The sequence below is a fragment of a genome, unplaced genomic scaffold (assembly GCF_019419815.1).
Source record: "Pyrus x bretschneideri cultivar Hongxiangsu unplaced genomic scaffold, Pyrus_bretschneideri_v1 Contig59, whole genome shotgun sequence".
Lineage (NCBI taxonomy): Eukaryota > Viridiplantae > Streptophyta > Magnoliopsida > Rosales > Rosaceae > Pyrus > Pyrus x bretschneideri.
In genome coordinates, this window is record NW_025999797.1 from 2287321 (window position 1) to 2356982 (window position 69662).

At 37.6% G+C, this 69662-nt stretch overlaps 7 protein-coding genes and 3 long non-coding RNA genes across 19 annotated transcripts; 5 read left to right on the forward strand and 5 right to left on the reverse strand.

Annotated features, from left to right (window-relative positions):
- The first annotated feature begins 6622 nt into the window (after positions 1 to 6622).
- LOC125471169 lies at positions 6623 to 8143 on the forward strand. The gene is made up of 3 exons (XR_007253448.1): positions 6623 to 7403; positions 7499 to 7642; positions 8085 to 8143. It is a non-coding gene; the product is annotated as an uncharacterized LOC125471169 (long non-coding RNA).
- A 16272-nt stretch (positions 8144 to 24415) lies between these two features.
- Positions 24416 to 28932, forward strand: LOC103928710. Of its 8 annotated transcripts, none has more exons than XM_009337788.2 (6): positions 24416 to 24914; positions 25706 to 26596; positions 27196 to 27281; positions 27584 to 27724; positions 28119 to 28266; positions 28444 to 28932. In XM_009337788.2, exons 1-5 carry the CDS (start codon positions 24585 to 24587, stop codon positions 28261 to 28263), a joined length of 1593 nt encoding a protein of 530 aa, XP_009336063.2. In that variant the 5' UTR covers positions 24416 to 24584; the 3' UTR covers positions 28264 to 28266; positions 28444 to 28932. The 8 variants fall into 8 exon arrangements, 7 of the variants coding, with proteins under 7 accessions (XP_009336063.2, XP_048427277.1, XP_048427279.1 ...); XR_664383.2 differs by having other exon boundaries at positions 24417 to 24914; positions 28119 to 28362; XM_048571320.1 differs by lacking the exon at positions 28119 to 28266.
- Positions 28933 to 29159: 227 nt separating this feature from the next.
- On the reverse strand, positions 29160 to 32875 carry LOC103928712 (protein CONSERVED IN THE GREEN LINEAGE AND DIATOMS 27, chloroplastic). The gene is made up of 7 exons (XM_009337789.3): positions 32642 to 32875; positions 31981 to 32133; positions 31576 to 31653; positions 31052 to 31147; positions 29964 to 29999; positions 29688 to 29869; positions 29160 to 29616 (listed from the first exon to the last, which is right to left on the reverse strand). The coding sequence occupies exons 1-7, from the start codon at positions 32873 to 32875 to the stop codon at positions 29454 to 29456; spliced, it is 942 nt and encodes a 313-aa protein (XP_009336064.2). The 3' UTR covers positions 29160 to 29453.
- Positions 32021 to 33534, forward strand: LOC103928711. Its single transcript, XR_007253456.1, has 2 exons — positions 32021 to 32158; positions 32600 to 33534. It is a non-coding gene; the product is annotated as an uncharacterized LOC103928711 (long non-coding RNA).
- A 730-nt stretch (positions 33535 to 34264) lies between these two features.
- Positions 34265 to 37372, forward strand: LOC103941363 (probable prolyl 4-hydroxylase 9). The gene is made up of 8 exons (XM_009351557.2): positions 34265 to 34671; positions 34780 to 34890; positions 35016 to 35173; positions 35388 to 35490; positions 35982 to 36077; positions 36530 to 36595; positions 36672 to 36791; positions 37065 to 37372. Exons 1-8 carry the CDS (start codon positions 34537 to 34539, stop codon positions 37149 to 37151), a joined length of 876 nt encoding a protein of 291 aa, XP_009349832.2. The 5' UTR covers positions 34265 to 34536; the 3' UTR covers positions 37152 to 37372.
- Positions 37326 to 41220, reverse strand: LOC103941362 (molybdate-anion transporter). Of its 3 annotated transcripts, XR_666454.2 has the most exons (10): positions 40701 to 41220; positions 40312 to 40456; positions 40030 to 40198; positions 39679 to 39937; positions 38997 to 39085; positions 38562 to 38744; positions 38377 to 38462; positions 38182 to 38266; positions 37748 to 38011; positions 37326 to 37669 (listed from the first exon to the last, which is right to left on the reverse strand). XR_666454.2 is itself a non-coding variant. In XM_009351556.2 (9 exons), exons 1-9 carry the CDS (start codon positions 40924 to 40926, stop codon positions 37877 to 37879), a joined length of 1377 nt encoding a protein of 458 aa, XP_009349831.2. In that variant the 5' UTR covers positions 40927 to 41220; the 3' UTR covers positions 37326 to 37876. The 3 variants fall into 3 exon arrangements, 1 of the variants encoding a protein (XP_009349831.2); XM_009351556.2 differs by having other exon boundaries at positions 37326 to 38011; XR_007253461.1 differs by lacking the exon at positions 37326 to 37669 and having other exon boundaries at positions 37980 to 38011; positions 38364 to 38462.
- A 5054-nt stretch (positions 41221 to 46274) lies between these two features.
- LOC103928706 (uncharacterized protein At2g23090) lies at positions 46275 to 47795 on the forward strand. The gene is made up of 3 exons (XM_009337782.2): positions 46275 to 46437; positions 46726 to 46766; positions 47418 to 47795. The coding sequence occupies exons 1-3, from the start codon at positions 46362 to 46364 to the stop codon at positions 47535 to 47537; spliced, it is 237 nt and encodes a 78-aa protein (XP_009336057.1). The 5' UTR covers positions 46275 to 46361; the 3' UTR covers positions 47538 to 47795.
- Positions 47796 to 48389: 594 nt separating this feature from the next.
- On the reverse strand, positions 48390 to 52505 carry LOC103941366 (casein kinase II subunit alpha-2). Its single transcript, XM_009351560.3, has 10 exons — positions 52192 to 52505; positions 51761 to 51890; positions 51364 to 51558; positions 50345 to 50502; positions 49925 to 50015; positions 49741 to 49806; positions 49357 to 49439; positions 49050 to 49113; positions 48838 to 48906; positions 48390 to 48670 (listed from the first exon to the last, which is right to left on the reverse strand). The coding sequence occupies exons 1-10, from the start codon at positions 52488 to 52490 to the stop codon at positions 48614 to 48616; spliced, it is 1212 nt and encodes a 403-aa protein (XP_009349835.2). The 5' UTR covers positions 52491 to 52505; the 3' UTR covers positions 48390 to 48613.
- A 1969-nt stretch (positions 52506 to 54474) lies between these two features.
- On the reverse strand, positions 54475 to 55321 carry LOC125471177. The gene is made up of 2 exons (XR_007253457.1): positions 55260 to 55321; positions 54475 to 55162 (listed from the first exon to the last, which is right to left on the reverse strand). It is a non-coding gene; the product is annotated as an uncharacterized LOC125471177 (long non-coding RNA).
- A 7264-nt stretch (positions 55322 to 62585) lies between these two features.
- Positions 62586 to 66468, reverse strand: LOC103941368 (ribonuclease III domain-containing protein RNC1, chloroplastic). The gene is made up of 5 exons (XM_009351561.3): positions 65612 to 66468; positions 64403 to 64607; positions 63775 to 63975; positions 63309 to 63395; positions 62586 to 63180 (listed from the first exon to the last, which is right to left on the reverse strand). Exons 1-5 carry the CDS (start codon positions 66409 to 66411, stop codon positions 62857 to 62859), a joined length of 1617 nt encoding a protein of 538 aa, XP_009349836.2. The 5' UTR covers positions 66412 to 66468; the 3' UTR covers positions 62586 to 62856.
- Positions 66469 to 69662: the final 3194 nt, after the last annotated feature.

Sequence of the window (69662 nt, forward strand, 5' to 3'; positions counted from 1 at the left end):
CAGTCACGTTAAATTGCAATTAAATAAGATATTAAAGTGTGATTAATTATACAAAGTAATTGAGTTTGGGCGTAAACCCACTTGGCAAACCCTATTCATCGTAAGAACAACTACTAATTTGATAAGACCATCACTGAAACATCATTTTACAAGAAATCACTTCAATAAAAAAAAAAGTCATCTATGTATACATAACCAACCAACATTAGTCTAAAGAAACATTCTCAATAACAATCTAACGACCAATCGTGATAATTAGTAAATTTTTTGTAAGAATGATCTTTGATTGACTTGGTCTAAAAAACAAAAAGCTCGGATTGCGGAGCCACATAGATGCGAGGGTTGTCCAGCGCTCATCCTGAAATTTCACTTTTACATTTCTTTCATTATCTTAAAGGTCCCTCTTGACGTAGATTTTTGGTTCCACCACTGGCTCGGATGGTGGATCAACACGCCCGTGAAACGAACAGTTATAGCACTACAATATAAACATATAATATGACACAACCCATGCCGGGGGGGTCCCACTATGTTCAATCATTTACTATTTTTCCCAACTAGAATCCAATTCTTCAATCCGATAAACTTAGAAATTTCATGAGAGATGGTTGAGACCTGAGAGCTGCACCGCATGTCAAAATTGTTGAAATTTTGACGCGTTTTTGGTTCACGGGTTTGTCAGTTGTGTATCCACTCTCAACACTCTCGATACTCTCCGGGGAATATAATTAATTGCAAATGTTCATCTATTACCGTAGTAACAAAGAATGTTCTCATTGCATTACAACGTAGATTCGAATTCTATTGACTTTCTAATTTAATAAATCGATCTTTTGAAAAGAAAAAAAAAAGTGAATATAATTAAGCATATTATTATTGTCATTTCAAAAATCTCATTCTGCACTCCAAACTTTCTATATTTAAAAAGAAAAATACACTCAAAAAATGTAGAATGAGATTTTGAAATGCTATTAACATTTTTCATAATTAATTAATATTTATGTCATACAGTCTATTTTGCTTGTTTTGTTTTTGGTGGGTGAGTGGTGACTACCGCCATCTACCTGGCTACTTTTCCCACCACACACACGTAGTAGAACAACGTAAAGACAAGAAATTTCAAGGGTTTGTTTATTGCTCTCATTAATTAATGTGACTGATAGTTCCCGTGTTAATGTTAAACATATTGTTAATAATTAAACGAAACACAACTTATAACATTGGGTGTGCTCCTCCGTTACTATTTTTATCGATTCACGTGTTATGATAAGAGTAGACATTGTTCGGAGATCTCTAATTATCTATACGTATGTGTGCGGTTTGCTATACAGGCAACAACAAATACGGTTTGACTCCAGGCTTCACTTTCATTATTCTGCAAGGTAGTTTACTTGCTCTACCATAGGGAAGGGTAACTTGCTTGCTTAGTGTGAAACGCCAAGATCCATAGTATCTGCAGCCTCGTGGACTTCATTTAATCATTTTTTAAGGCCTCAATTCGAAAATCCAAGATTTGAATTGATGTCCTCCTAAATTGCATAGATTTATCCTAAAGATTTCATTTCAATTCGAGTTTGGTTATTCATCGTTTACAAGGATTCCCGCTAAGCATCCATGGCTGAATGGTTAAAGCGCCCAACTCACAATTGGTGAATTCGTAGGTTCAATTTCTACTGGATGCACGCTAATAGGACCCTCCAATAAGTCCATTGGAATTGGCTCTGTATCAATGGAATCTCATCATCTATACATAACGAATTGGTGCGGTATATACCGTATATTCATATCAATACATATGAACAGTAAAAACTAGCATTCTTATTGAGACTAAAACTCATAAGGAAGAAAATAGATTTATGGATCAAATCAAATATGCAGCATTTACAGACAAAAGTACTCGGTTATTGCAGAAAATTCAATATACTTCTAATGTCAAATCAAAATCAACTAGAACAGAAATAATACATTGAGTCAAACACTTCTTTGATGTCAAGGTAATAACTATGATTCATGTTATTATCAATTGCTTTATTGACGACGATTAGAATGTCAAAGATGAAACAATCGTGACCCTATCGCACATTGTAAGCCGTGATTTGGGTGTACAAGGGCCATTTCACTCGAGGTTCGTGGTGCGTAGCTGAAGAGATTCGCGTCGAAGGTCGAACAAGACATAACCACCAGCAACAATCACGGAATTAGTCGCTTGGCATTATCGACTCACAAGGATTTCGATTCCTTGCCAACGTGGCCTCAAAAGCTCGAACAACATAATAGTATTACACTTTCGGTATTATTAACTTGCGTGGACAACCAGATGGACGTATTAAGTACCTAAAATATAATATTAACTACAAATATTCAAGCAAATTATGATACGAGTGAATCTGTAACAATATGTAATGTACTGTAATGTAACGAGTGACAAGTCTCACGAATTGTTTTGCCTAAGAATCTATGTCATGTCATTGTGGTGTGGACCGTAAGATCACGTGCACCCCATAGTGAAATCGGACAGCTAAAATTAGGAATTGAATAAATGTGAGATGCGATTAATTTATTCATCTGGAGACTAGTCTCTGTCTTCAAGTCGTTTCCTTGTTACTCAGCTTATTGCTGCAAAAGCTGCTTGCTTTCTCCAACACTCTAGATGCTGATGCTGCTGTACGTTTAGGGTAGAGGAGGATTTTCTATTCTCTTATTTCCACCTCCTCCCATCTTCTCTGTTCACAAATTATTTTTTATCTTATTATTTTTATAAAAAAAAAGTAATATAAGATGTTGACGTAGTTTAACCGTGACCGTTCAAATCGAAGAGTATGAAAGGGTAGAGAAATTAGGAGGGTAGAAAATCTTCTTCTGGTCAGGACAATGCCCTGCTAAATTAAAGGTGATGGGCAATCCTGTGTGCACATTGCATATCCACCTGTAGACCTGCATTAGTCAATCTCATCTGTTGGGTGGGATCTTCATTAACTACTTAATCTACCGCTTGATTTCATTAATTATAGTCAAATTTAAGAGTAAAGCAGTACCACCAACTACCATGTTTCTTCGTTTGATAAATACCAACTACCGTGCTTGAAGGAAGAGCGAGAGAGAGTGGCTCTACTTTCACCCGCACAAATATCACCATCATGGAAAAACAGTAATTGACAAGTGCAATAGTTGATATTAATATTAGACACAAATACACTGTTACTGTAACGTTTTGTAAAAACAGTAATTGACAATTGCAATAGTTGATATTAATATTAGACACAAATACACTGTTACTCGTAACATTTTGTGCTAAAAATACAATGATGCATGTGACGTGTTCTAGACTCGAAGCATTTCCATTTCCTAGATGGAGTAATGTTCTTTATATGTACGGACATTATGAGATTGTTAGCAATACATCGAAGAGAGTAGGTGCTGAAATACTTATAAAAATATCTTAATTGCGTCTGAGTAAGATACGTACCAAGATGAAAGACATACAAGTTGTCGCATGTGGGGTACCACTAATTTTGTAACTTTCATTTCTTGACATCCTTCTATTTGCTATTGTTATTATGTTAAAATTAATAAAAAAAATATTTTTATTGCAAACGATATTGTATGCAAAAGGGTCGATGAAGAGTTTGTGGAGATGAATTCCATGACATAAAAGAGAGATCTTACACGTGCTTATAACTAATTGGGTTACTCTTCAAAGATTGTCAGTTGATTTTATGGTGAAATCTCAACTTCCTTTATGATATGAGAGCAATATAATACTTAGACTAACAACATCATGTGGTAATGAGACGATTACACTACAAAATTTTCTGATAACAATCACTGGTACAGGTGAATTCGGTATTCCGAAATATAATGGTTGAATTATGCAAAAGAGGTTCATTATTGGCCTAGTGACAGCCTGGTCTGGCACTATTACTACCATATTGATATTTTATATATCTGTTTTCCTCTCATACTTGTTAACCAAAAGTAAAACATATATATCCATATCAACACCAATAATTTGTCTCCACAAACTTGCAATCCTTCCAGTTGTTCCAGGTACCTTTCATTATTTAGGAACTTAATAATATATTTCCTTTTGTCCTTCTTCTTTCTATTTTTGGCATGCATGAACCATGGTTTATGTGATTCAAAAATGATAGGGGCGTTCTGAGCATATGGAAGATAGTCTGAAGTTTTAACCGTTAAATTATAAATTTTTTATATTTTTAAACAAAAAATTAACAACTAGAACACCTAGGGGGCGTTTGTTTGCCCTCACTAAGTTGGACTGGACTGGATTGGATTAGCTATTAGTCCAATATTGTGTTTGTTCCATGCTGAGACTAACTTTAATGAGACTAAAGGGGACTAGCATGGACAAAACCCTTAACTAAGAGGTCTTAGCGAGACCCCCCAATAACCATGGGACTAACTAAGACTATCCTCTCTTTCTCGTCCTCGTCATGCTCAACGACCACTCCCGACAGACTCCTCGTCATCTCCGGTCACCTAGATCAATCATTAACTTTCCGACTCCCTTTCAGATCCATTTCACAACAACTTTCATATAAAATATACCAAATTGAAGCTGGGAGTGACAAGATTACGATTTTACCTGAATAGAGGCCAAAATGTGGTCGAATGTAGCCGGAAAATGGCTTGGAAGTCTCGGCCTGTTTGGGCTTCTTCAAATCCATGACAGATTCGAGCATTCAAAGCTAAGATCTCGGTCTAGGGATGGTGATGAATTTTTTGGCGATGCTAACTTCATCCAATTTAACGAGGGTTGGCCAGAAAACACATCGGGAAACCTGCAACTCGTCGGGAAAATTGGAGCCGTGAGGTTCCATTCGAACAACACATAGCTAGAGAGGGAGGGAGGACAGAGAAATAGACACTGGAATCAATAAGGAGTTTGACCAGGAATAAGAAAGAGACATGATTTGAGAGGTTTAAGAGGAAAAAAAGAGGGAGAGGGTGGGACAATGAGAGAAGAGGAAAAGAGTGGGACGGAAATGGTAGGAAAAGATGAAGAAAAATATAAGATTATAATAAAATATTAATAATTTATATATTAAATAATATAATATTAGAATTTGTTATTATCCAGCTTCTTAGTCCAATACTGCACCAAACGTTTCACTAAGTTAGTCCAGTTTAGTCTAGTTTAAGGAAGTCCAGCTTAGTCCTTGAAGCTAATCCAGTCCGAGATAGTCCGGCGCAACAAACGCCCCCCTAAAGTATGAGATAATCCGGAGTACTGTAGAAAATCCCTATAAATCTCTCCATTTGAAGAAATTAAGTCATTGCTCATGTATATATCTCCAAACTGCAACCACATTCACGTACGGCAGCACTATAATTTATAACAGATAGATAGTCTTGTATTGATTTTGTTGGCAAAATGTACTTAAAAAGTCTTGTATTTCAAATTGATCAACTACCTAAAAATAAATGGTATTATGACATTGATTTGGAGAGTTGGATTGAGAGAGATGTTTGTGAGTGGTTGACAGTCTTGACAGCAGAAGACGAGAGAAGAGTCGTACCATGCATTATTGAATTTGGAGACTTTTTTAGGAGGATGTGATTGAGTTACCAATTACATGCAAAATCTAATGACATGTTTGTTTACGTGAGATTGTGATTGTTGTACTCTTTTGTGTTCACCAATTAGCCTCTCCTCCTCTTTTTCTCTCACGCGGAAGCCCCTTTTTTCTTTATTTTCGCTGCCGACTCCTTCCTTTGGTTGTTATCTCCTCTGTTTTCTTCTTCTCCTTGTCTTTTTTTTTTCTTCTCCTTGTCTTTTGTCTGTGTCCTGCCCTCCATAATTTTTTGTTGTCGGTTTTTGAGGTCACAGTCTCGGCAGTCCTCGCTATTTTCCCGGTGTTTCTTACTGATTTTTTTTCTATGGCTTCCCTGTTTTGTTGCCTCCCCTCTCTTCTCCTTCTCCTTGTTCCCCTTGCTTCTCTTTCTATTTCCATTTCTGCAGCCTTTTTCCCTCCACTACTACAAAATTGGCTTAATGTGTTGGAGAGTGGTGGCGGTTTTATATTATTACCGTCGGATAAAATATTTTCGACAACATCTTTAAAAAGTGTCAGATAAAAAGTACTACTGTCGACATTAGTGCACTACTTTCTGACAAGAATAATGAAGCGAGCCCTTAACTTCACCAGATTTATTTTTAAAATATTTTTAACCAAATCTTGCAGATATATCCGACATGAGTAAGTAATGTGTTAGATTATATTATATTATTTTCAAAATTTTAATACTAAACTCTGGCGGCTATATTTGACACAAATATTTTCAAATTTTTTATACTAACGCTGGCGGTTATATCCGACTCAATTATTATTTTATTTTTTAAATCTTGGCAAATTTGAGAGCAAATTTTGGTCGGGATATTTCCCACCATTCTTTACATTGAAAAGTGTGATGTCGGTTCTATCAATTCTAACCGACAGTACTACCAATTCTACATAATAAAACCCCTCTCCCTCTCCCTTGCGCCGCTGCCTTCTCCCTTCTCCAGTTTCTTCTCCTTCCCGCTGCATTCCTTCTCCTTTCCTCTTTCTTTCCTTCTCCTTTTCTTCTCCCCTTCTCCTATCCTTTTCCCCTTCTTCTTTTCTCCTATTCTCCTTCATTTCTCTTTCATTTCCCCCTTCTTCTTTTCGGCATCTCTTTCTTCTTTTCTCCCATTTCTTCTTTTCACTTCATCTTCTTACCATGCTCTTTTTATCCACTTCATCCAGTTCCTCCATCACTCTCCCCATGACAGTCGTCGATCTCATCTCCCTGTCTTCTCTCTCTAGTACGACAACACATGATTTATGCCAAACACCAGAAATGTCTCGCTTTCCTGCTCCTGTTTTCTATTGTGTGTAAGGGGTTTTGCTTATCCGAGGTACTTAGTGAGGAATTTTGTTTCAATTTTTTCAAGTTAACTAAAAATTTGTAATTCCCTAATTTTATTATGGTTTTGTAGTTTTTGTTCAATTCAATCTATTTTTATGACTATTTTGCTAATTATCAAATTTCTCATACATTATTCTACTTAAACCACATTTATTTTATCTATTTTGTTAATATTTAGTGATGTTTTTTGTGACAGCCCGTTCTAGATTTTCGAACCGTGGGGTGAAATGACGATTTTGCCCCTAGCATGGTTGTTTCGTTGTGTGGTTGTTTTTGGGATTTTTTGTTGGCAGGTTCTGGGCCACACACACTCCCCCACACCTCCCTCACCCTTTCCCTGCCCTGCACCCCTGTCCCGAGTCCTCTCTCTCCCATTTCTATCCAATACGTACGGACACAATAAAAAACACGCCAAATCTTCACAGATCGAGGAAACAAAGTACATATTCATGCTCGTGAGGTCCATAGAAGTTCAACCATACCCATTTCAGGTAAGGATACCTTCGTTTTCACGTCGAACTCGGGATACCCCGATTTTGTCACTGTTCATGCACACTTTAATTCTTGTGTTTTTGGGAATTTCAAGCTTGTAGGAAGCTTGGTGAGGTCCTTATGAGGCTCGGGGTGGTTCGTTTAAAGGTTTTGGACGTCAGGATCGTGAGTTATAAGCTTGGCCAGAGTTGGTGGTGTTTTCCCGTTGTGATCCCGTGGGTTTTAGTGCTTAAAAGTGGTATGGATTTGTTCCTCTCGTTGTAAGCTTCATATTGGTACCAATTTTGTGAAATTTGGTTGAAAAACGAAGAAGATATGAAGTTTTGAAATTTTCGCGATTTTCCGGCGCCGGCGACGGCGCCGGAGCCTTGCTGGAGAAGAAGACGGAATATTCCATCAGTTTGGACGGAATATTCCTAACGGCGTTAACGGAATCCGTTAAAGTTAACGGAATATTCCTGACGGCGTTAACTGACGCCATCAGTGTGCCAGGCACGTGCCTGCGCGTGGGGGCGCGTGCGACGGTGGAAATTTTTTCTAAAAATATGGGGATGTTCCTGAGGTTGAGTAGATCACGTTGGTGTATTCATGCACCCCATTTGAGCATTGTATGAGAAGTTATTTCTTAGGGTTGGTTATGTGCTTTAAAATTAACGTTTTTATAGTTGTTTCGCATATAGGTGAGACCTATCCGGAGGACGAGCGTGGTCACTCGAGGCAAGGGGGTTACGACCCTTCTACATACTAGTGAGTGGGCTTTTGGTTTTCCGTATATACCTATATACTTATGTTTTTCCCAGAAATTGATTTGAAACATTATACGTTTATATGCCATGCTTATTGTTTGCCATTTATTTACGCATTATTAATCGTATATGTTTATATATGTTTGGTGCTGTGGACGCACATGTAAGTGTCAGGTGAGTTATGATTTATGTTTATGTTCAGTAGTGATTTGAGATGCATAGAGAGCTCATAACCTGCACCCCGGTGTTAGTGCTCCCGCCCAGAGTTGGGCATAGTCCTTCACGTGATGTTCACCTCCCGCACCACACGCTCATCTTGGATCCAAGTTAGGTGCACAGTCCTGTCGTACAGACCACTTTAGGTGGTTCCGATTCGTAGGTGACCCGCGATTAGTCGCCCAGCCTTCACGTGATCGTAGCACTTGAGCGTGTGTGTATATATATATATATATATATATATATATATATATATATGTATGACACCCAGTCCTGTCGAACAGATCACTTTAGGTGGTTCCAACTTTTGTGTAGGTATAGTTAGTGAGATGGAGATTGAGCTCTAGATTCAGCCGTACATGTCACGTTAGGTGACTCCGGCTGACAGCTTACATGGCATTGATTTGACATTCCTGAGCACTTGCATTTATTCGAGGCATTTGGCATGGCATATATTTCCGAGCATGACTTATATATATGTATATTCTACTTTTCTGGGAAGTATACAGGTTTTACGGCGAGGGGTTAGAATCTTGTTTTTTTTAAATGGTTTTTGAAAAGCTTTGTTTTTGCCCACTCACGCTTTTGTTTTGCGCCCCTCCAAGTTCTAGTTGGCTAGCACTTTTGGTGGCTCCCCAGAGGATTTCCCCGGCATATCTGACAGATTATCACCAGTGTAGGACCACCTTCGGGTGTGTTTACGTAGTGTTGTTTCTCCCGGACTGCATTAGGTTTTCGAGCTCTGAACTTTGTTTTTCAAACTTACGCTTGCACATGTATGTTCTTACTTTGTGTAAAGCTGGTTTTTATTTATTCGTACTTTTATTATTATTTTATTAGCTTCCGCACTGTGCACATGGTTATGTCACTTCCACGTGACGACCAACATGCACTGATCTTGGTCGGGGTGTGTCATTTTTGGCATCAATTGCTGTTGAAATTTTGTTAATTCATGTTTTCTCATGTGATGGACTGTTGTTTTGCAGTGAAGAGCACTGAAAGAAGAAGAGGAAAAAAGAAGGGGGGGAGGGGGAAAGGAGAAAGGTAGCACTGACAAAAGAAGGGGAAGAAAAGAAGATAGGAAAAATGAAGAGTCATCATTATGTTTTCTTTATTTTGTTGTATAAACACTTTGTATAATGAAATGTATTACTGAAGAACATTACCAATGGAAGCATTTATGTCAGATATGATTTTTAATTTTTAATTTTTTTTTAAATGAGTATGAGTGTCAGATAAAGGAGCATTTTTGTTTATTTTTTATTTTTAGTAAAAACATAAATTTGGTTTATATACTTTATATTTTTATATTTTTTTATTATGTCGGTTATATGTAACAGCATTGTCTTTTTATCCGACGGGATTTCTCAACAACTAATGTCACCTATAACCGACAGGAGTATTAATGTCATTTGTGTCCGACACTATTTTCTTGGCAAATTAAGAGTCATGTCCAACAACAAAAGCCTTTTCGTGACGCAAGCGATGTTGTTGGTTCTTTTATCTGCCACCACATGAATTTCTGTCCGATTTTTTTGCTAACATTTGACAAAAATAGGCTTTTCTTGTCATTTTTTAAAATGACATTACTAGGTACTTTTGTAGTAGTGCTCACTTCCTTCTCCCCCTTTTTCCCTTGCGTATACCTTCATCTTCAACCCCCATTTCACCTCTCCTTAACCCTTACCAAAAATTAAATCTTCAAGTTGTGGACTCGATTTCAAATGTAGATCTCTACCCCCACTGCCTCCTGCTTTACTGGCATGCCAGAAATTTTGGGCGTAGTGTTCTGCAGTCTCCGTCGTAGTAAGGGTGTTTTACACATCCTATCGGCCCTCTCCACCCCCGTGTTATGTCAACTTAGTTCGTTTCCTGCAGGCGTGGTGGTTGGTGGTACAAATCTAGATGGCTTGGTAGATTGCACAACTTTGAGATCTGATTTTTGTTGTGGATTTTCTCTTTTTTGTTGGGTTTTTTTTTTCCAGTTGTGCTTGACTTTTCGCGGATCCTCCTTCTTTCTGGTTCCTACATGATTGTCATTCCGGTGATTGCTGGCAAGAGTTCGGTGGCGGCAAGCTAGGTTTCTGGGATGATTTTTAGATTTTATTTGTTATTGTCATGTGTTTTCAGTTTCAGGCCTATGTTGTTGTGGAATTGGGCCTCCCACTGTTTGTTTTAGGCCTTTAGTTGGCTTTGTAATTTGTTTTAAGTTAATGAAGTTAAGCTCTTGTCCAAAAAAAAATTAATAATAATAATCATTAGGTATCTATAATTTATATATGAAACCTAGTCCTACTTTTATTGTATCTTTTTAACGTCGAACATTTTCGGACATTTGGTGTTCGTCTTTTACGATTACTAATTTGAGAACCATGGGACCCACATGAGATTTTTGTCCCCTATCCCCTACCCAGTCCGAATTCCCTTTTTGGATTTCCTCATAACTCTCATTTTTTCTTGGCTGCCACGTGGTAACTCCTCTCCCCTTTTTCTTTCTCTTATTCTCTTTTCCTTTCCCCCTCCCCCGGTACACTCTTTTTCAGCTCACACTCTCTCTCCCTCTCGCAGATCTTTCTCAACTCTCTCTTTCCCCAAGGAAACACCCACCGACACTACGCCGGCGTCGACACCCCCCACCATCACCCTTACTCCGTGCTTTCTCTCCCCTTCTCCGTGAAGCGCAGAGCACACCCATCAGAACCCAGCACACCTAACCCTCTCCGCGAGTCCGACGGCTTCAAGCCTATTTTCCGACCACTTCCTGACCACGGTAAGGGACCACGAAGGTACAAATCTATTCCTTTCAGCTCTATCTTCATTATGGTAGGTATATTGTAAGGTAGGGTTATAAATCGGCGTTGACTGAAACTCGGGAGGCTCTGGCCTTCTTCCTTGATGAATCCGAGTCAGCTCGACCCAAACCCGAAAACTCAAGTTCTTTAGCCCAAAGCTTCGGGCCGGGCTTTCAAGCCCAAAACTCCATTTTAACAGAGGCCCTTGGGCTCTGCCCTAGGGCCCAGGCCCAAGCCCAAAACCTAAGTCGCACGTGAGTGGGGTGTGGACTTGCTCGTGGGAGCGTGTGAAGGGCCGCTTGTGCCGGCACATGGAGCCCACGCGCCTCCGCCGGAGGTACTGTGCTTCAACACTGTCGACAACTTTTTCGGCCAACTTTCCGGCAACCCATCTCGGAATGTAAAGGCGCGGGTCCACCGGGGCAACAACCTTACGGTGGCGTATGGGGGTACTCGAGGTTCCCTCTTATGTTTTTCGACGTCCTGATTCCATTTATGACGTCCAATTTCTGAAATTCAATTGTTATGGTAGAGTTTTATTAATTGGACCCTTTATGTGCTTAGGTGCGTTTATTAGCGGTGATTCCGTCCTTCCTATTTCACACGGCTCTTCGACGACGGAGTATATATGAGTGGAACCCTTATAAAATGCATGATTTTACTATTAGAAATGCATACATGAAAAGCATGATTTAATGGTTGCGTTTTATGAAACATTTATGAGTAAATTGGATTTACACTTTATGAGATATCATGTTTTATTGAGAATATTTTGAAATACCATACTTTATCGATTTTCATGTTCTTTGTAGTATATATGATGGATGACTATATACTACGAAGATGTTTTGAGAAATGATGTTTGAGCTACTTAGCTCCAATGAGATATATATATATATATATATATTATGTTTGGAAATATTATGTTCAATGATTTTTGTGCTTATCTAGTGGTCACTGTTCTCTCTACGGGCAATGATACTTATATTGGCTTCGACTGGGCATAGTTTTGTGGCTTCGGCCAGGAGATACTTATATTGGCTTTGACCGGGCGTAGGTTGGTGGCTTCAACTAGGAGATACTTATATTGGCTTCGGTCGTGCATAGGTTGGTGGCTTCAGCTGTAAGATATTGATATATAATACCACTATTAAGCACATTATATGATATATATATTTTATGAAAGGTTTTATGGCATGTTAGGGTTTTCGAAAAACCTATTACTTATTATGCTATATGAGTTTCCATAAACTTTGGGCGTTAATATGTTGTTGAATAACTATGTTAGTACTACTTATATATTAACTTGGTCTACTCATGTTTGTTTTGTGCCCCTTCAGGACATAGGAACGAGGCATATGATCCAAGCTACAAGGCATTCCCTTACCAGTCCTCTCTGCCTTTGACATCACTAGTAATAACACTTTCTGTTACACCTTCCGCTTGTTTTCTGAATTAGATGTATGCTCTGAGCATGTCATGCATTATCACTATCATTTTTATTGACGGTTGAATATTATTATATTATTTTGGGTAAGGTTTGTATATGAAAATTTCGTTGTGTAGTTAGCAAGTAATTTATATGCACATTTCACATGTTCTCAGCATATACATTCATAAAATGGCTTGAGTTACCCTCGGGTGTCGACCAACACGTGGCCATCCCGCTGTCCCCCGAACATTGGGATTGAGGCATGTCATATTAGTATCAGAGCTTACTGAGGACTTCATTCTTCCATTTGGTAATCATAAGCTTTCTTGTGGCCATAATCTTTCGTTCTTCTAAATTTTGTTTTGCCTCTTATCAGAATTATGGATCCTACTGGTGGGAATGTGCCTTGGCGACCTCGTTCTGGTCTAATGGGAGGAATTCAATAGTTGACCTCCGTACTACGAAATGCTTTTCCTGGTAGTAACATGCCGAGTTGTACTTATATGGAGATTGCTCGTAGCCACAACATTACAAAGCTTAATGTAGTTGAAGCCTGTGAAGTGGCTGAGGATTGGCTAGAAAAGAAGAAGCACACCTCCGAGAGTATAAGATGTCTAGGGTCTGAATGGGTGAATACCGCTGGTTACTTCTTTCAAGGGAACGCAAGATATTGGTGGAAGTTAGTGATGAGCTATCGCCCATGTAATTCTTTGATAACTTGGACTACATTCAGGAAACTTATCAGAGCACACTTTTTGAGCCCCGGTTATCAGTTGAGGATGAGACAGGGGTTCCTAGAGTTTCACCAGGGCAATTTAAGTATTACAAAGTTTAATAGCATTTTTCAGTGTTTGTCGAGACACCATGAGGGAACTTATAGGAACCCTCGGGAGATGATGATTCAGCTACAAAACAGACTTAACTAGAATCAGCCTCGAAACCAGAATCAACCTCGAAATCAGAATCAGCGGGATCGTGGATTTTGATCGTGAAGCATGAGGGAGACTTCTACTTCTTCTAATTCCTTCGGCCCTAGACACTCCCAGTCGTTCAAATGACATGGTTAGGGTTCAGGATCATCTAGTGAGGGCTCAGGCAGTGAGTCGGCTAAGCAATCTTTCACCCACTTCAATCCAGCAATCGTGGCTTGTGCGCGTTGTGGTTTGTGCCATTAGGGGAATTGTACTGTGGTTACAACCAAGTGTCACAGGTGTGGTGGCACTAGGCAATATGTCCATGATTGTCTTTCGGCACCACCATCAAAGAGTTATGCTTCTGGTTTAGGTTATGGTAAGGGTAATAACTCGAGTACTTCGAATTACGGTGGGGGAAATTATTCGACTACTCAGAGTTATCGTGGGAGTAGCAATTTGAGTACTCAGGTTTCTGCTCGAAGACAACCGCAGTCTTCTCGTGCAGCTTCAGGCAGTTATACTCAGGCGAACTAAGTATGCCACAACAGCCAGGGCTCTAGGACTTGTGGGGGGCCGTAACAGTGGTTTGGAACTTTAGGCTTATGGGCGTATCAACGCCATGACTCAGCAAGAAGCAGAGCAGAACCCCATAGTTATTACTGGTACGTTACGTATTTGTGGTAATTGGGCTCATGTTCTGATTGATTCAGGTGCTACTTATTCTTTCATATCTCCACAATTTGCACGGGTTGTTAACCCGCAACCTACATCACTCGGTTTTGATATGTTCATACAATTGCCATCGGGAGATCTATTATATGCATAGTGGGAGTTTAAGGATTGCCCAGTTATTGTTGAAGAGGAACTTATGGAGGCCAATTTGATTTTCTTCAACCTTGTGGTGTTCGATGTCATTTTGGGAATGGATTGGCTATCTAGGTACAATGCTTATGTCGGATGTAGAAAGAAACTGGTGAGCAATGGATCCTTCAAAATAATATTATTTCTACCATTCGGACAACTAAATTATTATAGAAGGGCTGTGTGGGATTCTTAGTTCACATGGTCACACAGGGTGAGCCTTCTCTGTGTGCTGGAGATGAGCCAGTGGTGAATGAATTCACCGATGTATTTTTGGAGGATTTGCCAGGGTTACCACCTATGAGGGAAATCGAATTCACCATTGATTTATTTCCAGGTACCGACCTGATTTCCTTGGCACCATACCGAATGTCACTGACTTAGTTAAGGGAATTGAAGATTTAACTTCAGGAGCTTGTGGACAAAGGTTATATCCAACCCAGCATGTCTCCCTAGGGCACTTCTGTATTATTTGTGAGAAAGAATGATAGGTCGATGAGACTTTGCATCAATTACAGGCAACTGAATCGAGTGATAGTGAAGAACTGTTATCCCTTACCTCGGATTGATGATATGTTTGACCAACTGAGGGGTCCCCAGGTGTTCTTTAAGATCAATCTTCGTTCGGGTTACCACCAACTACTGATTCGAAATGAAGATGTATCGAAGACTACTTTTCGTACTAGGTATGGACACTATGAGTTCTGTGTCATGCCTTTTGGGTTAACCAATGCATCCACAACTTTCATGGATTTGATGAATAGAGTTTTCAGACCGTATCTTGATCGGTTTGTGATTCTATTCGTTGATGAAATCCTGATCCACTCCAAGAGTAATGCTAAGCACATGAAACATTTTAAGTTGGTGTTGGAGAGGTTGAAGAGACATCAGCTGTATGCGAAATTCAGTAAGTGTCAGTTTTGGCTAAACCAGATTAGTTTCCTTGGGCATGTGGTTTCCACTAAGGGAATTAGTATGTACCCTCAGAAGATTTCGGCAGTGTTTACGTGGGAGCAACCGAGGAATGTTACTAAAGTGAAGAGCTTTCTGGGGCTAGTTAGCTATTACTGACGTTTTGTGCAGGACTTCTCAGTGATTGCCCTGTCTATTACTAAATTGACCTTTAAGGGGGTCAAATTCAATTGGGATGAGAATTGTGAACGGAGTTTTCAGGAGCTTAAATACCGTCTTACTCATGCTCCCGTCCTTTCTCTTTCGAACTGTGACGGTGAGTTTAAGATCTACAGTGATGCATCCTTGTCGGGATTGGGTTATGTTCTGATACAGCATAGGAAAGTCATCGCTTATACTTCCAAACAGCTCAAAAGTCATGAGAGAAACTACCCCACTTATGATCTGGAGCTCGGAGCAGTGGTCTTTGCTCTAAAAATCTAGCGACATTACTTGTACATTGAGAAGTGTCGCATCTTTACTGATCACAAAAGTCTGAAATATGTCTTCATCTAGAAGAAGTTGAATGTGAGGCAGAGAAGGTGGATGGAACTCATTAGTGACTACGATTGGACTATTGAGTATCATTATGGTCACGCTAACGTCGTAGCGGACACACTTAGCCAGAAATCCTATGGACAACTTGCCTCCTTTCGAGCTATCCATGTTCTGCTACTGTTTTCTCTTCGAGAGACTGGCGTTGCCATGACACCAGATTCACAGGGAGCATTGTTGGCACATTTCCATATTAGGCATGTTTTGGTGGATTTGGTTTGGGAAGCTCAAGAGCTTAACTAACAGTGTGCAGACCTGAAGGAATAGGCGGAATGGTTCTAGGCGAGATTTGAAAATCCGGAGAGATGGAGCCTTGGTGATTGGAAATAGGTTGTTTGTGCCTAAGGACAATGAAGTGGTGAAGAAGGAAATTCTTGATGAAGCTCACATCTAGGCGTATGCCATGCATCCGGGGAGTACCAAATTGTATCACACTATCCGTCCATTCTACTACTGGTATGAGATGAAAATGGATGTGGCGGAGTATGTGAAAAGATGTATTATTTGCCAACAGGTGAAGGTGGACAGACAGAGACATAAAGAGCTAATGCAGAATCTCTCTATACCAGTGTGGAAGTAGGAAGACATCACCATGGATTTCGGGTATGGTTTGTTGAGCACACAGTCGGGGTTTGATGGCATTTGGGTGATTGTGGATCCACTTACCATGACTGCTTATTTCTTGCTTGTTCGACAGACTTACACACTGGAGAAGTTGGCACAGTTGTTCATCGATAATATTGTTAAACTTCGTGGCGTACCCGTCACCATTGTTTTGGACAGAGATCCAAGATTCACCTCCAAATTTTAGAGAGCATTCAATGATGCCAAGAATACTTAGCTATTGTACAACATTGCCTATCATCCACAGATCGATGGTCAATCTGAGATGACGATTTAGACTTTGGAGGACATGTTGAGAATGTCTGTTCTCTAGTGGAAAGGTAGTTAGGATAACTATTTGCCATTGATCGAGTTTTCTTACAACAATAGCTACCACTCCAGTATTGGCATGGCACCATTTGAGGCACTATATAGGAAGGCATGTCGGACATCATTGTGTTGGACTAAGGTTGGTGAGCGGGTGTTAGTAGGGCCAGAAATTGTCGACATAACTAATACTAACATTCGGTTGATAAAGAGGGACCTGAAGGCAGCACAAGATCAATAGAAAAACATTGCGGACCGACATTCCAGGGATCGTGAGTATAAGATTGGTGATTTTATTTTTCCAAAGTTGTCGCCTTGGAAGGGTGTGGTTTGTTTTAGTAAGCGAGAAAAGTTGAGTCCTCGATAGGTTGGCCCTTACCGAATCACAGAGAAAATTAGTGCGGTCGCTTATAGATTGGAGCTACCACCATAGTTATCGCAGATTCACGACGTATTTCATGTTTCCATGCTTCGGAAGTATGTACCAGATCCCTTTCACATTATTCAGCCGGAACCGTTAGAAGGGAGTCAGGACACGAGTTACATTAAGGAACTAGTGACGATCATTGACCGACATGATAAAACTCTGAGGAACAAAGTCATTCTATTAGTAAAAGTGTTGTGGAGAAATTATGTAGTCGAAGAAACGACGTGGGAAACAAAGGAACTGATGAGGAGTCAGTATCCGTACTTATTTATTTAAGATTGTAAATTCGGGGACGAAATTCTTTTAAGGGGGTAGATTATGAAACCCCATCCCACTTTTATTGTATCTTTTTAACGTCGAACATTTTTGGACATTTGGTGTTCGTCTTTTACGATTATTAATTTCTGAACCATGGGATCCACATGGGATTTTTGTCCCCTATCCCCTACCTAATCCGGATTCCCTTTTTGAATTTCCTCCTAACTCTCATTCTCTCTTTTGCTGCCATGTGGGAACTCCCCATTTTCTTTCTCTCATTATCTTCACCCCCCCCCGAGTACACTCTTTCTTAGCTCACACTCTCTTTCCTTCTGACAGATCTCTCTCTCAACTCTCTTTTTCCCTGATGACGCACCAACCCACACCACTCTAGCGATGACACCTCCTACCATCACCCTTACTTCGTGCTTTCTTTCTCCTCTTCTCCATAAAGTTAGAGCACACCCAACCCTTTCCACGAGTCTGACGGTTTCAAGCTTATTTTTCGGCCACAGTGAGGAACCACGAAGGTACGAATCTATTCCTCTCATCTTTATCTTTATTGTGGTAGGTAGATCGTAGGGTAGGGTTGTGAATCGACGTTGACCAAAGCTCGAGATGCTCCGGCCTTCTTCCTTGAAGAAATCGGGTCAGCTCGACCAAAACCCAAAAACCTAGGTCTGCTAGCCCAAAACTTTATGCTAGGCTTTCAAGCCCAAAACCCCATTTTAATCGAGACCCTTGGGCCATGAAAACTTGGGCTTTCGACCTGTTGAACCTCATGACCCCAAGCCCAAGCCTAGAACCCCAGGCCCAAGCCCAAACCTAGTTGAAGCCTAGAACCTAGGCCACGCAAGCGCGCGTTAAGGGCCGTATGTGCTTGCGCTTGGAGCACACGCGCATCCACCGTTGTCCACGGCAGCATCGTCAACTTTTTCGACCAACTTTCCAGCGACCCATCTAGACGCGTGGCTGCCGAGGCCGCCACCTTACGGTGGCATGTGGGGGTACTCGTGCTTTTCCCTTACTACGTCCTAAATCTGTTTATTATGTCCGTTTTCTGAAATTCAATCGTTATGGTAGAGTTTTATTAATTGGACCCTTTATGTGCTTAGGTGCGTTTATTAGCGGCGATTTCGTCATTCCGATTTTGCACGTCTCTTTGATGACGGAATATCTATGAGTGGATCCTGTCTAAAATGCATGATTTTACTATTAGAAATGCATACATGAAAAGCTGATTTAATGTTTACGTTTATAAAACGTTTATGGGTAAATTGGATTTACACTTTATGAGATATCATGCTTTACTAAGACTATTTTGGAATACCATACTTTATCAATTTTCATGTTCTTTGTAGTATATATGATGGATGACTATATACTACAAATATGTTTTTAGATATGATGTTTGAGCTACTGAGTTCTGATGAGATATATATATATATATATATATATATATATTATGTTTGGAAATATTATGTTCAATGATTTTTGTGCTTATCAAGTGGTCATTGTTCTACCTACGGGTGATGATACTTATATTGGCTTTGGCCGGGTGTAGGTTGGTGGCTTAGGCCGAGAGATAAGTTGGCTTTGGTTGGGCGTAGGCTGGTGGTTTCGGTCGTAAGATATTGATATACGATACCACTATTAAGCACATTATGTGATATATGTTTTATGAAAGGTTTTATGGCATGTTAGGGTTTTCGAAAAACCTATTACTTAGTATGCTATATGAGTTTCCATAAACTTTAGGGGTTAGTATATTGTTGAATAACTATGTTAGTACTACATATATATCAACTTGGTCCACTCATGTTTGTTTTTGCGCCCCCTCAGGACATAGGAGCGAGGCATACGATCCAAGCTACGAGGCATTCCCCTACCAATGATATTGTGTCTTCCTCTCTACCTTTGACATGACTTGTAATAGCACTTTCTGTTACACCGTCTGCTTGTTTTCTGGATTAGAAGTATGCTCTGAATATGTCATGCATTATCACTATCATTTTTATTAACGGCTGAATATTATTATATTATTTTGGGTAAGGTTTGTATATGAAAATTTCGTTTTGTAGTTAGCGCGCAATTTATATGCATATTTCACATGTTCTCGGCATATGGATTCATAAAATGGCTTGCGTCACCCTCGGGTGTTGGCTAGCACGCGGCCATCCCGCTGTCCCCCGGACATCGGGATCGGGGTGTGTCATTATCACAATAGAAAAATTCATTACTATCTTGTGGATGTTGTCAAAAGACAGAAGGTTCATGTGGGAATGTCAAATTTAGAAATTTTATCTACTGGACGGATATATACTGACACATGTGTTACGATTCTCACTTGTCAAATTCATGTCGAATAATACTTAGTTATGGAAACTACTACTCAATCTTTGTTGCCGATTTTATAAAGGTACATACTTATAATCACAATCAATTATATTATATTATTTTGTAAAAGAAAAATTTTAACTAAACTCGTTTAGTGAATCAACTATAGCAAATAGATCAACGATTCGTTTAGTAAATCAACTGCAGTATTTTGTATGAGAAAAATGAACTTGAAATTAAAAAAAAAAGTCATTTATAAATTGACATGTACCAATTCCCTTGTTTGGATTCATAAAACATAAAGATTTAGAATTTTCGCGAGGAAAAAATTTGGAATTTGGAACCTGCAATTGCCAAGTGAATAGTTTTATTTCCAAATTTTTATGGGTAAGAGGGAAAAAACAATAATATAATAAAAAAAATCAACATTTAGTGACCATCACATGACATGTCACAACCGCCACCACCACCCACCATCATCATGACCATCACAACTATTGCCACCATTGCCCACCACCCACCATCATCACCACCGTCTCCTCCACCATCTCTGCCAACATTACTGTCACATTTCCTAACTACTATCTTTCATATATTAATGATTCTAGACACTCATCAAATTTCGTACTTAAATTATATTATTTTTTTAAGTTAACCAAAAAAGAAATTCACAAATTCTAACAAAATTTTGTTGTTTCAATTTTTATTATTTTAGAATTCCTTTTACTTTTAAATTATGTTTGTAATGTGATTTACAAATTTTGATTATAAGAAACGAACTTTGGCACATTGACATCAAGAATTTTGAGTGCAAAATTTTCCATTTGTAATCCATGCTAGGGCTGGGTTCAAAAAACCGAATACCCTAAAAAAAAGGGATCGAAACCAAAAAACTGAAAAGCGAAAATAAACTTACCGAAAAAAGGAAAATCAGTCGAACCAAATTCCTTTACACTTAAAATGATACCGTTTTATTTTAGTATTTAAACCTAAGTCCAAGTATCTAAAGTGAACTTAGGAGGGAACTTAACTAATGATCAAACCTAATAAATTGCTCACAAATCCCATCTTTTAAAACCTCCCAAAAGCTCAAAGAACCCACATGCAGTAATGGTAACAACAACTAAGCCACTGGAAACTTTCCCAACAACAAAGACATGGCTATAGTGATGGATTCTAAGTAGAGAATGTGCTGATCAGAAGTGTTTGAAATATTCTCCACAACTTAAACCACCAAAAGAGAAGAAACATTTCTGGACTAGTTCAAAACATCCAATGTTGTAACAAAGCTGCAACTCTAAACATAGACTATGAAATGACCTAATTGTCCATTGTCATTGTTGTTATACATCTAGTGGCGGAGCTACGAATTTAAGACAATGGAGTCAAAAAATAGCTTTCAAAAAGCGATCATACTTTCATTTATAATTGTCCACGACGTGTTCTCATATTTTAGAAACGTTGTATTACAACATCATTATCAATAGAATCAAATACCACTTTATCAATGTACACAACCAAACTATCATACAACCGTTGATCAATCATCCTATTACGATGTGGATTCTTCGCAATTTTCATCACCAAAAAAGCTCTTTCAACTGAAGCAGTCGCAACAAGTAAAATCAATGCTAATTCACTAGCAAGTACGCCAAGGGATAATGTCTATCCCTCTTTGTCTCCACCAACTTTTGTGCAAGGCTACTAATTCCTTTGAACGCAAAAAATTCATTATTTGCATATCAAAAATATAATTCTTCAGTTCATCTTCAAGAAGTGTGAGCTCCATATCAAAAAAATCTTTTGGATAAAATTGAGCATGACGAACTAACTTTTCAATGTCAAAAGTTGAGAATGAGTTATCTGGGCTTAAGCATGCAACACAAAGAAACAACTATGTACTTGCCTCATTAAAACGATTGTTCAACTCTTGAAGTTGCTTATCAATAACATCAATAAAGGGATCAACATGGTAGTGATGAAGGTTTGTCAAATTTTCAACTCTACGCTGTGACCTCCCTCTAGCTACAAAGATATCATTCATATCAGGAATATCAATATCATGCTTGCCACAAAAAGAAGAAACTTTATCAAGCCGAGCATCCCATCCATTATCCCTAATTGCTTGTAGTTGTTGCTTACATGATTTGACTAAAGCCATAGCCCTTTTTTTACTAGATCAAGATCTTTCTTTTGCAATGCATGTGACAACACATTTGTGATTCCCAATATTTCTTTCATCAGAAATAGACTAGAGACAAAATCAAAAGATTGCAAAAGATTCAACAAAATATCCCCTTCACCTCTTTGAGCAAGACTTACACCATCATCTACAATCATCTCAAGCATTTCAATTACAGAAGAGAACATTTTAATCAAGTTTACCAAGGTACCATAGTGTGAACCCCAACGTGTATCACTTGCACGTTTAAGACTAGTTTCTTGGTTCAAGCCTTACCTACTTGGAAGCTCATAATTTTGAATAGCTTCCATTACTTTGGCTTGTTGTCTTTCTCTAATCATGTCTCGACGTTTACATGATGCTCCGACAATAGTAACAACGCTATTAACCAAGTAGAAAAAAAGCCAATTTGAATATGATTTTTTGTCATGGCTACAAGAACAAGTTGAAGTTGATATGCAAAGCAATGAATATAAAATGCACTTTCAATTTCTTTCAAAATAAGTGTCTTAAGACCATTAAACTCACCTTGCATATTGCTAGCCCCATCATAACCTTGTCCACGCAATCTAGATATGTTTAATTCATTTATAGAGAATAACTGATCAATTGCCTCTTTAAGTGAAAAAGCAGTGGTATTAGGAACAAACTTTATGCTCATAAATCTTTCAACTACTTGTCCATTGGTATTCACATAGCAAAGTACAACTACCATTTGCTTATTGATTGATATATCACGCAATTCATCAACCAAAACAGAAAAGAAAGCATCATCACCAATATCAAACATCATAACATTGGTGGTTTCACATGCTGCTACATACACAATATCCTTTTGAATATCAGGTGATGTTAACTTGAGATTTTAAGAAGCATTTTTAAACACCACATCTTTAATACCCACATTATGATTTGCAAGAAACTTCAAAAGCTTAAGAAAATCCTTATTGCTTGAATCTTCACTTTTATCATGACCACGAAAAGCAAGACCTTGTCATAATAAAAAGCGATTGCAATCAAGTGATGCATTCAAACGAGTGCGATAATCAATACGTGCTTGATCCGACTACTTGTGGACAATTGTTTGACTATGTTGATTCTGATTCATTAAAGCTTCACAATGAAGTAAAGCTTGGTTGTGAGCACTATAAGGGCCTCCAACATGAACTCGAAGTCAACATTTTTTCTTCAAATTTTGAAAACCTTTGCTAGTAAAATTGTCATTAACTGCTTGGTCTAGAATCTCTAGCTTGAAGAGATAACAACTTCGACAGAAAATAGTATTTTTTATATGCTATACTTCAACCAAGTAGGAAAGTCATCAAACCTTTTTGGATTGAAACAGCGTTGTACTCCTACAAATGACGTATATGGAAATTGATGGGTTCGAGGTTGAACCAATTCCCTTTGTGAAAAAGCTCTTCGGACTTGATTTGGATCTGATATCCGAAGTCAAAGCCCAGGATCTCCTGGAAGATTTGCCAATATATCATTTTCATTTGAGCTTTCAGGAATATTCATTGTAAAGGGTAAGAGGCTATCTTCGGTTGATTTTCTCTTAACCTCTCCATAACTATTTTAAATAATACCATAAAGAGTCAACAACATAATATAAATTTGATCAAATTAACAATAATTGACTCAATCAAACTATAAGCAATAAAACACACTATTCAGCAATTTTTGTCTTCAGTGATTGAGGCTTGGCTAATGGAATTAACTAATGAAAAATTATGTCCAATGCCTAATAAAATTTGGAATTAACTAATGAAAAATCAGGAATTATATAATTAACTAATGGAATTTGGAATAAACAAATCATGAGCATATTTGCATATGCACTAAAAGAATATATAATTTGACTAAATTATACTACATTCAAGAACTTTTTTCATGCCCGATGTTATAAATGGATACAAGGATGACACTTTGCCCTTCTCAGACCTAATTCTAAAATGGAATAACTCTCAGACCTAATCCTTATTTTATTCATAACTAAAATTGAATGAAACCCTAAAAACCACAATAAATTTAAGATAACAAAATTGTCAACGATTCGAAATTTGGAGTGGAGGGTACTTGATTAAACTTGACGAATACAAAAACTTGAAATTTGAATGGATATGATGCCAATTGTATGGTGGAGTCATGCGCACATAGAGAAAGCTTCAAATGTGTTGTGGTAGAGCAGCTATTCAATGTTAAAATTAAAAAGTCAATCATGATACTATTCGTTTTACTTTTTATTTTATTAAAATTAAAAGTTTTCAAACTTTTTTTATTAATTTTTCTAAAAGAAAAACCCAAAAGAAAACCAAATCGAACCAATGAAACTGTATTCGTACGTAATCCATTAAACTTTCTGGCCACGTGTCAAGACCATAAAATTCAACTCCCCTAAGAATGAGCAACAAACGACACGTACCAACTTCAGCAGACTACCTCCGGACTCCGAAACCGCACCTTCACTGTTCCCCGCCTACCGAAAGGGCGAAAACCAACCCCATCTCTTCCAGCTCCACCATTTCCAAAGTTCCCCCACTATTAATCCAAAATTAAATTAAAAAATATACTAGAAAATGGCTTCTCATGACGGCAAAGACGACGTTCTGCTTCGCCGTCGTCCAATTCTTCTGCTATCACTTCAACAGAACCCAAGGCGCAATGTCTTATTTCTCTTCAATCGGAGTGGAGGAGCTCAGTGGTTCTGTAGCAGAACCGAGTCAGCTCGGACCGAGTTCGGCTCAGAAAACGCGTACGAGGTCCTAGGTGTTTCCGAAACCAGCTCATTTGCCGAAATCAAAGTGTCTTTCCACAAATTGGCGAAGCAAACTCACCCGGACCTCGCCGAGTCGAAGACCGATTCCGATGCTTCTCGCCGATTCGTGCAAATCCTCGCCGCCTATGAGGTTTGTATCTTCGCTGCTCCAATTCTCTGAGCTTAATTATACAAATAATCGCATTGTTATTGCAATTAAATTTTGGATTAATTATCACATATAGGAAGTAAGGTTTGGTAGTTTTGCATTCAAAAGAAAGAAGTCAGTCTTAAATTCTGAAATTGGATTACTGAAAAATGGGTGGATTATTGCAATTAAATCAAACAAAATCCCAAACTAACATGACATAATAAAGGAATTTAGATAGTAGTTGAATCATAAACATGGCGATATCCGCAGTCGAATTGAAATGCTGGCTATTTGGAAGTTCCCTAAAGGAACAAATCATCTTACAGGACTACAGAATCGGCTTGTAATAAAGGAAATTCGAATATGTCGAAAACTTAGTAGACATTGATGCCCACAAAGAAACTCAAAATCGAACTCTATCCCACAAAAATCCACCTCCTCACATCTGGCCGAAAAGTTCCTGTTATTCTTCTTAAGACCGTAAAAACTTGCTATATTCTTCTCTCCCCCAAGAGCAAATGTTCAGGAACGGATAAAGATTAAAGTATCCAAATTAAACTTGCTTTCATAAACAGCTTGTGCTGTAGTCTTAAAGCAAGGGAATACTGAAGGAAAATATAGTGAATACTCTTAGCTTGCTCCATACAAGCATTACGTGTTCTTCTTTGAATTAGATTGCAGGGTATTTACCCTTCTATGAACAATAATCCAGAAAGGAATTTATAAATTACCAGGAAAATACAGGTATTCTAATCTGACTGTATAACTGATTAACTGGTAATGGATTGCAGATTCTTTCGGATTGCGAAAAGAGGGCCCATTACGACATGGACCTGTTATCTCAGAGAAAGCTTGTGCAGAAACATTCTGAGCATGTCATGACATTCAGCATGTATAAGGGTCATCTAAGTACATATAAGAAGATGGAAGTTGTTGAATGGTTGAAGTGGTATAGACTAGCTATAAATGATGTTTTGTCAGAGAGGAGGGTGGTGGTTGGTACAGGTTATTTTGATGTTCTTGAGAGAGATTTCTATTCAGCCATACATGCGGCTTACTATGGCCCTCTGATAGAGTCTATGGAGCTTCTTCCGGACTGCTTCGAAGCTGAAGAGAGGTCTGTGTATGAAACTCCAGAGGTGCTGCATTTGGTTTCAGGGCGTGATCTTTTTGGGATGGTCCGTCTGGGCAATAAAATTCCAGAATTGTCATATTACAACAATATGAAATTGAATTATTCCACATCTGCAGGTTTGGGAATTTGTCATTCTGTTGAGGACTCTAGCATCAGCAAGAACTCTGGTGGTGTTGATGATGTTGGAAACGCAAATACAGAAACTTGGGATATCAAAAATGACCCATCAGATGCATATAAAGATTTAGAATTGCATCTATGTGGAATGGTGGTTGCTACAGCCACCAGAGTCCCTCCAAAAAACAATTGTGATGGGAAACAGAATCAAGAGTCTGATCGCATTCATGTTTTTCTCAGCTGTAATGAAAATCCTGTGCATACCAACAAAGGGTTTTCTCAAGATTCATTTTTAGGTGGTGCCATTGGATCAAGGATTCTGTTGGGTACAATAACAGGATTAGGGACTAGCTCAGAGGAAGGGTCCTGCTTTGTCTACAATAGCAGTGGTTTGAAAACCCATGTGATTATGAAGCATAGAACATTGCTGGTTCGTAAACCTGGTTTCTTCGAGTTATTTTGCTCTGTCTTTCATCCTTATTGATAAAATTTCTTCTTAAAGTTAATGTATATATTTTTCAATATTACACTTTCTAATTTTCCATACTTGATTAGAGGGTGATTCTGCAGATTTCAGATCCTGCATGATTTAAGAAGTTTCTAATATATTCTAGTGGTGCATAATCTAAGATGTACATGCACCAAGTCATTAACATATGGTTGCCAATGGTTCTTTAACCTAAAATGGGTTTCGTTGTATTGATGATTAACCTTTTTCTACTGGGTAAGGCATACTGGGAATCTTTTCCTTTAAGACATTTCATTTTGCCTGAATGCATAGTATATTCCAACATGAACAGATTTTGATTCAACAGGGCTTCTTTTTGTACATACGTATGTCGTTGCATGAAGCATCTTGTTAAGAACCTTTATTGCTCACCATATATGCCTGCCTGGTATTAGTTATTGTTATATATCTATTTATGATTGTAATTATATCTGGATAAGAGGTGCTTATAATATATATTATATATAGACTATATTGTTGGATTAGTATTATTCATGTATTTATTTTTGTAATTTTTACAGGTGAAACACTTGTATTGGTATGAATTGGGAGAAAATGTTTCTGTTTGTGAGTGCAGATGCAGTAGAGCTCGGTTGCCACCAAGCAAGTAAGCTATGACATCTGTATGAAAGAACATTCTGATACTTTATTTTTAAGTAAATGTGCCTCCATATTTTTTCTTTCTTGCAAGAATTTGATATGGTTTTGTCATGCGCAATTTTATTGTTTGTTCATTGTCATAGTCAAGGACATGAACAAAGTTATAAATCTACTTCTGTGTTCTCCAGTGAGTCTGTTTTACATATCAACCCAACAATTTATTGGTAAAATTATCATTTTAGTCCTATGTATGTCATGTGAGATGAGTCCAGCATATCAATAAATTGTTTTCTTAACTTGTATGAACAGATTTTGGCTGTTTGAGCCTCGCTGTGGCATGCATGACATAGGCGGTTGGTATATTGAAACATTTGGTAGAGATAAGAAAGGCCGCATGTTGCCATCTCAACGATATTGGGATGGCTTTGATGCTGGAAAACAATTTGAAAAGTAAGTAATGTCATGTGCTTTGGATCTTGAACTCTATTTCATAATTCACAGTTTTTCTTAAATCTAGTGTATAACTAATTTACTAAACAGAATAGGGATTGATGCTCAACTTGTATGTATTGAAGCAGGTCAACTTATACTTTAAATTTAGTGCAAGGTGAAATTTAAGCATTTATTTTCTAATTTGTGAATGGTTATTTTTTTATTTTTTTATGTTGGCGTGTGTCTAGTAAAAAAGCCACCATTCTGAACAATGCTGTTGTCTTTCATTTTTATAATTGAATTTGTTCAAGGGGATCGTTAGGATATTATCCCTCCATTAGTTCATCATGACTTTACTTGGTCTTCTCATACATTTAGAAATGCACTTACCATCCTCTTGTGGTGTGTGTAGGAGACTCCATCCTGCGATGTATCTTCTTGCTCTTGCATATAGAACTTTAGATCTTGAAGATGCACAAAGAAGGAAAAATACATTCAGGGATGTCGTTGACAGACGACTTTTTAAAATTCTCAATTGGTGCAAAAGACTTATTTAGGAGGTATACTAGTCGGGGAATTACGCTTGTGTGTTCCTCCAAGTATTCAACAGTGCTTTGCTCTAATCTGGCGTCAGAAAGCTTAGACTGCAGCAATAAGTACAAAATCGATGGTTCTATATCCTGCTATCAGTTTTTACCATGAACATATATTGAAGGCCGTTTGTCTTGACTTTGCAGAGCTTGTCTGGGAGGGATACCGTTTGAGCTTAACTTATATTATGATATGGCATAGCTATTTGTATCCATGATCACAAATGGCTCTTGGCATATTGTTGAAGGCTACAGCTCATAACCAGTGCTAGAAAGTTGTTTGCAGGGGATACTGTTTATGGACTTACACAGTTACACTAACTTGGTTGATCTATCTTTGGGGGTGGAATGCTTGAGTTCTGACATCGGAGGCTCTGCTTCTTATTTCTCAAAAATGCCACTGGTCAAGGTTGTTTGGACGCCAAGTATGACTGGCACTTATTTTCCAGATATCATTTCTAGTTGTTTCCACAGCTGTTGTTCTGATTCCTGAAGCTGTTCTCAAGAATTCTTGTCTTAGGCGAGAAGAGCATGCATTAGATACATCTCAACTTCGTGAGTCCAGTGACTGAAGAGTTATGGTATTTAATGTGCCTCACATAGCAAATGATATATATAATACATTTTTCTTTTTTTTGTTCCCTGTTCTTTGGTTTATCATGGATATTTACCATGACAACTGCCGCTTATTTGGAAAGTTGATCATTTTTCTTCTCCATTAATGGCATAATGTACAGTACAAAGTAGTAAAGGAAACTTAATTGCTCGATTTTTGTCACATCACCTATTGTAAATATGTTCCACATTGAATCATTCTCTCGTGCTTTCTTTATGTCTGTTTTCTGATCATTTTTCTTCTAAAATAAAGTAATACCTTTAGATTCTGTTGTTATATGTTACAAATTACAAAGCATAGTTTATCAGCATTTGTTCAATGACATTCACAAAATCTGTTTTATAAAATGTAGTAGTGACTAAGAGGCATTCCACTGTCGCATGCTAACCTTCACCCCACCCCCCATCTATTTGCTGGTGCTATTGGATTTTCCTTGGATGGACATGGCATTTCCATGCAGACCACTACTTTGTTTGTAAAACAATTTTGTAGAATATTGAATTGCATATGAATTATGATTTTATCTTTTGCCTTCGACCCATCACTTAAGCAGGTCCTCCCATTTGCAGTATTGTCCACCTGCTAATGCACGATAAAACCTATCTCTGCAGTAGACTGGTCTTCCGTCAGCAGCCTCAGCAGCGGCTGCTGCTAGATCATCATTGGCCTTCACATCCGTAGGCAATTTAAGCAACTCCTCTTTACTGCATGATCAAGCAACATTTAGAGAACAAAGTATCAAAAGCAATCTGTATATAATAGATCAGAGTGAAACCTTATATTGAACTTTGAGCTGATTTTTGAGGCGGAAATATCTGACGAGTTTTGTTTCGTGCCAAATGTGGTGCGAACGAGGTCTTCCACTGGTGTAGCAAAGATAAACAGCAGCACTCCTGTAACAAGTAATGCCCCTGTTCCAACTAGAGTCTGTTTCAGCAATTTGATGACTGGTTTGACCTGCACCATAAATTTTCAAATACAAATTTCATTATCATCCTTTTCTAGGTTATATTTTGATTGTTTGCTTATTTCAAGTTCTTGTTGCTAGTACCTTGTAAGATCCCAAGAGTCTGTCACGAGCCAAGACCTGCAAGGAAAATAGTGAGCTGTTAGTTTTCAGTAACCATATCTTAGTCAAGGATAGTTCCTGCATTATTCTGTATGAGTAGCAGAGTGAGGGTGAAGGATGTTCGTATGCCCTTCTTCCTTATCATATTCATTTTGCTTGTTAACTCAACTGGACAATTTGTAGAATAAACTGATCTTTATTGATGGTTTCTGAAAGTTCTTAACTATGGGTGACTCTTTTCTTATTCGTTTTTCTGGATCCCAAATTAAGATCAGATGCTTTACTTAGGTCTGCTCGCTATCATTTTTTCAGCGGTTGGCATTTGGCAGCGAGGTGAAATGGCCACCATAGCAACACAGTGCCTGAATTACGGCAGAAGAGGTATTGTGGAAGTGCTTACGCTGTATTTCCAGTTGAGCATATTCTTACAAGGTGCTCTCTGTTACATGATGTTTATTTCTCATTAATCAAATGATGAAATTGATTGGGATGATGCCCCATTGATGCTTTCTGCCTAAATTATGGGTTGGCACGAGCATAGATAGTTCCGATCTGCTTTTTCCCTTTTTGTTGAATTGGAATCTGTTTTAGCTTGCTTGATTGAGTGTTCTCTTTTCATTCTTATTATGTACTAGACACCATTTATGAAATGTTTAAATTGCGTGATGACCAAGTTTTGATATCTTCAAATTTGCATCTTCAATGACCCTACTTAGTTAATGCAACGTATAATATTTATGACCATAATTGCATATGCACACATATGTCACACGATGGACACAGTCCGACTTTCAGAAACTTTATTCGAGTATTAACTATTAAGCTCTAGTGATAAGTGACAGGATTCATTTTTCATAGCATAAATCATATTTTTTTTTCAAGGTTTTGATGTATAGGCAATATTAACGTTAAACCTTATGTGACCAGTTAATTTCTTTGAATATTCTGATTAGCCTTCTTCAGTTGAATACTTGAGTAAGATATGTGGATAAGACTTGGAAGGTTAACCTTTTCCAGAGGGATTTCATCCTTGTTTCTCAACTGAGAAGGAATAAGGTTAAAATACTAACCTCAGGTGGCTTTACCCACATTTGTCCGTCATACCAACCACTCTCTTCGTAAGGTATAACTGCTGATAGTAGCCTATCACCAACATAACTCCATCCCTGCAGTACGGTAATTATATGATTTACTTGCTTTAAAGATTGTACAATGAGAGAGGTTCTGCCAAACAAATATTAAGTATGAAAATTGCTTAGATGTAAAGTTCATTCTGTTAAAAGATAAACTTGTTCTTTGTTCTTATTGCTTACCATAGTACTGTTTAATTTATCCACATGAAGTTTCAAGCCTTGCATTTGTTTTCGTGCAATCCATACATACCGGGTGGTATTCGGGACTGGTAGCAAATAATAGATGGTTGTAATGTTCTACCAGTAGAATTTAATCCATGGTTGCCAGTAATACAACAAACCATGTGTCTGTCTTATATAGTATTAAGTTTTGGCTGTGAGGTTTAGTTAGTACTCAATGCAAAACTTTTACTCATGCACTGCAGCCGCGATTGTAAGATGAAGTAAGCTGAAAACCGTACCAGATAAATTCTTAAGATAATCAACGATACAACAAAAAGGGTTCCAGTTCCAGCGGCTAGCGCAAATCTTAGAGGGTCCTGCAAGGTTGGAACAGATAAAGTAAGGTTGGAACAGGTTAAGTAAAGACAAATGAATTACCTCTTGCTGGGTTTACATCTTCCTATTTAACTTGTTTAGTAGCATGTCAGGGATTCTGTGTGTGATTTTTACAACTATTTGAGTATATTCTTAGGCATGGAAGCACAGAGAACATTCTCTTCTAGTTTCCAGAAACCTTGTTGGTGCCGAGACATTAAGCTTTTTTGCTTTTACACTACTATACATATGATATTGGCCCATCTGTTCATCATATCCACATATATTTTCTGATGTTGACTTTCAAATGCACAATATCTGTATCTTACCCTTGATGGATTAAAGCTTGCAGCTGCAATAGGCAATCCTAGAGTTGTGAAAGTTACCAACCACAAACCTCCGAGTCGAAGTAAAAAGGGCCCAGGTCCCAGTTCGCCCCACGAGTACAAGGCTCCGTCCTTCAAAGACGAGTACTCATTCACCTATCATGGAATCAAATAACTCTAAGTACGGATTTTTTTATGGCATATTGCATGCAAGACATGATGTGTAGGAATCTATTTGATTTTCTTCCTTTTTGTTCCTTATTTATTTTCTTTGTTGCTCATTGAGTGGGGTGCATAAGAAGGGATTTCTCTGAATTTCCCGCAAAACTTCTCCCAACCCTTTTGGGATTCACTTACCCACCTTCTTTGATTCAATCCCATGACTTGAAGTGCAGGTAGATGCTACTCAGCTATAAGACCCACAAATTTGTTTGGACGGCATATTTTCATTAGTCATTGGTCATACTTATTCTTCTTGGTTATGTCATCCTTTTATATTTTCTGATTTATGCAAGAAAAACAAAAATCTGAATTGTTTTCCTCAAGTAGTGAATTGAAGTTATTACCGACTGAATTCTTGTTCAGCGAATAAGCTCATCAAATTTTCTGTTGAACAATGAAGGACTGAGACTACTGCAAAATTAGACAGAGAATGAAAACATACCGGCCTTTGCTCAAAAGGAACCTCAATTTCTGACCCCGGATCCCAACTCTGCCCGCGGAAGCCGCTCGTTTCCCCGCCTGCCCCATCTTTCAAGGCCTTGATAGAAACCCCCCTGGGCAGCCTTCTAGCACTACGGTATTGGATGAGCCATGAGCTGGAGCTGCTACCAACCGTCACTAACTTGACTTGTGGAGGACTAAAGAGCAGGGAGCAATACACTTGCGCTCGGAGCATCTATTTCCTGAAAATCGAACCGAACCGAGTGCAGCCGAGGGGTATCCTAAATTTCTTGGTTCAACTGGCAAGAAACCGGGGGAGGAGATGAGTGTTTTACAGGGATGGTTGTGTTTTTTCAGGGACCATGCATTATTTACGTGGAGGAAAACAACTGATTCGGAAAATCATATTTGTAATTTACTTGGAAGAGGAGGGCTTGTTTGGACAATGACCCAAAGCCAGGTAGGCAAAATGTGTGGTACTACTTATATACTTACATTGGAAGGGGGGACCCACACAATTGGACATGTGTGCAAGCCTCTCCTTTGTGTGTGTACTTTTGGACCGTCGATTATGTAGGCTTGTAAATAGGATTATCCAAATGTTAGGGACTTTAAAAAGTAATTTTGTTCTTGTCTGTAAACAGTGTGTTGGCGACGTTGATTGTGCAAATGAAACGTGAACACCTTTAGCCTTCCACGCAGTGTCGTGTGTATTCCTAATGCTTTCATGGGACCGCATAAGGGTGCGCTGTTTTGTGCACATTTCTCGTGCTTTCATGGGACGGTGTAAGACCTTGTAGCTCATGTGATTAAAGGGTTAAAGGGTATTGGCCCTAGTCCTGAGAACACAGTTCCGAGTTCATATAATAAACGGGCCAAACTTGAGCTTTGCTATGTCTGGCAAGTTTGTGAGCAGAATGTTTATCTTTGCTTTAGATGAATGATATTTTTCTTGATAATTTGAAGACAACTAAATACACAAAATGTGTATCGAAATAATGAAGTCATCCATCCAACCAGCAACCAGGGATCTAACCCCAAATCAAGTAATACAACCTTGGGAGGAGGCATGGCCCATATCTTGGAGGGAGGCTCACAAAATGGTGGGAGAGACCGGTAAGGGATAAGAGGATGGAGTGCTGAAAACCACCCATCAGGAGCAGGAGGGGGAGGGGGACGACGGTGCGGATGCAGGGGGAGGGGAGGGAAGGGAAGGCTAATAGTTTAACAAACACTTTTACATATTGCCCTAATTTGAGAAGATTAGCTTTGTCAAAGAAAAATATTATCAGATCGTATTTTAGTAGTAACATTATGATTGTGATTACATTGAGCCGTTGAGACTTGACTCCACAGGAAAGTGGAAAAACTGAACAGTGAAACTGCATAACCAAAAAGAAAAAGATGCTCCACGCCACATTGCCTGCCGATTTTGTCAGAAAGAGACACAATTCTGTATTCCTAGTTACCATTGGATTCCAATTTCCAAATCTCCAAAATCCCAAAAAGACTTTTCGTGTCCCGATAACACGGCTGAATAAATAAGCGTAATAATACAATTAGTCAAATTTTTTTATTTTTTTATGCTTCTAATTAATTATATTTTTACTGGACCGTATTCCTGTTATATTCTTAAAAATTTACCACCCCCAGTAATTTTGTAAATAATTCAAATCACAAAATCCCAGTCTTTCTCAACACCAACCTCCGCGGTGCCGTGCGTGCAATTAGAATCAAAAGAAGGCGGGTTGCTTACTCTAAAAGCACGACTGAGACCCTGCAATTAGTCAGTATTTGAGTGACTGTTAACACAGAAGAGACCAGATAAAAGCCACCGATCACCACCGCCATTGCCAATTCGCCAGCAGCAGCATTGGAAGGGAAGTGAAATTACCGATGAGACCCAAAAGTGGGAAAGGGAATTGGAGCTCCAAGTTCAAGTTCAAGGGCATACTCGGATTGCCCACCACTTTGATCTTCTGCTCCTTCTTCTTCCTTGCTGGCTTCTATGGTTCCTCCCTCCTCTCCCAGGTAAAATTTCCCCGTTTCCTCTATTGGGTTTTTTATTTTGATCAACAACTTTAATGGGGTTTTTCAATTTTTCAAAATTGACTAGATTATTTTTGAATTTTTTGGCAGCATGTGAGTGGTGGTGGTAATAGGCTGAGAGCGAGACTGTTGGAGACAGATTACAATTCGATGCCTTATGGCAAGACCGGTGACGATTCTTTAACTTCCATTCCCTTTCAGGTTTCTGTTGCTTTTTAATGTTTTTTTCTTGGATTGTTATGAACAGTTTGATCAATTTAGGGTTGTAATCAAAGATTGAATTTTCATTAGCTGACAAGAAATGGGGGCATATGAACTGCTTATAGGTTTTGAGTTGGTATCCGCGAGCATTATATTTTCCTAATTTTGCAACTGCGGAGCAATGCGAAAGCATAATCGGTTTGGCAAAACCACGCCTTAAACCATCGATTTTGGCTTTGCGAGAAGGAGAGACAGAGGAAAGCACAAAGGATATACGAACAAGGTACATTTTCAACATTTGTTGTGGTGAATCAGCAAACCCTTTTCAGGATTTGCACTATTAGTACTGGTTATGCATCCCATTTTTATTGTTGATTGTTGATATAAGCTTAGAAAAAATAGCATTTAATGTGATTCGGGTTCACATGTAAGTAGTTTTTGTAAAGATGAGCGGTTATAGATGCTACATATCATGCTTACACGGTATTTTGAAGCAGTTCAGGCGTGTTTCTTTCTGCTTCTGATGATAAATCCGGGACTTTGGATGTGATTGAGGAAAAGATTTCAAGGGCTACAATGCTTCCCAGGACACACGGAGAGGTACTGTTTAGTTATAGTTTTTGAGCTTGTGATTATCATCCTTGTCATTTCTTTATCTATATCTATACAAAGATCATAATGGCTTGTCATGTTTTGTTGTAAGCAATACTTGTGGAAGTTTTTCAGTCATGTCCAAGCTGACAGTGTGAAGTTAAATATCGTATGTTGTGTTGCCAAATTATATTCCTTGAACTTGTAATGTAATTGTTCTGCAAGCGCAAACTGGGTTAAGAAGGGTTGTTGCAAAATAATCCTGTTGGATCAGATGAGAAGACTTTACATTTACATACTAGTTATTTTTATGGATTTTTGGTTCTGTTCCTCACATGTCTATGTGTTTCTGTTATGTGCCCACCACCCAATAGAAACATAAATAAATGAAATCGGTGTAGTGTTGCTGAAAGTCGCTGATCCTTTTGTTGAATTAGTTAACCTTTTATTTCAGGCCAGTTTGTAAAATTGTCTGAGCTGAGGATATCATCATGTTTCAGGCATTTAACGTCTTGCGCTATGAGATCGGGCAGAAGTATAATTCTCATTATGATGCATTCCACCCTGATCAATATGGTCCTCAGAAGAGCCAAAGGGTACATCTTCAGCGTAATACATGCATTTTCAATTGGCCTTTGTTGGTTTTATGATCATAATGTTTGTGGTTGTGTATCACCGATACACTTGCACTCATAATGTTTGTGGTTATGTATCACCGATACACTTGCACTCCCACGTCCAGACAGATAAAACTAGGCAAAGATAAACCTCAATGTTTTATTTGCTACATTTGCACAACTACTACAGTTGGGATGGAAAGCACAGTTGGTCACTTTGAAACATATCAGTGTATGTTACCTGGATAAATTGGAGTAGCTAGTCCGAAACCAAACGGATGTCATGGTTTTCTTGTCTTAAGTCACAAAAAATGTTCTACGACAAGTTCTAGAATTTTCTCAAATAATATCGTTACCAAGCTAGAGATTTGAAAGAATTGTACTGTTTATTTACCAAAAGCTCTTAAAGAGTCATATTTGAACTTGTGCAGGTTGCATCATTCTTGTTGTATTTAAGTGATGTTCAAGAAGGTGGTGAAACCATGTTTCCTTACGAGGTAAGGTCAAGACCTCCGTGCTTCTCATTGCCTTTTTGGTTTGTTCATTATCAATCATCCTGCATTTGATCTGCAGAATGGCTCAAACACGGATGGAACCTATGATTTTCGGGAATGTGTTGGTTTGAAAGTGAAGCCACGCAAAGGGGATGGACTTCTGTTTTATTCATTGCTTCCAAATGGTACAATTGATATGGTTAGTGTTGCTTTGCTTCCCATTGCCACTATTATTACCATCATTTCCAGAATCATCGATGAAAAACAGAAAGAAAAAACGTTTTCCTTAGCTTGTCTCGAGAAATTTATCCCGACTGCTGTACATCATTCTGTCTGAGAGAAATTATTCGTTTATTTTGTCGGTGTCCTTATACAATACGTTGTGCACCAAATCGGCAACAGTTAAACGTTCCTATACAATTACTGTTTAATCATCCATTCTAATTTCGTAATTGGCATGATGCCTCTGCAGTTAGCATTACACGGGAGCTGTCCTGTAATCGAAGGGGAAAAATGGGTAGCTACAAAGTGGGTCAGGGATCAAGAACAAGAGGATTAGTTGCTAATATATTGTTGCATAATGCTCAAATTTTATCTTCACTTGAGCATTAAGCACACAACAACAGCCGGCGGCAGGGGGGGTCTTTTGTGTTATAGATCGGAATCTTGAGAAGTTTTCCGTCGTGTTAACGGCTTGTATCTCGTCTAGCAACTGAATTAAATAAATGATGTGTGGCAGGTAAAAATAAGATGTATTTTCATGTGCAAGAATTTTGACAATTCCATTCTGTTTCAGTTCTACATAACAAAAAAATGAAAAAATATATCTTCGGAATAAGGATGGCAGAGATTTGCAGCTCTCAGCTACTGTCGATTTATAAATCCCTGAACTGCAACGGTGCCGATTATAAACTTGTAAAATCTACTAGTAAACATGTAAATCCCTTGCTCTTTTCCTGACTAACCAGCAGACGTGCCCTGAAAGTTGAGCGTGTGAGATGGATTGGGCAACTTGAATCGAACTGAGTGACAAGGAACCGATAATTGATTTCCGCCTTGCAGTCAGTCAGTTGATCCCTAAGGAGTATACAAGACCATATCAATCTAATCTTTCACACTTTCTTTCAATATTTATGTTCTTCTATAGTGGCATACCTCAGTGCAGATTCAGAGCCACATAATTTTTTCTTTAAACACACTCATTGTGCTAGTCAGGGACTGAGCAATTGATGATCAGGATTCTCCAACTCGGCCGATAAGCTCGGTGATGATTAGGTAAAAACATCACAATTTATGCCAGTTGTGATATGGTTGCTTCCCCCATCGCTTCAAGACATGCATGCAACCAGCTGCTGTGAATAGCCCAAGGGCAGCAAAAGCTATGATTGTTGAATTACCGATGTTATGGTAATATTTCCCCTGCATCAATACCACCGTAGCAATAAAAGTCAGTGGATGAATGCCAAATCAATAATCTCCATGATGGAAATCACCAGTCGAATGAACTTTCTGTTACTGTGGCTGCGGGAGATGCTTAATTATATGTTTTCTTTTTCTACATCGAAGTGATTCTAGAAAGAAACACTTACCTGCACCAGAAAAAGCAGAATTGCTGCATTTGCAGGTGCTTGAGAAAGGCTTATCATCCCTCCACGGAGTGCATTAGGGACATACCTGTTAACAAACAAGTAAAGGCACAAAAACTATAAAATAAAAATCCACGTAACAAAAATTGAGAGAAGAGATATCAGCTAATAGAAAGAAAGAGCACTTGTTTAATTTACATGGTCCTCAATCTGGCAAGTGAAGGCAAAACCACACCAAGACCAGCATGAAATATGCAAAACAGTGTCACTAAAACTCCAATTTCCTGCATATCAGCGTTTAAAAGTTTAAACTTCTGAACAAGAAGCATCAAACAGGAGTGATATTATATTTCTCAAATATTCCAAAACAGAAACATCTTTACCTGATAATCATAAGCTGTTATGAATAATACAAGCCCCAGCATGATGAATGCATATTCTAGGCAATCCTCAGTTCTAAGGGATGACAGTCCACTATTCAGCCACGGAAATACTGTGCTTCCGAGCATTCTTGAGCCCAGAAAACATGGATATATCAACCCTAGGTGCACTTCTCGTCCATCAGCCTAAAATCATGTTGTTATTAAAATTATAGGAAGAAAATGAAACTCTCAGTCTCAAGAGATATCCAAGGTCCAAAACTTCAAATACATCTTTTAAATTAACCCAGATGGAAGAAACCAAGAAAGAATTGTTTGTTCAATTTATGGAGGAAAGAAAAGAATCTCATTAGTGCAAAGTTCAAAGTCCTTCAGATATTAAGCATGGTTACTTTCACTTCTATTAAATAGTTTAATTTTAATTATAGATAACCATACCACTATTGTAGGGGCCCATAGTATCCAGAAGACTGCTGTAGAGAAGTGAAGACAAGCTTGTGCCCATGCCAAAAGCCATATTCTTTTATCTGGCAATCGTGTAAAGTCGCAACAGTAAGAATAAACCTCAAATTCATAGCTAAAGCTTACGCCTATAGTTCACACCATGACATGTAAAGCATATGCAGAAGAGCAGCTAAATACTTATATGAGAACACATAACATAATCAGACCTCTAACTGGAAAATAATCAGTTATGAGAAATGGGGAACTTTATAAAAACGAAACTTCCAGATAAAAGTGTGAAAATGCTCTACAGCTACAAGTACTCGTCCCATCAAAGGAAAGATGACATCAGTAACTAACTATTCAAGATGGTATTAAATGGTGAAACATACACAAGAAGTATCAATGGAGGGGCAAGTAGATACAGCTCAGTGTCAATGGAGGCAAACATAAACAACGAAAGAAATAAAGTGCAGTGCACATAAGAGTTTGGTCCTCATGAATAGAGTTTTGCAAAAATTGAAAGCATTTGACAAATCTTAAATGATTAAACACTCAGTCTCAATCAATCTCATCTAATAATTGATTAATTTTCATAATGAATGTATCGAAGCAGTATAATTTGTTTTTGAGTATATTAAGTAGATGGAAGTTTATAAACAAAATGGAATCTTACCACCAAAAATATATGCAGAGAAAGATGCCCTATACTCCTTAAGAGCTACTTTTTGTGGGGTTTGTGTCCATCCTCTCAGGAGACAGACTAAGCCAAGTATTGCCAAGAAGACGGCTGTAGTAGAATGAGAAGCCATGTTTTTCTCCAAATTATCACCAATGAGCCAATTCGAAAGCACCTGGCTTCCAATAAGAGATGCAGCATCAAAGAAACTCATTAACCAGAACGTCTCACTCAACATATCTTGCCTGTGCGCTTGCTGCAAACACAAAGCCTATATATTAACCATTTCATTTCCTCGACTAATTGCTGCACACAAATCAAATCTGAAAGACGACATTTCTTAACAACCTCTTCGTGTTGAACTACCATCCACGTCTCAAAACTGATTGAAAAAATAGAAGCTGTGAGAGACAAGCAAATTCTCGCCACCAAAATGCTCGGGTGATCAGTAATTCTCTTCCACAAGCCAAGAAAGAGATGTAGAATGCAAAAGAGGATGCAAACTTTCTTTGGACCGCTACACAAATTACAAAACAACAACAGAGGGAAATCAATTAGGGTTTAAAATTGGGCATCCGAATATAAAACAAGAAACAAGACTGACAAGTTAAGCTAGAAATCGACACTCACATTAAATCCGAAAGCACGCCTAAGAAAGAACCAACAATGAGAGATGCTGCAAATCCAACACAGAGAGAAAACATCATTTGCTCTTTGCTCAAACCGTGGTAAGCTAATTCGAACTCGCCAAATACAGACCACACTCCTTCCATAACTGGCGTCATCAAAGTACAAAAGTATCCGATCAGTGATTGAAATTTAATAGCTAAATTACTAAGTTAGATTATTAAAAATGCGATTTTCAGTTTGAGCAATGACAAAATGGAAGTACAAAAATATAAATTTCTATGTAAGTTGAGTTCAACTTTCCCGGCAACCAAACAAAGTCTGAATTTAAACAGAGAAGATCTATCTGGAAGTGGAAGGGAATAATAAACGACGTCGTTAGGAGTACGGACCTGAGGCGAGAGAATAGATGAGAAGGAAGTTGCGCTGGAAGCGAAGAGAGGAAGCGGTGGGGGAGATTCCATGGTCGAAGAGCGACGGAGCTTTGCCGGAGCTGCTGCTGCTGCCGCTGCTCGAAGCATAAGGGAAGACGATGATGGAGAAGAGAGAGACCAGGAAGATGAATATGTATACGCCGGGATTCGGTTCCCAAACGGAGCTCTCAATCACCACCGCCATTGATTCCGATTCGGAGCTTCTTGGAATCGATCAGAGCGAGAAGCTTCGGATCTCGGAGATTGGAGGAGGCATTGGTGCGGATCGGGAGTTGAGAGATCTGTCAATGGATTATGGAATTTGGGGTTTTTGAAACTTCAACGTTCGTACATGGAGATGGGCTCTCTTTATGCCTGTTAACTGTGAAAGGAGCGGAGCCTGTGACTGAGTAGTACAACTGTAGAGGAAGCTGGACGCGTCGTCGTTTCGAGAGGAAGTTCGGTTACCCGGGCTCTTCTGTTCATTACGATCGTTCTTTATTTATTTATTTTGAGCAAATGGTATCATTTATATTAAGATAAAGTGTAAAAAATTACCTCAATTATTGGTGTCACGATACTTTCATATCTCATTTTTTAAAATTGACAATGTCATACCTCATCTTTAGAATTTGTGTCAATGTTATACCTTCCGTTAGCTTGGCCGTTTATTTCTCAGTTAAATGCTGATGTATCTTGATCCGGATCTATTTTTTATTAAAAATTATTAAAAACTAAAAAAAATCATTTAATATTTTTTAAATATTAAAATAATAAAGAAAAGTTATTAAAAAAAAAAAAAAAAAAAAAAAAAACCAACATCACAACATTAGTTCGTCCCCTTCCCCCATTTTCTCTCTTCTCCCCATCTTCATCTTCTTTCTCCTTTCTGCAACTACAACTCAGAAAAAAAGAAGAAAAAAAAAAAAAAAACCAATTTGTTTTCCCCGCTCCCCACCCCCTCTTCTCTCCGCACCCACTCTCCGCACCCAACCTTCCCACCTTCACACCCACCCTCTGCACCCAACCTCGCACCCATTACCTGCAACCCAAAAAATAAAAAAACCCATATCTCGTTGAGGTGGAATCGGGAAACCTTCGCCAGGCCGATTCTGAAGGTTAAGAACCTGGGCGCGGAGAAAATGGGGGGGAATGGGTGTGGAGGGAAGAGGGAGGGTGGGTGGGTAAGGGGGGAGGGAGGACGAACTGAGTTTCCCATGGGAGGGACAGACGAACTGGGTTTTTTTTTTTTTCTTTTCCTTCTCTTTTCTTCTTCTTGTTTTTCTTTTGCAGGGGCGGCGAGAGGACAAACTGAGTTTCCCATTATTTTTTTTTTTTCCTTCTTCTTCTTCTTCCTCTTCTTCTTTTTTCTTCTTCTTCTTCTTCTTCCTCCTTCGGGTTGGGTTGGGGTGAGGTATGACATTGTCAATTTTAAAAGATAAGGTATGAAAGTGTCGTGACACCAATAGTTGAGGTAATTTTTTGTACTTTACCCTTTATATTAAGAGGGTGAGGGAGTGGAAGTGGACTAAGGAGGTGTAGTCAAATTAGGATTTGATAGTATTTTAATAGACTTTAAAATCAAAGTATAGGTAATTAGGAGTTTGAAAGAGGATTTTAAAAGCTTTGAAAATCATGGTGTAGTCAAATTAGGATTTGAGGGGATTTGAAGAATACATCCAAATACATGGGTAGTCAATTAAAATTTTAAAAAATTCATACAAATCTAGGTGTAGTGGGAATGCCAAAGATTTGCTAGGATTTTTGTAAATGAAGGATTTTGATGGATATGAGGGTGGGAAGTATAAATACAAAATGTCATCAACAATCCAACCCTCCCCCTATGATTTCTTTTCATGAGCAAAGAAGATGAATAGTCCTACTATGAATTCTTCTCCACTTTTTCTTAGATGATTGTACATAAATGTCTGGATTTGGTGATTTGAAGGTTGCATGTAGGTTGTTTGATGAAATGCCTGAGATAAATATGGTTTCTTGGATTGTAATGCATGGTGGGTATTGGAAGGGTGGGAATGCAGAGTGTGCATTGAAGTTTAGGAAAATGGTGGGCATGGGATTGAAGGGGAACGAAAGTATCATGGTGAATATGCTTGTAGCTTGTGATCGATATGCTAGATGGAATGAAGGAAGGTCAAATAGAAGAGACCCATAATTGAACACGTATTGGAGTTGTTTAGTCCCAGCCGCATGATTTCATTAAAAATGATCTGACAGTTCTACATGTGATTTTTAATTTTTTTTTGAAATTCTTAGAAATCCATGACAGAAATCCATACAAATCCACAAAAATCGTAATGAAAATCTATGTAAATCTGCCAAATCTATATAGGATTACAAAGTCTATTAAAATCCTCTAAAATCTGTCACTTATAAAAAGTCCATTAAAATCCTTTGAAATCCAAATTGACTACACCTCCTAAACCTCATAATAGACTAGTAATAATATGGTTCAAATTCATCTTTAGCGATAATTGAATTTAAGACCTCTCACTATAAGTGAAAAGGAATACTATTATATTGTAGTGCTAAGTAGCTTCTTTTTATTTTTTTAAACAAAGACCAAAAATTTTAGGTTTGTTTGTGAAACCTCTATCGAAATTTGAATCTAATTCTTCTCACTTGACGGGTGTATTGTCTTAAAATTTAAATGCAGTTGATTTTTTTAAGTGGTAGACTTTCACGGATTTAGTAGACTTATAATGATGTACTTTTATGAGAAAGAAAAGAGTTACATGATAAACCTTGCAGAATTCCAGAGAGTTTCATGCTAGATTTTTTTAGAACTATGTGAATTATCATGAAATTTCTAATCACCAATTTATAAATAAGCAATATTATTTTTAAGTTTCATTATTGAACTAGTGATCATGACTATGACAAAGTAGTCTTATACAATGGTGGTAGAAATGTCACATGGTGATTGTCTTGGCGGGGTGGTGTTGGGGTGTTAGAGGAGTAGAGATGGGGGGCGGTGGTGATGATGATGGTGGTAGGGGTGGTGATCATGGTGATGGTAGTGTAGGCGGTGGTTATGGTAGGAGTAACAGTGATGCTCATGGAACTGACAATGGTGGCAGTGACGGTGACAATGGTGGTGGTAGGTGTAGAGAAGATGGTCATAATAAGGTGGTGGCGGCAACATGGCGATGAAAGTGGTGTGAGTATATCTGACAAAAAAAAAAAAAAAAAATTCTATCAACATCTTAGGGGGAGAGATTGGATTTTCTATGACACTCTTTATGTGATCAGCGGTGAAGACGATCTTTATGTGAGGGACGACTTGGAGGTGGGAGATTGGGATGGCTGTGTTAGGTGAAAGAACAATAGCAAGTGAATGGATATGTTATGTATTCACAAGATCAGAGGTGGGAGATTGGGATGGCTGTGTTAGGGGAGTTAGTTCGTATAATTAGTTACTTGGGACCAAGTGGTATAAGTACAGAATGAGACATATGAGGTCTGGATGTTTAGTTATTCAAATTAATGGGTATAGACGAAGAGTGTGCATTGAATTCATGCATTGTTATCAATAATGATTTGATATCTGACTATGTATGATATTATGACTCTTAATTTAGTTTGGTCAATTTATCATGGTAATGTTATGTCCGTACTAAGCTATTAAAGCTCATTCTTTATTGTTATGCAGGTTTATGAACTAAATAGTTAAAGTTGCCGAACCTGGTGTAGAAGATCCTGAACCTAGTACTGAATTGCATCCCCTTGTCTTCAGGTTCTAAAATCTTAGGTCAAGAGTGTTCCTTCTTTGGTCAAAGTTGCTCAGTACAAAAGTCATCAACAAGTTTCGTAACTGCATCACCACATTCATTTCATTCGCCTGACTGAGTTTGGTTGGGAATTGGAATGCCCACATCAACAAGAGGACATAGTTCACTCAATGGTTATTCAGTATGCATATCACACATGTCTTGTAATTTCTAGGGTCAATAGAGAGTCAACCAAAGTCCATCAAACTTCATGTACAATAACCCATTTATAAGTGAAGAAAAATATTATTAAACTGTACCAAGTGACATGTTTTAACACAAAAAAACTAAGTGACACGTGACAGTTATCATTTGGGTACCATACTCTGATTTAATATAATTAAAGTTGTCGAACCTGGTGTAGAAGATCCTGTACCTAGTACTGAATTGCATCCCCTTGTCTTCAGATTCTAGAATCTTAGGTCGAGAGTGTTCCTTCTTTGGTCAAAGTTGCTTGGTACAAAAGTCATCAACACGTTTCGTAACTGCATCACCGCATTCATTTCATTCGCCTGACTAAGTTCGGTTGGGAATCGAAACGCCCGCATCAACAAGAGGACATAGTTCGCTCAATGGTTATTCAGTATGCATATCACACATGTCTTGTAATTTCCAGGGTCAACAGAGAGTCAACCAAAGTCCATCAAACTTCATGTACAATAACCCATTTATAAGTGAAGAAAAATATTATTAAACTGTATCAAGTGACATGTTTTAACACAAAAAACTAAGTGACACGTGACAATTATCATTTGGGTACCATATTTGTCTTGTAAGTATGTCGTTAATCAATTGACAGTGCGACAACATCATGTTCCATAGAAGGTATAGTAAATGCACTATCAGGCTCAAGGACTGGTACAGAAAGTAGAAACATGTGAATTACAATTAAAAAAAAAAAAGAGATAATGCTAGAAAGATCAAACTATTAAACTGAATTTACAAATCAAATGATGTGTCACCAGTAAGAAATAAACACGTTAATCCATACTAAAATAATAATCCAATCATCAACAACCATATTATTTGATTTACAAAATTTAGTTTAAATTTTTGGTTTCTTTATTATTACACTTAAAAATTCTGCAACCTTCAACATAAAAAGAAAATCATTTAATATTTTGATTCAACAATCTCTAATCAAAGCACATAAATGATATTTAAAAATAAGTTGTAAATCAATGTTATCTAGAATAATATGAATTTCCAAACATAAGTTATACAATTGAGATTTTGAATTTTTTTAAAAGAGATATAAATTCGTGAAGTTTGATGGAGTTCTAGTAGAGTTTCATAAACTCTATGTGAATTCATTTCAAAATCTTTGGAAGAGAAGTTTGATTTGCTAAAGCCTAAAATATACTATAAGATCCTCTAAATCCATCAAAATCTTTAATATTTTAAGTCAATACATGTATGCTTCTATAAATTTAAAATCTTAATTGAATATTCTTGAATTTTTAAAATTCTTTTGAAATCCTTTAAACTCCTACTTGAATACAAATCCCTTGAAGGAATGCGACAAAAGAGAGCAACTTGTATAAACTCGGTGCGCCTGTGCTAGTATTTGGCCGACAGGCCTGGACTCTATAAGGATCGTGCCGGTCACGTGCAGTTGGTGTCATAGCAATTATAGCTCACTAGCCAACTACCGTGACGGAAAGAAACTCATGGAAAAGTTTGTAAAAGATATAAGTTGACAATGAGAAGGGAGGTGCGCTAGAAATTGACTAATTCGGCTCGCACCCAATAATTGCTCCCCCTTTCTGCCTTAAGAGGCACAGCGCACAGAGCTCAATTGCGAAATTAGGGTTTCCAGCTCCTCACCCTTTCTTTCGATTTACCACACGCCATGGGAGGAGGCAACGGTCAGAAGGCCAAGATGGCGCGCGAGAAGAACTTGGAGAAGCAGAAGGCTGCCGGCAAAGGTAAATATTTCATCTTCTTTTTCCCCCTTTTTTCACAGATGTAAATTACCCTTTTCACTTGATACAGAAATTAAAAAAAATACAAATTTTGCATTTTGATTTAGGTTTTAATTGCTTGCAAGCTTATTTGGGGATGATTATGTGTAAAATTTCACTGAAAATTGTCCATTGTGAGAAAATAGAAGAAAAAGAAAATTGAAGTATTATGTTTAGTAGCTCCAATTGGGGATTATGGTTAGATCTAGTTGTTGGTCTAATACAATTGGGTTAATTGTTTGATTTGCACAGGAAGTCAGCTTAAAACAAACGAGAAAGCCATGTCTATCCAGGTAATTACTTCAACTAATTGGTTTGGTGATGATATGATTCATAGTTAATTCAGAAAACCATTTGTTAAGTCTTTCGGTCGGTTTAGAATTTCTACTTTCGTTCCTACTTGTTTAAATGGAATGTAATTGAAAGTGGGTTATCAGGGAATGTTAAATTTATGCCTGCCAATGCTGTGCATTCGTTTTTCTTCCTCTTTTTGGGGTACTTTGTGATAAAATCGGCTCCTTGTGTGACCGGTAGAAAGTTAAATTCAGTTACTTTGTCGAAAGTTTGAGGTGATAGTGATTATCATGTATTGGTCAAGATGACTTTGCATATAATTTATGAGAGCCTTTCAGTTTCAACCTACGTCTGAGAGATTTTTCTTTTGGGGTGGGAAGATTGTGTTTCAGTCACAAATGAAGTATGTGCCATCAGTTTGCATATGCAGCGGTCTCAAGAGTATGTTATTATATAATGTCGATTGTTGGTAGGTATTGATGAAGGCCTGGTCGATCAATATATTTGAGTTTTGGGGCCAAGACAGTTAACATATAGTACAATTAATTGTTGGTCGATCGATGTAATCAAATCTAATTGCTTCTCAGGTGAGCTAATGCATTTTCCACTTCATCTGCTTCAATATGACGATGATTATATGTTGAATGCAGTGTAAGGTGTGCATGCAAGCATTTATGTGCACCACATCAGAAGTGAAGTGCAGGGAACATGCTGAGGCAAAGCATCCCAAGTCTGATGTCTACGCTTGTTTCCCTCATCTCAAGAAATGAAAGAACATTTGATAAGAAGTCGCAGGGACAGATTATGAATGTCGTGGCCCTCTATATTAAAGCCTGGAATGAATTTACCAAGAGTTCTTCTAGAACGATAGCTATTTAATACTTGCTTGTGGAGTTGTTTTTGTGTGTGTGTGTGTGGTGAGTGAGGGAGAGAGAAAGCGATGTATCTCCTTGTTGAACCGAAACTCGGTCTTGAATGATCATGGATGTTGGTGGTATAACTCTTGAAAAGAGATGTGTTTCATGGAATCTTGGTGTTCATCGTATTGTGATTTCTGTCTTGAAAGTCAAATTCCCGCCTAGTACTGAAAATTCCCATTTTATACAGGCTTCAGAAAGTTGATTTGTCATTAAATTGCTTTCGCTAGTTAATTTGTCACACTGGACACTGGAAATGCTGGATTAGCATTCCAGGTTTTATCAAGTTTTTATTTGGTAAACAGGAGCAGCCACTGTAGGGGTGATCATTCATGGCAAGATAAGGGCGAGACTAGTGGCTGGCCGATGGCTGTAGTGGCGGCTACATCACATGTGATGGTGGAGCTGCTAGAGTGACGGTGGTGGTGGTGACGTCGATGGTAGTCATTTTTTCATGGCAAGATAATGGCAATAAGGGCGATGGAGGATAACGAATGCAAGACCAATTCATCGGTAAAAGGATACTTATTTCCGGTTAAAACCGGCTTTCTTCAAGAAATGAATCGAAACAAGAAAATTGATAAATATCCTTGTGCATATTCTAACCGGTCAAAATGTCGGGGTTATTTTCTCCATCGAATATAGAATAAAGGATCATAGGTGAGACGCATTGCTGAAAATAGTGGCATAATGTTGGCAATGGCGTTGCTTGGCGAATGAGGGTATGCATTGGTTTAATTTGGTTTATACAAACTAAGCAGAAATATTTAAAGAAAACTCGTTTAAATGACCATGAAAACATACAATCAATTTTAAACATACAACAATTGACAATGGCAAACCACAGTGATGATTTTCAGATAAATAACACACTCCCAATTCCAAATAGCAATGGACCTCTAGTCTATGTAATCGGACTAATCAAGCAATTACGTCCGCATCCTGCTGCTTTCTGCTGCCCTCACTTGCGAGAAATATGGATGGCCCTGCAGGATTTACCACCGTCAGCTACTTTTTATCATCCACCAAATGATGGTAAAAGCTATCGAGATGTCGATAAAATGAAAGGAAAATGAGGAATGAACTGTGTTGCCCTCCTTCACCCTGACCACAAACAACTAAATGCTAAATTGTGAAAGCAGGGTAGATTTACCATTGCCTCTTTTGCAGTTAGTCTGTCTTGATGATCATACCGAAGAAGTTTATCCAGAAAATCCATGGCCTGCATATCAATTACCCTTGAGTTGACATTTGTATAATACAGAAGGAATAAAAAACCGTTTTGGCATGTTTAAATGACAAATAATGTGAATAACTTAAGAGCTTTTAGTGTAAATAATTCCAAGAAAAAATAGAGTAAGTGACCTCTGGAGAAACTAGATGTTGATTATCTGCATTAATAAACTTAGACCAGGGCTTTCTGCTGTGCCTGCAGTAGTGTAGCAACGCATCAATGCACGTATGGAGAAACTAATTTTACATTATTTATTACTTGGCAGGGTTTCATTTGCATTTGCACCTTTTTACTTTGTTTTATAAGTTACACTGCAACACTTCCAAGCGGAAGATGGAACCATTGCAGTCGCATGCTAAAGATATCTCCACAAAGAATTCACAGAATCGACCTATTATTTTATTATCATCCCTTAGAAGAGAATTTTGCTCAACATACCTCCCAACCAGAGCATCAAGTTGAGGATCAAGCTCTAAATGATACTTGCTCAGATATGCATTCAGCTCATCAGTCCCAAGCACCTAGAAATGCATATGAAGTACTACAATTCATTAGAAAGGACGTTACACCGAACGATACTGATTAGACCATATATAATGTATACATGAAATCATTAGGCCATATGTGTATGAGTGTGAGTCCGTGCATCTTCGTAAGCACTAATGTGAAACTACATTAGATTACATAACACCGTAGTGCAAGTAGTTGTGTATAAACATAAACCAACATAAACCACTAATTTGATTCTTTTCAGGAATTCTAACAGTAGCTATAACGTGCATACGGAACAAGTTATGCCATCTAAACAAGTACTAGCATTACCTTGGCAATTTTGACCAGCTGGTCATGGTTGTCATGACCATAAAAGAAAGGTTCCTTGCGAAATATCTACACAAAAACAAGTAATGACGAGCAAACAGACCTGATTACATGATTTTCTAAATGCAAGCACATTCTGGAGTTCAAGTAACAAATCTTATCAGAATACAGTAACTGTAATTCTCACCATTCCCGCAAACATACAGCCAAGGCTCCACATGTCCAAAGAATAGTCATAATCTTGCAGGTCAACTAGAAGTTCAGGGCCCTTAAAGTATCTAGAAAAAAAAAGGAAAGACATTTCAATCATCTCACAAAGATGAATATATAAACTGAAGGATGTGAAAAAAAAAAAAAAAAAAACCTCAAAAGGAACCCTCACAGAGTCACAATGCTAAAATTATTAAAGAATGTGCAAGAAACAACCTACTTAAGAAAATTTTCGTCCTAGCCACCTAACCTGATCATTACTAATTTAGATGACATATTTGTTCTACTCAAACAATTCATTTTTCAACATTCATTCATTAACATGCATGTTTTCTAAACGACCTGCTCCTAAGAATCGGCATTAGTCCTATATTACCAATTTACCATAAATTATTACCTGGATGCTACGCGGACATTGTATTCCTTGCCAGGGTGGTAAAATTCAGCAAGACCCCAGTCTATCAAGCGAAGTTTGCGCAATTCATGGTCTATCATAACATTGTGAGGCTTGACATCCCTATGCATTATTCCTTGTGAATGGCAGTAATCTAACGCCTGCAGTGAAAAATAATTAACTTATGAAAGGCAAAATTACACACTACTTGGACCTTAATTTCGCCAGTACTTATATAGGTCCAGAAAAAAATGTTAACCCAGCATTCTTATTATACGTAACACATAGAAAAGTTGATGGCAATGCCTTAGATCAAGTAATTAAGCTTGATCGGACATTAAATTGCAAATTGTTGAAGCATGGTGTGAACTCTTTCCCACGAGTTAACATACCACCATTAAAAAAAATGCATGCAGAACAACGGACCAAGAGCATATCAGAGTCAAATGACATACTAGTCATTGTGCAAACCATCACATGGACTGAAATTTAAAATCCCTGAGTAACTTGGAACAGAGCACACCAGAGAGCACTTTAAGGTCCATTATTAAAATGATTTGAAAGGAAGACTAGGGACTTAATAATAAAACTCAATATGCCTACATCCGATGAATCATTTGAATCCTAGTGTGTTTTAATAATTTGATCCTTGTGTGTTTTACTTTCTTCTTTCCATAAAAAATATACAAATACTATGTAATGATCCAATGACTCCAATCCAACAACTTAACTAACATAATATTAACTAATTCCCTGATTTTGAAATACGTCATCCCAAACGGCCCCAAAGAGATTAAAATCTCTCCTTCGTGAGAGAAAGCAATGACCATCCACAAAGGTACCATGAAAGAAAAAAAAACACGTTTAAAAGTTTAAAACAATTTCTGGCAGAGTTAGAACAATCTCTTGCGGAAAGGGTATGGTCTCTCATTTCTAAATTAAACCTCTTTCTCTCAAAATGTAGGCTCAATTCCCCTTCTCTCATATAGCAAACCGTGCCATGTTAAAAGTACAATAATTACCTTGAGAAGCTCATATATGTAGTAGCGTATGTCATAATCAGTCAGTGTGGGGTACAAAACTTTGAAATCTGTACTGTTCACAAACTCAAAAATCAGGCTTGGGGTTTTCGAGTGCTGATCTCGAACAATGTCAAGAAGCTTGACGACATTTGGGCCCCCGCAAAGGTTCTGGAGAATTTTGATCTCTCTCTTAATCTGCACAAACACCACTAGGAAGATGAAATGGTGTGCTAAATGTTACAACAAATGATCCACATATTTGATATAGTACACAACCGCGCCATTATGTACTTACAACAAATGCATATTAAAAAGTGCAGAATGGGGTTATTGGCAACTGAATCGAACAAAACACCAGAACCGAAAACCCGAATATCCTAAAAGGAAATTACTTTACCTTCTTTTTCTTAACAGGCTTGAGGATCTTGATTATACAGCGCTCGTTGGTATTGACATTTATACCTTCGAACACCTCGCTGTATTTCCCCCTTCCGACTTTTCGAACAACTTCATAATCATCTTGATCACTGGAAACAAAGAAAAAAAAAAAAAAACCCACAAAGAGTTGTATTAAAACGAAAAAAAGAAAAAGAAGGGGGGGGGGGGGATCATTGCCACAGATAGCACAGTAAATACACAATTAATTCCCTAATTAATTATATATTAATCTTAATCAGCTAACTATTGCTTTGTATCTTAACTCCACTACAAGCTTACAGAAATCCAAATCATAAATCAACAGTCTTCTGATAAATCCGTATACGAAAGCTCCTGAATTGGATTGAAAATCGAGAAAATCAATAAAATTAGGGAGGTAAAAACGGTTACCCCCATTGGACGGTGAGGGACTCGTAGTCCCAGTACTCCTTAGGGCGGAGGACATTGACGTCGGCGTAGACGCGTGCTTTGGACATGGCTTCTGCTGCTGTCGCCGCCGCGGTGGGATTGCCCGAGGCCGAGATCTGGCGACGAGTGGATTGGGTGGGTGTGGGAGTCTGCGTCTCAAGGGGAGGGTTTGGAAGAGGGAAGAGGGTGCGCACGACAGGAGGGTGCGCGACCGGCGCACGCAAGGCAGCGAGGGTGCACACTAACAGGAAGCGAAGGTGTATTGCTGGATTTGTGCGCATGTATCATGTGCTTGGAAGGAGGTTGTGGAACGACGACACCAATAACGTCAAACGACGCCCAACGAAAAACCTGCGCATTGGGGGTTGGGTTGGTTGGTTCGTAATTTTTGCAACTTTTCCGGTTAAAAGTTAAATATTCAATAGTGGGGAGTTGGGCTTGGCTGTGGTGCAGTGGAGTGGACAATATGTTGACGTGGAAAGTGCAGAGTGGCCATTGTTTAGCCGGAAGAGGATCATCTCCCGATTCACTTTGTGGAAATCTTAGAAATCTCCAAATCCTAGCCGTTTATCGTATATTGTGCATTCAATTTTCGTTAGATACTATTTGTATTTAATTTTAAATAAAAAAAGGTCAAATGATTTCTGACCTACACATGCACGATGAATGACTAAGATGTGAGGATCTCTAGGATCTCCACAATTTGGATCCGGATGGGATCCAAATCCTGTTTAGCCAACATGATCCTCTCCAGATCCTCTTTGTGAGGCTTTTGGAGATCCGTAAATTGTGTCCGTTCATTGTATATTGTAAGGTTAATTTTTGTTGGTACTGTTTGGTGTTCAATTTTAAATAAAAAATTTAAAATGATTTCTTACCGCATGATGTACGATGAACGGTAAAAATTCACAGATCCCCGTGATCCATACAAAGAGAATTTGAATTCATTGTTTAGTGGTTTTGTTATTGGTTGTGGTAGCATTTTTGCTTACTACCATAAGTGTGTATGTTCACCATACACCTTATAATGTGCCTCGTGTCCTTTCATTTAAGTGTAAATATAGTGAGTCTCATTTTTATTAGAGAGATGATACAAATAATTGTACAATTAAATGGTAAGAGTAGCATTTTTGTTCTTTTAATCATAGTTAATTTTTTTTGAAAATTTTTAGAATTATGAAAAGACGCGTGACAAATGATGAAATGTATGATGAACATACACCGTAATTTATGGTGATGAGTGAAAATGCACTCTATTAACTACATTAGATTACAAGTGGTTTAACTGGATTTTCACTTTCGTTCGTATAATTTTGTTTTCTTCCATTCTAGTCCAATCCGTCAAATGGGATGAGCCAAAACTCTTTTCTTGTTGAGTTTTTCAAATGAAAAGATGGGCATTATGAGCCAAAACTCTTTTGTAAGTTACGAAAACCAAAGTGGTAGTTGATTTCTTTATGTGTTAGGTTGTCTAATATTATATGTAAGGGGATTGTTGCTAACTCCTTAAGGGTGCGTTTGTTGCACCGGACTGTCTCGGACTGGACTAGCTGCAGGGACTAAGCTGGACTGGCTTAGACTAGACTAAGCTGGCCTAACTTAGTGAAGCATTTGGTACAGTGTCGGACTAAGAAGCAGGATAATGAAAATAATACTATTCACCAGATTTGCGTTTGCTTAGATTAGGACTACATTATTGTTCTATTTTAATAGCTTAAAAACCTGTGCCCAACTCCTTTGCCATTGTGTAATAGAGTAATGCTACAAATATCATGATATGGGTTAATTGGAGCATATTTTTGCCATGTATATTATGAATCTTAAAAAAAGAGGACAATTGTTTTGTTTTTAGTACCTGCTAATATAAATGAAAAGATAAATACATATCCTAATTCAAATGAAATTGGGCTTGGTGTATAGAACGATTTTATCACTTATAGTTTGACAAGGAGACTATTTTGCTTTTTAACATGAATTCTAGTAGCAGAAAACAAGTCTTCCAAGTTTAAACAAGAAAACAAGAAACAAATCAAGAAGATAGTCTTGAAAGTTTCTTCCTATGGAATTGAAAGAAACTACACCGATTGGCAAAAAGGAGCCCAGGATCGTGCTTCTTGATAACCCATTTGCAAGGTTGCTGAAAGCGTCTGAGAGTAACTTGCTTAGAGGTACAAAAAGGAAAGCAAATAATATGGTCTCGAGGGTAACTGCTTCTTGGACTAAATATGGAGAGAAAAAAGATCTCCATAATTTACAAAAGACCAGTTAACTATAGTATAGCATTCCAAAGTAGATCTCCATAATTTACAAAATCCTAGTTAACATTAGCCAAAATACTTCATAGTGCAAAGCTAAGTTAGAAGCCATAACATAAGATTGTACGATTAATAAAATACATCCATGTCAAAAGGCACCACATAATATACTCATCCGCTTGCTTTGTCGCTTAAAAGCCTTTGGACGAACACTTTCTTGAGTTCCGAATTGATTGCCTTGAACACTCCCACATTTTGTGGTTTTTCCAAAATAAGAGTCAATGCATCAATTTAATCCATAGGAGAAATACCCATTGCTCCACGTTCGTTAGCTATGTCACTATGATCTGCAGTACCTTGAACTATAGCTTCAGTTGCCATTTGCATCATCTTCCCACTTTCAACATAAAATTCTTTTAGTCCACTGATAATTGCCTTGGTTCCATCACTTGAACTTCCCATAGTTCTTTTCCTCTTCCTTTGGCTATTCCAGATGGGATGCTTTGTTGGTTCATTGAAGAAACAACATTTTCACCTTCAATATCACTTGCACCAACCTGATCATGACTTTGTTCCTCCATCATTTCAGCAGGGGTTTTGGCTACATTACCCATAGCCCGATATTTTCCAAATATATATGCAAATCTATCATACAATGGAAAAGTTTTGCTTCTCTATCCATTGGCTTCTTTATTTTTCTAAGATTATAACAACATAGCAAAACTAAAATTTAGCATGCGTAACAACTACAGCAACAAGAATATAACTAATGTATAAATAAAATAGGATATAAACATGCACATAAGTTTGCCATGCGTCATCACTGTCAACTTTAATGCACTTTTTGACATCATTCCCTGCAAAACCACTTGTGTTTATCATGTCAAGGACCAAACTATATGTATTTTTTCATTTCTTCAACTTTGACTCAATATGTGGAGTTGCCCTTATATTTGAATTAGGACATAAAACATTGATTGTTTTTGCTGTTTCAATCAAGGTACCTTGTTTGAAAGCACCTGTGTCACACTGTTGCTTCCGAGCAACAAAATCCTCAAGAACATATAGTAATACTTCTTCCTCAAATGCTTCCCATTTACGCCTTCTTCCTTTTGGCTCTTGAGCATCATTCAAATTATTGTCGTTATCCATACCTAAACAAAAAATATTTGAATGTATTAAAGTACAGTACAAAAAATCAATTTGCATAATATCCAATTAATTTGCATACCATCCAATCAATAAAACGAATGACATTCACTGATGAGCAATCTAATCATTTTGCTAATATCCAACATACATGATAAAAAGGAAAAGTAAAATAAAATCTTATCATTAACACATATAGCTAGTTCGGTTGCTGGTTACTAATTGCTCTCCACTCATTATACATTTCTTGAGCCATGGCAGTCCTATTTGCAATCCACTGGTTAGATGTTTCAACACTACCAACATATTCACCTTCTTCTATATTTTGTCCATCTTCTATTATTGGCAAATTCTCCATTGGATCTACAGACATCTCTTGCCTAATAAGATTGTGTAGTAGGCTACAAGCGGTAATTATTTGACCTTGTGTCCTTATCAGATAGAAAGATGGACTCCTTAGTATCGCTCACCTTCCTTTTAGCAAGCCAAAACAACGTTCAATTACATTTCTTGCCTTAGAATGCTTCATGGTTTAAACCTAATCCTGGTGTAGACCAAACAAGGGACTAAGTTTGATAACCTTAGCACCAAGATTAGGTTTAATGACCTTAGCATGGACTCGCTCGGATTATACGCTCCTTAGCAGTTCTTAACGAGGATCCCTAATTTTAGGCGGACTCGCAAGCCATAGAAAACCACGAGAGATTCAGTCGTCCAAGAACCCCCCCCAACGTCGCTCATCCTGCTCGTCTTCATCTCTGCGTCTTCCCTCATCGTCGTCCTTGCCCTGCTCCCTCATTGTCGTTGTCCTCACCCTCATCTGCATCTGCTCGGCCTCATCTGCTCTGAGTTGTCTGGTAAACTTTGAATCTTCGATTTATTTCGTCGATTTGTTTTGTAGATCGTGATATTACTGAGCTTTATTTGATTTTGTTGTTTTAGGTTTGAGAAAATTTCAATCATAGAACTCTGCACTTGAACAAATTAGGGTTTTGATTTTTAGGTCAAATTGAGATTAGAATTTGGGGTTTTTTCATATTTCAATTTTTCTTTCAAATCCGAACTCAAAAACGTGGGTGACTTTACCTGTTTTGTAGCCCTTCACATTCCGGTTAAAGTCACATATGTTTTGTAACATGAAGTACCACAGATGATTTTCCAATTTATGGCTCTATGCTGTTATTGCTAGTATGATGTTAGGAAATTATAAAGCACTAAACCAATTTGGCGTTTGCGTTTTCCGTCAACTATGTACTCTGCCATCTTCAGTTATTTCAAAATTCTGTTTGCTAGTGCAATGTCAGTGTTGTGGATTGATCTTTGATTCATCTCCACATGAATGATATCATCGATGTTTTGCCCTGCTTTCCTTCATTCCTCTATTTTTTTTTTCTTCTTCCCCTCCCCCTTTTCATCTGCATCACCCTTTCCTAATATTTGTGATATTGATTTTCGACTTGTATCATTGGCCTTAAGTCATCTGTTTAAAAAGAAGAATTCAATGCAAACAACCAAATAAATTTGGTTTATTCCTTTCTTGTTCCTCTTTTGTGTGTAGTGTTCTTTATGCATGTTACGATAACTGTCTATGGGTATATGAGATGAACTTGGGAGACAACAAGTATTAGTTTATAGTCTTTTGATAACCATTTCATTCTTAGTTTTTAGTTTCGATTTTCTTAGCTTCAAAGAGAAAACATGGGAGAAGGAGAAGGGATGGAGAAAGAAAGAGAGAAGGGAGTGAGAATGGTGAATGCATAAATGATGAGACAAAATTTGAAGGGAAAAACAATCTCTCCTTCCTCCCTCCCTTTCTCATTTACATTCTTTCTCCCATGAAAAATGAAAACTAAAAACAAAACGTTCGGTAAAATTGTTGGATGAGAAATCTCTGCAAGCTAAAGAAATTTTTGTTATGCACTCTTTTAATGGTTTGTGGTTATGTTCGAAGTCGTATCCTCTGTTTGGTTTTGTTTTTTCATTTTTTGATTTCCTTTTACCTTCCTCGGACCACTTTGTTTGAATGGCATTAGAGATAGGCAGGAAGCAATTCCATATGTCCTGTCAATGCTTCATCATTGATGATTTTTTCCCTTATAGAAGGGTAGTCTGGAAATATCTCATTTTGCATCTCAATCCATTTGTATCTTCATGGTCATTTTTATCATATTGATAAATGCAACTTCACCTGTTTGGTTGAAACATATAGTGGTTCGTTGTTCGTTCTGTTGTGTATTTAAGTAAATGGTTAAGTTCTATTTCAGGCTCTTCTTGGGCTGCAGTGTTGAGGAAAAGAAATAGCCACAGTCTTCCTGCAGATTTGTACTGAAGGTATGGATCAGCAATGTGAATGTGAAGAAATAGTTATACGTGGGTTGTGGTGATTGAAACCATTTTACACAAAATATGCGTGTCTACTCTTGCAAACATATCTACATCTTTATTTAGCATGAAATATAAAAAAGGACCCACCATTTTGTAAAACTTCATGGCTGTTTGATATTTGATCGTATGAATTTAACTTTAGAAATACATTTCTTTAATTAGGTGGTAAATGGAGAAAATTCCAGTGTCCTACATGTTTAATTAGATGACAATATCTTCAAATGAGTATTGATGCAGTTAGTTGTTTCAGAATTCTTTGCATACCGTTTCTTTTGATTTAGTTCATTTCATATCATAATCACTTCATTTCCATCACCCTTAATAATAGTAAATTAATTAGATGACAATATCTTCAAAGGAGTATTGATGCAGTTAGTTGTTTCAGAATTCTTTGCATACCGTTTCTTTTGATCTAGTTCATTTCATATCATAATCACTTCATTTCCATCAACCTTAATAATAGTAAATATTACATATATAATGTCATTATTTTTTTTTTCCTTTTTTTTTGTTTGGATAGATATGGATCAAAGGAAGCTTTTATTGATCCTATTGTTAGAGATATCTTATTTAGAGTCAATTTTCATGTGTACGCTTCTTCTGTTGCTGATGCTAAGGGCGAAACAGAGACAGGTTGAATGACGCACTTTGACTAACCGTTCACTTATTAGACGAGAGATTAGTTTGTGTTATCTGAATGGTATAATAGGGAATACTGATGTTGAATGTGTCAAAGAATTGAGAATGGATAGAAGGACTTTTGCCATATTATATGACTTACTTCGTCAAGATGGGAGGGTAAAAATGGATGGTTTGGTGTCTGTAGAGGAACAGGTGTGTATAACTTTACAAATACTAGCACATTATACTAATAATCATAGTGTTGGCGGTAGATTTTATAGGTCGGGAGAGACTATAAGTAGGTATTTCAATAGTGTATTGCAAGAAATTTTGCGATTACAAGGTATCCTACTAAAAGTCCCTCAGCTTGTGCCTATTGATTCTACAGATCCTAGGTGGCAATGTTTTAAGGTATGATGATAATTTTTTTTTTCATTTTCCCTAAGCTTTAACTCTTCATTCCCTTTGTATAAATTAACAAAAGCTTATTTATTTTTGTTTAGAATTGCTTGGGAGCATTAGATGGAACACACATTGATGTGCATGTACTTGAAATTGACAAACCAAGATACCGAACAAAAAAGGGTCGAGTCACAACTAATGTGTTAGGTGTGTGTTCAGGAGATATGCAGTTCATATATGTGTTTTCGGGGTGGGAGGGTTCCGCATTAGACTCTAGAGTGCTACATGATGCAATTACTAGGCCTAATGGTTTAAAGGTACCAGTGGGTAAGACTATTAGTTAGTCTCAACTTTGTAAGTTAGGTCTAGTTTTGTTTGTGAACTACAAAACACTAATAAGGTCTTCTTTTTTGTATTAGGTTATTATTACCTTGTAGATGGTGGTTATACAAATGGTGAAGGATTCCTTGCACCCTATAGAGGAATACCTTATCATTTATCTGAATGGGAGGGACGAACACCTTCTAATAAGGAAGAATATTTTAACATGAAGCATTCTAAGGCAAGGAATGTAATTGAATGCTGTTTTGGCTTGCTAAAAGGAAGGTGGGCGATACTAAGGAGTCCATATTTCTATTCGATAAGGACACAAGGTTGAATAATTACCGCTTGTTGCTTACTACACAATCTTATTAAGCAAGAGATGTCTGTAGATCTAATGGAGAATTTGCCAATAATAGAAGATGGACAAAATACAGAAGAAGGTGAATATGTTGGTAGTGTTGAAACATCTGACCAGTGGACTGCAAAGAGGAATGCCATGGCTCAGGAAATGTATAATGAATGGAGAGCAATTAGGAACCAGCAACCGAACTAGCTATATGTGTTAATGATAACATTTTATTTTAGTTTTCCTTTTTATCATGCATATGTTGGATATTAGCAAAATGATTAGATTGCTCATCAGTGAATGTCATTCGATTTATTGATTGGATGCTATGCAAATTAATTGGATATTATGCAAATTGATTCTTTGTACTGTACTTTAGTACATTCAAATATTTTTTGTTTAGGTATGGATAACGACAATAATTTGAATGTTGCTTAAGAGCCAAAAGGAAGAAGTCGTAAATGGGAAGCATTTGAGGAAGAAGTATTACTATCTATTCTTGAGGATTTTGTTGCTTGGAAGCAACGGTGTGACACAGATGCTTTCACACAAGGTACTTTGACTGAAATAGTGAAAGCTGTCAATGTTTTATGTCCTAATTCAAATATAAAGGCAACTCCACATATTGAGTCAAAGTTGAAGAAATGGAAAAAATACATATAGTTTGGACCTTGGCATGATAAACACAAGTGGATTTGCATGGAATGATGTCAAAAAGTGCGTTGAAGTTGATAGTGATGACTCATGGCAAACTTATGTGTAGGTTCATATCCTATTTTATTTATACATTAGTTATATTCTTGTTGCTATATTTGTTACGCATGCTAAATTTTAGTTTTGCTATGTTGATATAATCTTAGAAAAATAAAGAAGCCGATGGATGGAGAAGCAAACATTTTCCACTGTATGATAGATTTGCATATATATTTGGAAAAGATCGGGCTACGGGTAATGTAGCCAAAACCCCTGCTGAAATGATGGAGGAACAAAATCATGAGCAGGTTGGTGCAAGTGATATTGGAGGTGAAAATGTTGTTTCTTCAATGAACCAACAAAGCCAACAAAGCACCCCATCTGAAAATAGCCAAAGGAAGAGGAAAAGAGCTATGGGAAGTTCAAGTGATGGAACCGAGGCAATTATCAGTGGATTGAAAGAATTTTATGTTGAAAGTGGGAAAAGGATGCAAATGGTAATTGAAGCTATTGTTCAAGGTATTGCAGATCATAGTGACATAGCTAACGAACTTGGAGCAATGGGTCTTTCTCCTATGGATCAAATTGATGCATTGACTCTTATTTTGGAAAAACCACAAAATGTGGGAGTGTTCAGGGCAATCAATTTGGAACTCAACAAAGTGTTTGTCCAAAGACTTTTAAGCGACAAAGCAAGCGGATGAGTATATTATGTGGTGCCTTTTGACATGGATGTATTTTATTAATCGTAAAATCTTATGTTATGGCTTCTAACTTAGCTTTGCGCGATAAAGTATTTTGGCTAATGTTAACTATGATTTTGTGAATTATGGAGATCTACTTTGGAATGCTATACTATAGTTAACTGGTATTTTGTAAATTATGGAGATCTTCTTTCTCTCCAGATTTAGTCCAAGAAGCAGTTACCCTAGGGACCATATTATTTGCTTTCCTTTTTGTACATCTAAGCAAGTTACTCTCAGACACTTTTAACAACCTTTCAAATGGGTTATCAAGAAGCACGATCTCGGGCTCATTTTCGCCAATCGGTGCAGTTTCTTTCAATTCCATGGGAAGAAAATTTCAGGACTATCTTCTTGATTTGTTTCTTGTTTTCTTGTTTAAACTTGGAAGACTTGTTTTCTGCTACTAGAATTCGTGTTAAAAAGCAAAATAGTCTCCTTGTCAAACTATAAGTGGTAAAATCGTTTTATACACCAAGCCCAATTTCATTTGAATTAGGATATGTATTTATCTTTTCATTTATATTAGCAGGTACTAAAAACAAAACAATTGTCCTCTTTTTTTAAGATTCATAATATACATGGCAAAAATATGCTCCAATTAACCCATATCATGATATTTGTAGCATTACTCTATTACACAATGGCAAAGGCGTTGGGCACATGTTTTTGAGCTATTAAAATAAAACAATAATATAGTCCTAGTCTAAGCAAACACAAATCCGGTGAACAGTACTATTTTCATTATCCTGCTTCTGAGTCCGACATTGCATCAAACGCTTTACTAAGTTAGTCCAACTTAGTCCATGCAGCTAGTCCAGTCCGAGACAGTCCGATGCAACAAACACACCCTTGAAGTACTTTTTGCATGAAACACCAATCATGTGCTTATTACAGGATTCCATAATTAACTTGAATATTACTATGAATTAATTTAAAATCATTTTATTTAAAAGCAATTTTATTCCTCAAAAACACTTCCTAAACGAACCATTTATTTTTTCACTTTGTTCTCTAGTGATTGTAATCAAACAACGCATTTTTTGTTAATGATATTCATGGTTGGGTGGGAGTAGACTTTTTTGGCTATCCATGCTATAGTCTCCAACAACAACACAAAATGAGAAAATGTGACAAATAACAACAGAAAACTAATGAATTAGACTGATGTAAAAACATAACAAAATTAAAAGGGCAAAATCTCAAGAAAAAACTACAAGAATGAAAGTGAAAATTGAGATAATTTTTCTCAATAATTTTCTCTCATGTGAAAATCCTAAATTTCACAATGGAATTTTTAAATTTCTAAAAATTCCTTCTTTTATACAAGCCATAATAGAGATAAGAAAATTGGACAAGATTATGCACAAAGTGAATGCTCTTAACCAATATAACGAATCTCGTCTGATTTTCGATTGTTAAGAGCAAAAGAATTAAGAAAGAAAGAGACGGACTCCGGAAAGAACAGCAAAAACTTAGGCTGCAACATTACATTGGGCGCCACTTGCAAAATTGTGCTCTAGTCACATATGAGAGTGAAAATAAATGATAAAACTAATTTAGTTAAAACTATTACATCTTTATATTACATTAGTGTCGTTAGATATCACAATCACATACGGTTCCATGCAATTATTTCCTATTTAGAATAGAAAAATGAAAAAGTTGAGGGAGCGGAAAAAGAACGCTTTCTGGCATGCATATAGATTTGAATATGAATCCTTCATCTTCACACAGTCACAGCTTTAGGTTGGGTTTGCTCAAAATCGAAGACCTCAAACATGAGGCGTCTTACATCTGGCTTCCCGTATATTGTGTATGCGAGACCATGAATGGCTTGTTGAACAGCGGTTGTGGCTGGATTTCTTAATCTTCGGTTGTGCTCATATGCATCCTGAACTTGGTTGGAGAAGATGATAAACTGGTGGAGACGCTTCTCTCTCAAATATCTCCCGCAGAATTTGTTCATGAGAACACGGCGATGTCTCTCTGCTAACCACTTTCCAGGAGCATCTAAATGTTTCATCAGCAACCTTTCTGCCATCACAAGGTCCTAGACAAGATATAAACACACAACCACCCAAATTCAACATATATATTAAGTATGAGGAAAGAGATATATGGGGTCTCCTACACAATGTAGGACAAATAAATTTGCATTTACACAGTGCAACTTATTACCTGGATCTTTTGGCCAACATATTCTAAACGCTCGTAACAAAATCGAGGATGCTCAAATTTGTGCTTCGATGGATGCAAGAAAGAAAGCTGTACGCAAATAAGAAAGCAAACAATACATCAACATGCGGGGCCTATACAGACTATAAACATTAACAAATAAGAGTAAGTACATCGAATAGAGTGACAAAACGGACATAACCTATCCAGATTTGGTGGATCTAAAATCTTGGAATAGGATAATCCGCCCTAGTAAACTTTGAGTGTGACAGAGAAAATACTAGTTAGACATCTGGTGACACGTATAGAAATGGTAACAGATCATTTTGGCATGTTGCCTTTGTCTTCTCTTATTTTATTTTTAACTTTTTTTCAGATTACTCACTATGTTATATTACGATTAGTTTAAATAAAATTGCATACTACACGCAAATGCACATATAGAGATGGAGGACAGTGAGGGAAACACCTGTAGCCCAAGTCCAAGTTCGATGTTCCTAGCTGCAGTAATGTCTGGAATTCTATCAGTCAATGCTAAGGGATATCCCAATGTCCGCATGACTTTAGGTCGGCTCTCATAATCCCATACATTTCCCCTGAACCGATGCATACCTGGTGGAACACAAGCCCTGAAGAGCCTTGGATGTGCAAAAAGCGCATCTTCTGGGGGCTGTAGAGGGGAAAACACATTATTTGCAGGAACTTACTTGAGAAGATACAAAATCAAAACTATTTCCGTAAAATATGGCAACCAAATTGTATGTGAAAATTTATATAGTCATTCTAATATATAACATGAATAATTTATCCAAAAAGCTGCAACATAAATCCCAACATTAGAAGATTAACAGGGATTTAACATATGTTCAAAACAAGCCTCAAGAGTCAGGTTAAACCTAGTGCCGTTTGATGACCCTTAAATTATTTAGTCTTTATATTCAGTACCCATCATGGTTTTGCCAACTGCGTACATATAAACTGATATTCTTTTAATAAAACTCTTTGATCTTCTAAAGATCCCAGAGCAACTTTTGGAGCGTTTATTATTTTGTTAGTATGCATAAACAACAGAAACAATGCACAAAAAAAAAACTTGCCCTGTAAGCCGCAACATCCTGCCAGCTGAGTTTGTTGCCTTCAAATTCTACAGAAACATAATCTACGTCTTCAAGTTGTCTCCGTAGTTTTGGCTGGCAGGTCTCATCTTCTGGGTCCATTCCAAATACTTCGAAAAGAACACGATATACTTCTGGCATACCAAAACACAAATATATTGCCCCAAACAAAGCCCAGAATACAGACCTGCCCAAAATACACAATAAATTTGAAGCTCAAATGCATTTTCTCATCAACTATGAGTTTTCAAGGCACAGAAGAATCTAGACAATTACATGATAAAAAGTAAATAGAAATTATTTATGTACTGCCAAAGAAACTGTGGTCTGGTTCTGCAAGGTGAGATCTACAAGAACAGCAAGAGATAACTTGCAATCACTATGAGATACATATACATATAAACATATAGTGTGTCCGTATATATGTATAAATATATTTATATTTATATAAATAAGGAATGTAATTCGTCACTAAAATCAGCTAAAAACTAGTACTTAATATGTAGTTACACCCTAAGTTGAGGCTAGGAAAGGGCCACACACTTATCATGTCTTCAACTTCCATTCTTAATCCCAAAAATGATTTTCAGCATTAGCTATATAACTTAGGTAATAGAGAAAGGCCAAAAGCACAGAACTTTGCTTCCATACAAGCCAGCCTCAAACCCTACATCTCCATTCTATCCCTTCATGATATAAAATTATAAATGCGATATGATCTATCATCATCACAGAGGTTAGTCAATATAACCTAATCCCCACATATGCATCAGGGTACCAAGAAATGAAGAATTCTTTTCATAGGCATGCATAATCAGTAGCCTTTAACAAAGGTCCATTCATCAGTATTGAAGTCTTCACCAAGTTTGCTCGTATGGTACTTTTGAAATCTTCTGTGAGTTGGATCAGGCTTACTTCTAGTTTAGCTACTTGTATTGTTTTGCCAAGGTGGTATTGCTTCTTTAATTTAGTATAAATCCCAGTTTAAACCATCTCATAGATCGTCTCAATAGTTAAAAGAATTCATGGCAATATCTAGTGATACAAACTCCCATTTCATGAGAAGATTACTGCAATTATCTCCTTCCATTGTTTGAAATCCACCTAAATTTCTGAACTTCAAATACGAGTTATATTCAACTAACTACCATTGATTTCAAGTATCCAAGAAAAAAGGATCATTGAACTTACTTCACAGGTGGCTCTCGGTCCTTCCTCTGCAACTTATCCATATCATCAAAAGGAAACACCAGATTCTGCAAGCTAGCAGCTCTAATCCACCTGGGCAAGTTCCTCTTCCCAATCAACCCAAACACCCTCTCCCTCATTGGACCCGGCGACTCCCTCGGATACCTCTGCAGGAAAAACTCAGCCAAACCCAATTCCAGCACATACTGCCCCAAAAACCACAGCCTCGAATGCGCGGACCGGACGTGCCGGGCATTGGTCCTCTCACAGGAGGGATGCTGAAACGCCATGTACAGCAAAGTGTCGAATTGCTTTGCTGGGTTGTCGTCCTCGAACCTATCCGAAGGCTCCAGCGGGTACCCAAGAGCTTGCTTGGCCTCCAGCAAGTACTCCCCTATCCACGCCTTGTCGGCATTGTTGAGCCGCGAAGAGGGCAAGCAGGAACTGAGTAAAGGGAACGACTTTAGCGATAATTGTGGGCTGTTCAGAAACCTCTGCGCTAATCTCTTGTCGTCCAACGGCGGCCGGAGTATGAACCGCTTCGGCGGCACCTTCTTCTTCGGAGAAGTCGCCCTTTTGCGCTCCGAGAGCTCTTTGAGGAGCCGCTGGGGGCTGTTTTGGGGGAGTTCCTGTTGTGGGTCGACGGCGACGGCGACGACGTGGAGATTTTGCGATCTTCGGTTTGGGAACTTGGGGGTTTTGAGGCGGATTTGGGTTGGGAACTGCGAGAAGGAGGAGGTGAAGGAGTAGTTATGGTAAACGGATAGGTTGGAGACTTGTGTGAAAGAAGAAGAGAGCTCCATGAATGAGGTGGGTTTTTTTTCTTAGGAGGATTATAAGGGGGTGATGAGGTTTAAGAGATTAGGTCCGCCATGGATGGAGGGTTTTTGAAGGTGTTTGTGCAGGGTTTTGGGAAAATGGAAGATGGATAAGGTGGAGGAAGCGTGGCGCGCGAGTGTTAGCTTCTATTTGGTCTGCTCGTTAAGATATTTTTTTGTTGATGGTGGAGACATTTTTTTGGCTAGGGAAATGGTGTCGTATAGCAATTTCCAGTGTCGTATATACTAGTTCATAATGTTGTATTGTATACTCCCTAACTTACTGTTTATAGGTGGGGTGGATGTGGTATGGTTTGGACTAAACTTAGTAATTTCTTACACGATACGAAATTAACAAGCTTGAAGATTAATATTGTAACTAATCGGGTTGTTATCGAGTTACCCGTTAAGTATTTATTAATAACGGGTTTACATGCAGGGAGTGGTAGATGCATTGAGGGACAGGGGGATTAGTTGACCCCCCCGAACTTCGATGAACGTCTATGGATACTTTGGTGTTGACCCTCCAAACTTCGGTGAATGTTCATAGATACCTTGGGTGCTACCCTTCTGAAGATTAGAGTTGGCTTCATATATGTCTTCCAACTGTTTGATAAAATGTCTGAAAAAAGGTGAATGAAATGGTGATCTCAGTGAATAACAAAGCATCATCATTCTTGGACAAACATATTAATGGGAGGCAATGATATCAAACATTGTTAGTGCTTTCAAGATAAGGATGTTTCTTTGTTAAGCATTCATATGAGAGCAGCTTTGGAACATGTTAGTTACCCTCGCAAATAAAGCATTAAAAGGTGTGCAGTATGCATTTCCAAATGACTTTAGACCTACCAAGACTCGATGAAATGGTGATATGCATGTTATTTATGGTAAAAAAAAAATTTGCGCTCGCAGCACGCTATTCTTACTAACCGCCCTAATATTATTTTCTAGATCCACCATTGCATATGGGTAAACCGTGAGTAACCCATTAAGAAAAAAACCATTTTGATGATTTTAAAGAAAAACTACTAAAAAAACTTATTATAAAATACAATAGTCATAGTGTGTATATATTAAATATGTATTATTGTATAGATATTCAAAATAAATTAAAAAAATTGTTTTATTTATTTATTTGCATTATGAGAGTTTCTTATCATCATTACTGGGATAATTTTTACTTGATATGTTGTCTAAAGTTCAAATCAACTAGTGTAGTGTTAGTATAGGCAAAAAGATAGACTTTCAATTTTATAGTCAACAAACCTAACAAATGTTTTACTCTCTTATATAATCATACTCATAAATATTATATCATCTTAAAAGTGAGATTAAAACATTATAAAACACATTATTAAATTAAAGCATCAAAGTAATTTAAAAATACCAAACACAATACAAATTATAATAATTAATTTGTAAGTGCGAAAAATGTGAAAAAATATTTAAAAGCTCGTGATTGCATCCTTTATGCTTTGAGATGGGTATATCGTTGTTTGCATTTTTAAAACCTTCCAAACCCTCGTGAATAATATTTTAAGGGGAGTTCAAAATAAATACAAATTCATAATAATTAATGTATAAGTGTTAAAAATATGAAAGAATATATAAAAGCTCGTGATTGCATCCTCCACGCCATGGTTATATCGTCATTTAGATTGTTAAAACCCTCCAAACCCACATGAAATGTCACATCCCGGCCGGGACGGAACCACTTCCCGGGCCCACTCCACCACCGTAGCACGATATTGTCCGCTTTGGGCCCCGACCACGCCCTCACGGTTTTGTTTCTGAGAATTCACCTGAGAACTTCCCGATGGGTCACCCATCCTGGGAATGCTCTCGCACGCTACTCGCTTAACTTCGGAGTTCCCATGGAACCCGAAGCCAGTGAGCTCCCAAAAGGCCTCGTGCTAGGTAAGGATGGGAATATACATATAAGGATCACTCCCCTGGGCGATGTGGGATGTCACAATCCACCCTCCTTAGGGGCCCGACGTCCTCGTCGGCACACACGGCCAGGGTTAGGCTTTAATACCAAATTGTCACATCCTGGCCCGGGGTGGAACCACTTTCCGGGTCCGCTCCACCACTGTAGCACGATATTGTCCGCTTTGGGCCCCGACCACGCCCTCACGGTTTTGTTTCTGAGAACTCACCTGAGAACTTCCCGATGGGTCACCCATCCTGGGAATGCTCTCGCACGCTACTCGCTCAACTTCGGAGTTCCCATGGAACCCGAAGCCAGTGAGCTCCCAAAAGGCCTCGTGCTAGGTAAGGATGAGAATATACATATAAGGATCACTCCCCTAGGCGATGTGGGATGTCACATGAAAACTATTTTGATTTGAGTGCAAAATTAATAATAATTAATGTAGAAGTGTGAAAAATGTAAATAAAAACATACAATCACTCGTAATTACAAGCTTTACAACTTTTGTAAAAGGGTCAACTCTGAAATTCGACACCGTAATCAATATCGATTGTAGTTTATGCTTTATTATTCTCACTGAATTTCTTTCTTTTTTTTTTCTTTTTTTTTTTAATTTTTTATCAGATTTTCTTTTTTTAAAACATTATCTTTTAGAGGATGTAGAAAAATGAACGGTTGTTAATATCACGTTCCAATATTTATGGTTAACTGAAATATGAGTTGATTTTATATAGTTTCAAGAGACTTTATAAACTCTGAGCAATATTTTCACTAATGTAAAACTTTGAATATAATATCAATGATTTGAACCATTCATCTTCCTGCATCCACGAAAAGATCATGTTTTTCAAAAAAGAAAATATGAAAAAAAAAAAATTAGTGTTTCTGCATATATATTTTTTAATATGTTCACACTTCTACATTAATTAATATTTATGTGAAAATTGAAAGGCAAATGTGTTTTTATATTTTGAAGTAAGATTTATGTGACAATGTGGTATACATATAGTATTATGTTTTGAATTAATATTAATGGGTCGAGTTTTGGTCGGGTCATATTACCCGTTTATTTTAACAAGTGTTACACGACACTACCTGTTAAGATATCGGATATGACACAAAATGACACAACATGGAAAATACGACACAAATGCTAGGTTTAGTTTAGACTGGTTTCTTTCTTAAGTTGTGTGATAACTGATATGTGATTTGAATCGGTTTAAATTAAAATGAGTAGAGAAATCAAACAAAACCAAACTAAGTAATTGGTAGTTTAGCTCTAAAGATTAACACATTTTAA

Excerpts from the sequence above, each read along its gene's own strand:
- LOC103928710 (XM_009337788.2), top strand. The coding sequence starts at position 24,585 with ATGGCTTCTCATGACGGCAAAGACGACGTTCTGCTTCGCCGTCGTCCA. Across the intron at positions 24,915-25,705 it reads AAATCCTCGCCGCCTATGAG|ATTCTTTCGGATTGCGAAAA; the intron begins GTTTGTATCTTC and ends AATGGATTGCAG. Across the intron at positions 26,597-27,195 it reads TGAAGCATAGAACATTGCTG|GTGAAACACTTGTATTGGTA; the intron begins GTTCGTAAACCT and ends TAATTTTTACAG.
- LOC103941366 (XM_009351560.3), bottom strand. The coding sequence starts at position 52,490 with ATGCGCACAAATCCAGCAATACACCTTCGCTTCCTGTTAGTGTGCACC. Across the intron at positions 49,807-49,924 it reads GCTGTATGTTTGCGGGAATG|ATATTTCGCAAGGAACCTTT; the intron begins GTGAGAATTACA and ends GTTTTTGTGTAG. Across the intron at positions 48,671-48,837 it reads TAACTGCAAAAGAGGCAATG|GGCCATCCATATTTCTCGCA; the intron begins GTAAATCTACCC and ends TAAATCCTGCAG.
- LOC103941363 (XM_009351557.2), top strand. The coding sequence starts at position 34,537 with ATGAGACCCAAAAGTGGGAAAGGGAATTGGAGCTCCAAGTTCAAGTTC. Across the intron at positions 35,491-35,981 it reads TTCCCAGGACACACGGAGAG|GCATTTAACGTCTTGCGCTA; the intron begins GTACTGTTTAGT and ends ATCATGTTTCAG. Across the intron at positions 36,792-37,064 it reads CAAATGGTACAATTGATATG|TTAGCATTACACGGGAGCTG; the intron begins GTTAGTGTTGCT and ends ATGCCTCTGCAG.
- LOC103928706 (XM_009337782.2), top strand. The coding sequence starts at position 46,362 with ATGGGAGGAGGCAACGGTCAGAAGGCCAAGATGGCGCGCGAGAAGAAC. Across the intron at positions 46,438-46,725 it reads GCAGAAGGCTGCCGGCAAAG|GAAGTCAGCTTAAAACAAAC; the intron begins GTAAATATTTCA and ends TGATTTGCACAG. Across the intron at positions 46,767-47,417 it reads AGAAAGCCATGTCTATCCAG|TGTAAGGTGTGCATGCAAGC; the intron begins GTAATTACTTCA and ends TGTTGAATGCAG.
- LOC103928712 (XM_009337789.3), bottom strand. The coding sequence starts at position 32,875 with ATGCTCCGAGCGCAAGTGTATTGCTCCCTGCTCTTTAGTCCTCCACAA. Across the intron at positions 31,654-31,980 it reads CAAGCTTTAATCCATCAAGG|GACCCTCTAAGATTTGCGCT; the intron begins GTAAGATACAGA and ends CCAACCTTGCAG. Across the intron at positions 31,148-31,575 it reads TTATCTTAAGAATTTATCTG|GGATGGAGTTATGTTGGTGA; the intron begins GTACGGTTTTCA and ends ACCGTACTGCAG.
- LOC103941362 (XM_009351556.2), bottom strand. The coding sequence starts at position 40,926 with ATGGCGGTGGTGATTGAGAGCTCCGTTTGGGAACCGAATCCCGGCGTA. Across the intron at positions 40,199-40,311 it reads GGCGTGCTTTCGGATTTAAT|CGGTCCAAAGAAAGTTTGCA; the intron begins GTGAGTGTCGAT and ends TAATTTGTGTAG. Across the intron at positions 39,086-39,678 it reads CTCTGCATATATTTTTGGTG|ATAAAAGAATATGGCTTTTG; the intron begins GTAAGATTCCAT and ends CACGATTGCCAG.
- LOC103941368 (XM_009351561.3), bottom strand. The coding sequence starts at position 66,411 with ATGGAGCTCTCTTCTTCTTTCACACAAGTCTCCAACCTATCCGTTTAC. Across the intron at positions 63,976-64,402 it reads AGGATGTTGCGGCTTACAGG|CCCCCAGAAGATGCGCTTTT; the intron begins GCAAGTTTTTTT and ends TCCCCTCTACAG. Across the intron at positions 63,396-63,774 it reads AACTTGGACTTGGGCTACAG|CTTTCTTTCTTGCATCCATC; the intron begins GTGTTTCCCTCA and ends ATTTGCGTACAG.